We start from the raw sequence: 61,889 nt of genomic DNA on the forward strand, positions 1-61,889 counted from the left end.
TCTCTCATATTCACCTTTTTATTTATTTATTTATTTATTTATTTATTTACAAATCCCCCCTCTAAACATCCTTTATCCTACATTTTCCTGCTCTGGCTCCACATTGTGCCCCACCAGCAGCAGCAGCAGCAGGATCAGGGCAGAGGGGCATCAGCGCCCCCCCACTGACCCACTGTCCTATTTTACAGCTTTCCTCGCGCAGCCGCGCGCCAGACTCTTATCTTAAAATAAAACAAAGCGGTTTCCTCACCGTGAGCAGCCGCGAGCAGCGCGCAAAGAGCCGCCACCACAGCCACGCGCCCGCAGCATCCTGACCACGAGCCCATCCTTCTGCAGGAACACACAGCCGAGAAGAAGAAGAAGAAGAAGAAGAGCAGAAAGTCTGATTCGCGGTTATTCTCCGTGTGGAAGCTCGAGCTCGCGCGCCTCGGGGTTACTGCACTTCTCCTCCGCGCGCTCTCTTCATCTCCTCTTTCTTCTTCCTCTCGCGCCACTGCTCTCCTCCTCTCTCTGCTCGCGGTGGGCTCTGTGTGATGGAATCTGTCGCTCCCTCACGCGCCCATCGTCACCAGCAACAAACGGATCAATGTCACTGTTACTGATGATTAAACGGCGCAAAGATAAAAGAGACGCGCGCGGTTTTTTTTTTGGTTGTTTTTGCGCAGAGCAGCCCGGAGCGCGCGGTGCCGCTCAAATCTACAGCTTTTCAGCACCACGATGCGTTTCTGTCCCCAAAACAACGGTTCTGCTGCCCCCACTCCTCCTCATTCCCCGCCCCTCCTCCTCCACAGCCCTGCCCCTTTACCCCTCATAATACACCCCCACCCCCCCCACACACACACTGCTCCTCCATACACCATCATCCTTCAGCTCCAGATCCGCATCCCAGCCTCGCGTTCACACTCAAACAAACCGCATTTCTTTTACATTCACATCCAAACCGGCTCAGGAGGAGCGGGTCGTTATAATGGCACTGAATGTGAGCCGGGTTGCCAGATATAAATTTAACCCTGCTGAAAAAAGGCCATTAGAACCATCAGATTTAAAACTTGGTTTTGCTTCCTAATGAGAATTGGTTTAATGGTTACTATTAGGGACCACTAGTTTCCTTTAGAACACTTTTAGATCCCATTAGAACACCATCAAATGCGTCGTGAAAGGGTTCTTCAGAATGTGCTGCACTGCTGTTTAGGATGGGGATCTATATAGCACTTAAAAGGGTCCTTCTGCTGTTACAGTGTCAAGCTTACTACAATAGAAGAACCCTTTTGGGTGCTGTATAGAACCCTGTTCTAAACAGGTCCTATATGGAACCATCTACAGCACATTCACCATCAGTCTGAAGAACATTTAACGATGCAAAGAACCATTTAATTATGCAAAGCGTTCTTTAAGTGTTCATAGTTCTTCATAGAACCGTTTTTTTTTACTAAAGAACCCTTGAAGAACCATCTTTTCTAAGGGCGTACACTTAAAAAAAGGGAATCCTCTATTAAAACGTATAATGATGGCAAACATTACCCATAAATCCTCAGTGTGGTGCAAATATAGCTTGACCTGACATGCTAACACGGCTAAGTGAAAGTTAGCATGATGTAATCTGCACAATGCTAGCCTGTGCCCATTCACTTTCATTCACTGTTAGCAACGTTAGCGCTATTTGTCTGGGCTCTTCCCTTATTAATGGAGTGATGGCATGAAAGGAGACAATAAAGGAGGGAGGGAGGGGGAGGAGAGGTGGGAGGGAGGGGGAGTGAGATGCACTCCTCTGGAGTGAGGGATGGAGTGATGGGGAGATGAATGCTCCAGGCTGGGGGGTCGTGGGGGTCGGCGGCATTCTTCCACTAAGCACCATTGTGGAGAGAAAAAGAGCCGCAACAGGCGCCTTCGCAGAGCCTTTGTGTGTCCGTGTGTGAAATCCAGGAGAAGGAAATAAATGGGAACCGCATTAAGGCTGGGAAACATACAGTGCCGTGCGTGTTCCACAGGACTGAGACCCCCAGAAACAGATAAACAGATACTGTCCTGTGCAGAAGTCAGAGACCACCCATCAGTTCAATCTACTCATTATTCAGCGTCAGGAAAAAATCAGAAAATATACATTTAACAGAAAATCAAACAGACGCCTCAACAATATCTGACCCCTCAGTGTTTATTAGGGGTGTAACGATGTGGAAACTTCACGATACGATACGTGCTGCCGTATTCGCATCACGATCCGATGTTCTCCGTACAGAACTAGACAAGTTACTTTCACAATATTTATTTATTTAATTTATTTATTGGTATTTTCCCAAAAAATAAACAAATACGCTTGTTGAAGGGATAAGATACAGTCTTTAAAAAGACGGTTCTTGAAGGGTTCTGTAGTAAAGGCAACAGTTCTATATAAAACCATGGGTTCTATATACACATTTGCATGCTTAAAGGGTTCCTCTGTTGTTATGATATCAAGCGTGTAGCAATGGAAGAATGCTTTTTGGTGCTATATAGAACCCTTTTCAAAAAGGTTCTCTATAGAACCACACGCAACACATTCTGAACAACCATTTCACCATGCAAAGAACCATTTAAGCACGCAAATGAATCTATATAGAACTTATGGTTCTAAATAGAACCATTGTCTTTACCAAAAGTGTTCACCAAATACAACTATATCAGAACCCTTTTTGGTGCTATATAGAACCATTTTCAAAAAGGTTCTATACAGGACTATATGCAACACATTCTCAATCTATATGAAGTATCATTTCAACATGCAAAGATCGATTTAAGCATGCAAATGGATCTATCTAGAACTTATGGTTCTAAATAGAACCATAGCCTTTACAAAAAACATCAAGTGATTTTTACAGTGTCGAACTTGTAACTATAGCAGAACCCTTTTTGGTGCTATATAGAACCATTTTCAGAAAGGTTCTATATAGTACTAAAAAAGGTTCTCCATCAGCCTGAAGAACCATTTCACCATGCAAAGAATCATTTAAGCTTATAAAAACCAAAAAGTTTCTTCTATTGTAACCAGCTAGATATCGCAGCACCTTTTCAAAAAGGTTCTGTATAGAACCATTTGCATGCTTAAAGGTTCTTCTATTGTTATGATAAGCTTGTAACAATAGAAGAACCCTTTTTGGTGCTATGTAGAACCATTTTCAAAAAGGTTCTAGTTTTTAAGACTGTATAAGTTCTTAAAACTTTTAAAAACATTCTTAACACTTACATCACATTTACAAAAATGTTTTTTTTTAAATCAGTCAAATTAAAGGTCCTTTAGGGAACCGCAGTGCTTCTTCGTCCAGAGAACCCTTGTTTGTAAGAGTGTCGGTGAGGCTGAAGATGGAGGCGGTGAGAACAGCTGATATAATCCTCTTTATTAGAGTCTCAGTGGTGGCGGGCGCAGGGCGGGGGGATGGCGGTGGGGCATTTACTACGCTTTAAAACTGCCCTCAACTCTCTCACTGCTGGAAAAACAAAGCAGCAGGACATTAAAGCGGTCAGCCAGCAGACTGTATTGACACACTCGAACTGAGAGCTCCAGACTAGGAGAATGCTTAGAAATCTGCAGAACGCCTGTTGATCATCACTGCCTGCAGTCTGCAGGTGAAGTCTACACAGAGAAATCTAAGGCTCAATCCCATTTCTTCTTTTTACCCTACCCCTTGTTTTCGAATGTCACCCTAACCCCATGGAATGGATTTATAAAGGGGTAGTGGTTGAAATCTTCCCTCTGAAATGGGACCCTCAAATAAAAAGAGCATCACTTCATTAACAGCTACCAGTGCTGCTCTGTAGGCGACCCTGCCAGTCTGCAGTGACAGCAGAGGAGGGTAAAGTTCAGCTCCTCACTGCTGGGCTTTAGTTACATTTAGGGCATCATATGATCTTCAAAGAGGGGAGCAATTATTTATTATCACCACCCCTAATTCTTCAGTGATATGAAGCTGAAGTCAGATATTCTCCGGCTTCTTGTTCAAATTTTCACGTTCCACCTTAAATGGAGCAGCAGTTACATTCTGGCACCTCAGGCGTCAGAACTGCTGAACTATTTAAGGTGGAACGGGAAATTTAGCTAGCTAGCTACCGAGACATTAGCATGCTATTAGCATTTTTTAATGCTTGTTATGAAGAAAACGACCAAAATACACTGAAACGACATTAAACTAAGATAAAACGATGATTATCGTAATTTTTAACAGAGAAGAGTCTCACATTTGTGTGTTTCTTTGGTCTCTTGTTCTCCATCTTGCCGGTTTTTCTTTTTTTTTCTCATAACAGAGGAGAGTCTCTGAAAAACCTCCGTTTGGAGGCTCATGTAGCCCCAACACTTGACCCTCCCCCTCTATCTCAACAAGAATCGGGACCCTACCCCCAGACGAGAACACGCAAAACAGAGGGCTAAGGGCTCAGTGGTAGGGGCGAGGGGTGAAATGGGACTGGGCCTAAGAACATCCTGAAAGGAGTTTTGATGAAGGTGTGAAATACAGGGGGTCTGTATGTCTCAAAAATCAGAATTCTGGGGGGTCCCTGAAAATAAAATTATGATGTAATGCTGTCCACTAGGGAAAAAAGCAAAGGTCTTGGTCAAGACTTAACTAACTAGAGCTGCAGCACTGCTCTGCCTCAGGGTGGCGCTGTAGCAGACCGGTTCACCCAGTTGGTCCTTCATAGTCTAGAAACTGTAACTCTGCCTGGATTCCTCTGAAAAGCTTTACAATGAGCTGCAGCAGATCTGTAAATCTGAAAACTCGCCCAGTTTCCCAAGAGTTTGGAGTGAAGAGTGACTGTTCCTCATTTCTCACACTGAAGACAGAAGAGGAGACGAGGAAGATCTCAGTTACTGTGAGGAAGAGCGCAGAACCACACTAGAACAGAGACTCTACAGAAGAGGAGACGAGGAAGATCTCAGTTACTGTGAGGAAGAGCGCAGAACCGCACTAGAACAGAGACTCTACAGAAGAGGAGACGAGGAAGATCTCAGTTAATGTGAGGAAGAGCGCAGAACCGCACTAGAACAGAGACTCTACAGAAGAGGAGACGAGGAAGATCTCAGTTAATGTGAGGAAGAGCGCAGAACCGCACTAGAACAGACACTCTACAGAAGAGGAGACGAGGAAGAGCGCAGAACCGCACTAGAACAGACACTCTACAGAAGAGGAGACGAGGAAGAGCGCAGAACCGCACTAGAACAGAGACTCTACAGAAGAGGAGACGAGGAAGATCTCAGTTACTGTGAGGAAGAGCGCAGAACCGCACTAGAACAGAGACTCTACAGAAGAGGAGACGAGGAAGAGCGCAGAACCGCTCTAGAACAGAGACTCTACAGAAGAGGAGACGAGGAAGATCTCAGTTACTGTGAGGAAGAGCGCAGAACCGCACTAGAACAGAGACTTTACAGAAGAACAGCTGATAAAACAGACATTTACTGACACTGAAGCTTCAGCGCCACTATGGAGAGAGAGTTAGCAGACAGACAACACAGGACCCCCGAATACCAGGGGGGATTTCACACACTGGTGTTGAGGTTATTGTCCATCGTGATCGACCGTATGTCACACACAGCAGACTGGGATGAAAAATGCTGTGTTCCTTTAAGACAGCGAACCTGATGAACTCTGATGTGGAGCAGCGGCGGAGGGAGAGCTGTGGAAGTGGATTTCTGCCGGTGGACGTGTGAAGAAGACTTCACAGCTCTGGCTGCGTTTCTGAACTGCTCCTCTGCGTGATGAGCATAACTATGAGGAGGAGAGAGAGGGATTTAAGTGATACTCGCACGACCACATTATGAAGATGGGTATTTTATAGTGTGTTCGGGAAAAACAAGAGCCTGTTAAATATTCCAGCCCTGCAGAATCCCGAGTGGAGGCAGGAAAAGGCTTCAGTCTGAGGACGATGATCCGTTTTGGGATGTGAGAATCAATTGTGACCTTAAAATAATGATGGTACATCATAAAAAATAAAAAATTCTCTTAAAAAATTCGGTTCTTCAATGGTTCTTTAGAAAAGACAATGATCCTATATAGACCAATGGACAGCCAAAGAACCCTTTGATTAAAGGGTTCTCTGCAGGGTAAAATGGTTCTACAGCACCATAAAATGTTCTGCTATTGTTACCATTTTGACATCATAAACAATAGCAGAACCCTTTTTGGTGCTATGTAGAACCATATACAACATATTCTCCATTCATCTGAAGAAATATTTCACCATGCAAAGAACCATTTAAGCACAAAATGGTTCTATATTGCACTCAATGTCCTAAATAGCATTAAAGAAACCATTTTTTAAAAGGGGAACTCCAGCGGTTTTTCAAAATCTCTGCATAATTAAATGGTTAAGATGTAATCAGAGCCGTTCAGAGCGGTTCAGAGTGGTTTGGTGTGAAACGCTCTGTTCTAGATAAACTTACAGAGTCAGAACTGTTCACAGTGGTGGTGATAGGAACCAGACGTCCACCTCTAAAAGCTCCCTCACAGAAAGTTCCTACATGAAATGGTTATGAATTCACTGCCTGATGACTGAGACACATTATAGGTGCTATAGAGAACCGTCTATAGCACATTCATGCACAGTTTCCATCAATCTGAGGAACCTTTCAAAGAAGGCTTTAATCATGCAGATGGTTCTTTGAGTGTTCATGGTTCTATATAGAAACACTTTCTTTACTAAAGAACCATCTTTCTTTTACGCTGGTGAATTCTTCCGTCTGGAAAACTAGTCCCATCTCTGAAAGCACCATATATGCTTAATTTACAAACACTTTTAACTGAAGTGTTCATGAAAGCGCTCTACACACCTGATTAATGTTTACTGATGATGTTCAGTATCTGCCCACTGACGTCTATTATAGGTCAGTTAACAGGATTTCGGTTTCAGGGGAACGTGCTGTCTGTGCTAATGGACCATACGCCACAGATACAGCAGATAGAGATTAGGAGGAAAAATAACAGAGCATTCCTTTCATTCAGTGTTACTGAAAATACACTACAGAGGCGTTTAACGAGGGCTAAAAATAGACCCCAGCAGGAGATCCTATTAAAAATTAACCGCGGTGGTTCCGCGTGTGTAGAAGGTTAGGACTGAGCTGCGTTCACAGCAAAACCCTATAATTAACTTTTTTGACTACACACTTTAAAAAGAAGTGTTTAGTAAAGGGAATGGTTCTATTGCATGCGTACATGGTTCTTTGCATGGTGAAAATGTCTTCAGATTAATGGAGAATGTGTTGTATATGGTTACTTATAGAACCTTTTTGCAAAGGGTTTTTTGTTACTGGCTTAACATCATAACAATAGAAGATTTGGTGCTAAGTTATATTAAAGCAATAAGCCACAAGAGGCCATGTGTTACTGTGATTTTATCACGGAGAAGGGTGTTCTTAGGCACGACGAAGCGGAGTAAAACTCCCTTCCCTGTGATAAAATCACTGTAATGCACGGCCTCAAGTGGCTTATTACTTTTATAAAATGGTGGGCAACATAAAATATGATAAACATGCACAATTTTTTCAAAAGTTCTTATTAATAATAATCAACATAAACAAGTATTCCGCCAAGAAATGTGGTTACTTTAGAGTTTGGTATTTTTGCCCAGCAACCATGGACCGCTGAAATGAAGAGGACATTCGGTCGCCCATCGCTGTATATCGCAGCACTGTTTAATGGAAAAGCTTTTCACTTTATATATATTTTTAGTGAGTCTTATTTAGCACTAATCCAGTGGGGCCCTCTTCTCACGCTGGGACTGATTCTCAAATGGCTCCCTGCTCCCTACATAGTGCACTACTGATATACCATTTCTTTAATGAAGTCCTGAGTAGGCCACAACTTGTTGCCACATTTTTATGTACATTGCCATGTGTTAATAAAGGCTTTTTATATCTTTCTTAACCCTTGTGTGGTGTTCAGGTCTGTGGGACCCATTTTCATGTTTACCAAAAGAAAAAATGATGTGATTTATTATTATTTTAATCTCAGATTCTTGTCCTTTGCTCATTTTCTGTGAAGAACATACCCATTTTCAGTGCCTTCACTCTGTTCACCCCCCACACATTAATATTACATGTGGTGTTGGGCTGAACCTGCGGGGAGTAAAAGTGTGGAGGTGCTGTGTCCTTCACTCTGTTCTCCTCCTACATGGCCTGCAGTTAATGTATCTGTGTGTCTGTGTGTGCCTCTGTGTGTATGTGTTTGTGTGTGTGTGTGTGAGGGTGGACAACATGGACAGGCTGCTGACTGGCTACAGCTGCTAAAGGAGAACCCTACGCTGGACACCTGTGATATTTTAAACATCTGGTATTTTTACATAAATTATTATGGCTGTATTGATTTAGAACACAATAATGCGGTGGGTCCACCAGACCACTGAGGAACACACACATCAACACCACACAAGGGTTAAGATGGTGTGCCTGAGAACTTTTTCCTCTGGGATCTATTGTGTATATTCTTGTAGCTGCAGATGGATTGTGTTGCTTTCATTAGTCCCAGCATGAAATCCTTACTCTGAGCTTGCTGCACCCATGCCCTAGGACCACCTGTCCTTTTCTTTCATCTTTGTGACCCCTGCAGTGCTTCTTCATTTTTGCTTTTTACCAGAATGGAAGGTATTTTCATCGCCGGTCCAGCCTCACGGTCAGGTCCATTTCACAAAGCGACGTAAACAGCAAATGTGTGTTTGCAGTTTAAGAGCTGAAGCTCGTATTAACGCTGCTGTATTGTGCTCTTGTCGTTGCTGCCGTAGCTGTTCATAATCCTAAAACAACACGCAGATTACAGCATAATCCCAAACACAGCAGCCACCAAAACACCCCATTATACACACTCCAAAACACACTGACCAACATACTCCACACCCAACCCCCCCTCATCCTCCCACTCCGGAAAAAACAGACCAAAACACTGACCGTCCAAAAAAGATCCAAATTCGTACAAACATGCCTCTCTAGTTATCTACCATCAACACTACACAGACACAACTAAGAGCTTTATCTCCATCTAATGCAGCTCATCTCCATGGTAACCACCTTCTCATGTATTTTTATTTTTTTAAACTTTCCCTTTGAACACAGCTGTTGTCCTTTACATCACATGTGTCAGGCTGGAGTCCTTGCAGGCCACAACACTGCAGACTTCAGCTCACTGCCTCATTAAACGCACCTGATTCAGCTCATCAGCTGATTAGCAAGACCTTCATGAACTACAGAGTGTTAGATGAAGGTAAACGCTGATCTCTGCAGCACTTTGGCTCAGAAGGTCCCCAAGCTTGACATGCCTGGTTTACACTGTGTAAAAATTTGATGATGAACGAACCAATAAAAACGCTCCAAAATCACTTAGAATAAAACTTTTTTACATTAACTTTCATAAAAAGTTAAGATGATTTTTTCCTTCTCCTATAAAGCTATTTTGGAGACGCTTGTTTTTTTGGACAGCGACAATATATTCATTATTTATATCTCTAAAATCTTAAATAGGCAGTCTAATATAAACAGTCTTCTTAGTTTATATGGAATGTTGATAATGGAAAATGCAAAATCTGAAATAATAAGTTTTCTTTGGGGACTATTTTGCCTCAAAGCGCCCTGCATATTATGTGTCTCTCCACCATGAATGGAGTTTAAGTTCTCTAAACTATCATAAAACAGTGTCTCAGTCATCAGGCAGTGAATTCATAACCATTTCATGTAGGAACTTTCTGTGAGGGAGCTTTTAGAGGTGGACGTCCGGTTCCTATCACCACCACTGTGAACAGTTCTGACTCGGTAAGTTTATCTAGAACAGAACCCTTCACACCAAACCACTCTGAACCACTCTGAACCACTCTGTTTACATCTTACCTGTTTAATTATTCAGCTGTAACTGGTCTGTGTACAGTGGCTGAGCTGATTTTCTTTCCAATTTCAGTGAGTAACACAGTAAAAACAAGAGCCTTCTGATCAACACACAGCGCCGTGTTTACAGCCTGTTTACTGAACTAAATATACAAACTCCATCCACACTCAAACACCAGGAGGCAAACTGAACAGACTCTACAGGCCGGCCGGGTCGGCTCAGGATGCTAGTGGTGCCACTGTTGAACGTATTTGCCTGTGTTAGTTCTAGCCAGGTAGAAGGAGCTGATGAAGAGTTTAATGAAGACTGAAGGGCTGTAAGCCAAGATTTATGAATTCAACAAAGGGCATTTTTTTATTGCTTGTTTAAACATATAAGCTACATATAATTACACATGCAAACTGAGACAGTGAAATAGAGATAGATAGTGTTTAATCCTTTTTCCACATCTTCCACTCCAATAACGGAAGACTGCAGGAACAACACTCCACATCACTTCAGTGAGAACTGACCTGGCTAAACTGCAGGGCTAAGCTAAATGGGTGGAGCTAAACTGCTGTAGCTGAATGGGTGGGGCTAAACTGCTGTAGCTGAATGATGGAGCTAAACTGCTGTAGACTGAATGGTGGAGCTAAACTGCTGTAGCTGAATGGTGGAGCTAAACTGCTGTAGCTGAATGGTGGGGCTAAACTGCTGTAGCTGAATGGTGGAGCTAAACTGCTGTAGCTGAATGGTGGGGCTAAACTGCTGTAGACTGAATGGTGGGGCTAAACTGCTGTAGCTGAATGGTGGAGCTAAACTGCTGTAGCTGAATGGTGGAGCTAAACTGCTGTAGACTGAATGGGTGGGGCTAAACTGCTGTAGCTGAATGGTGGAGCTAAACTGCTGTAGACTGAATGGGTGGAGCTAAACTGCTGTAGACTGAATGGTGGGGCTAAACTGCTGTAGCTGAATGGTGGGGCTAAACTGCTGTAGCTGAATGGTGGGGCTAAACTGCTGTAGCTGAATGGTGGGGCTAAACTGCTGTAGCTGAATGGTGGGGCTAAACTGCTGTAGACTGAATGGTGGGGCTAAACTGCTGTAGACTGAATGGGTGGGGCTAAACTGCTGTAGCTGAATGGTGGAGCTAAACTGCTGTAGACTGAATGGGCGGAGCTAAACTGTTGTAGCTGAATGGTGGGGCTAAACTGCTGTAGCTGAATGGTGGAGCTAAACTGCTGTAGCTGAATGGTACATATGATGTTCAAAATGGGCAGTTTAGTTTAAGGTTTAAGGTTAGAGAAGGTTTAATCTAAGCTGCTCCAGTGCAATTATGTTGCTTCAGTACTTAAAGAAGCAAAACATTTCGATACAGACGTTATGTTAATGCAGGGAGAGGAGGTCTTTTACAGAGGAGGAGAGGAAAAACAGAAAAATGGTCATCTGCTGCCTTAATGAAAGCCATACTGCTCTTATCTAGAATCATTCCATCCTCTGGCACAAAATCTCAGTCTAACAGACTCTTCTCTGCAAAGGCAAGACCTTCCTTTGAGGGAACATAAATCTGGCTTTGATAAAACAGTGATGTAACTTGTGTGATAAAGTGATAATTTGGCCAAATATCAAACGGACAGTTTTCTCCCCCTTTACCCCAAATGTAATCCACCAGCCAAGCCATGTAGAGTGTCTGAAGTTTTAACATTGGAGCTACAAGGCTAAAGAAGCTAACAAGTAATGAAAGCTTTTACCCCACCAATTAGCATAGCTGCCTGCTACCTCTCTCTCTCATAGCGGTGCTGATGCTTCAGTGTCAGTAAATGTCTGTTTTATCAGCTGTTCTTCTGTAAAGTCTGCGTTCTAGTGCGGTTCTGTGCTCTTCCTCACAGTAACTGAGATCTTCCTCGTCTCCTCTTCTGTAGAGTCTCTGTTCTAGTGCGGTTCTGCGCTCTTCCTCACAGTAACTGAGATCTTCCTCGTCTCCTCTTCTGTAGAGTCTCTGTTCTAGTGCGGTTCTGCGCTCTTCCTCACAGTAACTGAGATCTTCCTCGTCTCCTCTCCTGTAGAGTCTCTGTTCTAGTGCGGTTCTGCGCTCTTCCTCACAGTAACTGAGATCTTCCTCGTCTCCTCTTCTGTAGAGTCTCTGTTCTAGTGCGGTTCTGCGCTCTTCCTCACAGTAACTGAGATCTTCCTCGTCTCCTCTTCTGTAGAGTCTCTGTTCTAGTGCGGTTCTGCGCTCTTCCTCACAGTAACTGAGATCTTCCTCGTCTCCTCTCCTGTAGAGTCTCTGTTCTAGTGCGGTTCTGTGCTCTTCCTCACAGTAACTGAGATCTTCCTCGTCTCCTCTTCTGTAGAGTCTCTGTTCTAGTGCGGTTCTGCGCTCTTCCTCACAGTAACTGAGATCTTCCTCGTCTCCTCTTCTGTAGAGTCTCTGTTCTAGTGCGGTTCTGCGCTCTTCCTCACAGTAACTGAGATCTTCCTCGTCTCCTCTCCTGTAGAGTCTCTGTTCTAGTGCGGTTCTGCGCTCTTCCTCACATTAACTGAGATCTTCCTCGTCTCCTCTTCTGTAGAGTCTCTGTTCTAGTGCGGTTCTACGCTCTTCCTCACAGTAACTGAGATCTTCCTCGTCTCCTCTTCTGTAGAGTCTCTGTTCTAGTGCGGTTCTGCGCTCTTCCTCACAGTAACTGAGATCTTCCTCGTCTCCTCTTCTGTAGAGTCTCTGTTCTAGTGCGGTTCTGCGCTCTTCCTCACAGTAACTGAGATCTTCCTCGTCTCCTCTTCTGTAGAGTCTCTGTTCTAGTGCGGTTCTGCGCTCTTCCTCACATTAACTGAGATCTTGCTCGTCTCCTCTTCTGTAGAGTCTCTGTTCTAGTGCGGTTCTGCGCTCTTCCTCACAGTAACTGAGATCTTCCTCGTCTCCTCTTCTGTAGAGTCTCTGTTCTAGTGCGGTTCTGCGCTCTTCCTCACAGTAACTGAGATCTTCCTCGTCTCCTCTTCTGTAGAGTCTCTGTTCTAGTGCGGTTCTGCGCTCTTCCTCACAGTAACTGAGATCTTCCTCGTCTCCTCTTCTGTAGAGTCTCTGTTCTAGTGCGGTTCTGCGCTCTTCCTCACAGTAACTGAGATCTTCCTCGTCTCCTCTTCTGTAGAGTCTCTGTTCTAGTGCGGTTCTGCGCTCTTCCTCACATTAACTGAGATCTTCCTCGTCTCCTCTTCTGTAGAGTCTCTGTTCTAGTGCGGTTCTGCGCTCTTCCTCACATTAACTGAGATCTTCCTCGTCTCCTCTTCTGTCTTCAGTGTGAGAAATGAGGAACAGTCACTCTTCACTCCAAACTCTTGGGAAACTGGGCGAGTTTTCAGATTTACAGATCTGCTGCAGCTCATTGTAAAGCTTTTCAGAGGAATCCGGGCAGAGTTACAGTTTCTAGACTATGAAGGACCAACTGGGTGAACCAGTCTGCTACAGCGCCCCCCCGAGGCAGAGCAGTGCTGCAGCTCTAGTTGGTTAAGAACACCAAGACAGAAGCTGATTGAACCTCCCAGAATTTTGATTTTGAGACATTCAGGAGGTCCAAGAGGTTAATTAGGGGGTCCTGAACCCCCCAGAACCCCCTGTATTTCACACCTTGTTGCTAACTGCATTCCTAAATCATCACACACTCAAACATGTTAGCCAAGTTTATCTTCCTATTTGTCAGCTTCTTATTTGAATTGTTCCAGTCCACCTTAAATGGTGCAGCAGTTACAGTTACACTGCTGCACCATTTAAGGTGGAACGGAACAATTTGAATATATAATTGGCGAAACTGAACTGTCCTCTCTGAAATGATGCACCTGGTCAGTGAATAGAGGTCAGACAGAGATGGTAGGTGTTGTTGGTTTTGTATGTGGAGGTGGGGGGGGTGATGGAGGGTCTTTCTCTACCCATCTTCCCCTGGGCAGCCAGTGGCCTACTTTCACAGACTCCATTTTTAATGAACCCCCTTTAATGCAGCCGCACACAACAACCTGTCACATCGATACAAAGCAGACAGAGCAGGGCACATATGGGATGCTAGAGAGATTCTACATCCCTCTGAAACGCTGGAGGACTAACAGTGAAAACACTCTGTATGCATAACGCTGCTGTTTACAAACACTGTCCTGCTAAGGAGTGAACTCACTGGTGACCGCTCAGTTACAAGCAATGGAACATCCAGTAACGCAGACATAACTCCTCAGAACAAAGTATGAAGCCTGGCCTTCGCTGTCCTGATCATCTAGTGGAGCCGTTTTCACTCTGTGGGCTTCTAAATGTTTCCTTTGTTCTGCTAAACTTTTCAGACTGTTAGCACAAGTGTTACGGATGGTACCAGGTTGGATGGATGAAGCAATCCATATAATCTCCATAGAAAAGCATTGACCAATAGAAAGGGACGCTCTGGAGCAGCCACACATGAGCCTCAGGTCTCCATGTCCAATGCCAAGCGTGGGCTTGAGGGGTATAAAGCCTCCCAGCACTGGGCTGTGGAGCAGTGGAACTGTGTTCTCTGAGTGATGGAGCTCCATCCAATACCTTTGGGATGGGTTGGAGTGATCCAGAACTGACCATCCAACATCAGTACCTGACCTCACTAATGCTCAATCAAATCCTCACAGCAATGTTCCAACATCTAGTGTAAAGCCTTCCCAGATGAGCAGAGGCTGTTACTGCAGCAAAGGGGGACAAATGCTTCTCATTTGCCAGCTTCTCGTTCAAATTTTCCCGTTCCACCTTACATAGTGCAGCAGTTATATTCTGGCATCTCAGGCACCATTTAAGGTGGAACGGGAAAATTAGAACAAGAAACTGGTGAATGAGAAGTGACTTCAGCCTCGTAAAAGTCGAATGCTGAGAGACATTTTACAAGAAACTGATCAACTTCTGAGGAAAAGTTTCCTGCTGGAGATGTGAGAAAAGCAGCTGTAGCTGACCAAAGTAAGTCTGTGTTTTCATTTATATTTTTTAGTCTATTCCAGTACATCAGCACACACTGAGACATATTTACAGCCAAGATGGTGAAACGTTACTTCAATAAAATGGACATAAAATGTTGTGGCTCCCAAGGTGGTTCAATTTTTGTTGAAGCTTGACAAAATGACTCTTCGTTTTTGGGTTGCGACCCCTGATCTACACAGTTGTTTCTGTTTCAGTTAATCACAGCCGAGGCCCTGTACTCTTTTGAACAACCCACTTATACATTTTACTCTGTCTTAATATTGATTGTGTTGTCTTTATTGATTGGTTGGTTTTGAGTCTAGTTCTGCACTGCTGTGTACTTAATGTATTGTAATATAGTGTATTTTGGTTTGCATTTTTTCAAATCTCTGCAATAAAAAAGCTAAATTTTCTTTATTATAAACTCAATCTGTGCATGTTTTTTCACATAAATCCACATAAGTGCCCTAGTTAAACGTTCTAGTCTTTAGATGTCTGTTTGTCATTAGTTTGACTTTAGCCGTCCAGGCAGGACAAAAGGACTAACTGAAAACAGACTCACTCACACACGCCAAGGCCGTTAGCAAAGAGAGTTCCAGAAAAAAGAGATTATAACAAACCCAGCCAGGCACCGAGACTCAAACAGCATTTCGCCTTTTACACACTGCGTGCTAAACTCTGTGAACACAGACCGGGGCCTAAGTTAGCCAAGCTAAAGCTCAGCCTGTGTTTAATCATATGGAAAAAAATATATGCACATGTATTTTTATATATTTGAAATACATTCCAAACACTAAAAACATATCTCAGAATATTTTGCCATATTAACCCAATATATAATTTAAAATACATTAATTTTAAAATGTATGGGGAAATATTACACACAGATAAAAATGTATGTGTGTAAATGTGTTTATCAAATCCATTTGAAAATGTATGAAAGTATCCAGAATCCTGTCTGATGCTCTTCACTGTCTGATACCTTTAGAAATGAATTTCCAGTATCTTCATTTTAAATCTGATCTAATGATCCTTTAACAGGACAGAAGCGAGTGTTGTGGGTATTGATACTCTGTGAAAATGCAGTTATGATCTGATATCTTGTTTATGTGAAATACATTGTGTGTGAGAGTCTGACTGCAGACGTACCTGATTAATGTAAAGTACAGTGCAGATCACAGAAGAACGTTTAGTTACATCTGGAACCTTCATTACACTCAACTGAACACAGATAATAACTAATACTAATAAATGTGTTTTAAAAATATTTAACAAACTCATTTTTAGCCATTTTCATACATTGTAAAAATAGATTTGATAAATATATTTGTTCTATAATCATAATCAGAAAAAGCAGAACTGACCCTACACTCTTAAAAAAGAGTGGTTTTTGAATATGGTCCTATGTAGCACCAAAAAGAGTTCTGCTATAGTTACGATGTCAAGCTTGTAGCAATAGCAGAACCCTGAAGAACCATTTCACCATGCAAAGAGCCATTTAAGCATGCAAATGGATCTTTGAGTGTTCATGGTTCTATATAGAACCATTGTCTTTACTAAAGAACCCTTGCAGAACCACCTTTTTTTGTGTTTCAGTGTTACACTTTCTCACTTCCATGTACTTAAGTACACTTGATGGATTTCAGAGTGTCTTCAAATGCTTATACTTCTACTCTGAGTAATCTACTTTTTCTTCAGTTCCATTTTAGTCATTAACATTTAGTTCTTATTCTCTTTTTGGTTTCATTTCATTCTGCTGTGCTGCTTCAGCTCCTGGAACTTCTTTACTGTTGACCTCATCTCTTATTTTGGAGCTTTACCATTTGATTTTAGACCAAAAGGATCCAAAACCAGAAGATCAGAGTGCTACAAGCTTCAGTTCCCTTATGAATTCTCTGTTCTTAGATTGGAAGTGGCTCACTGTTAGGAAAAGAGGTGAAATCTCTCAAAATCCCACACTGCCAGATCAGTTGCTGCCTCAGAGGACATCATACTGAAGCTCAGGGGACTGAAACTGGGTCTGTGAGTCAGCCAGCTCAGCAGAGCAGCAGTGGGGCAGTGGGTTAAGAGCATTCAGCCCTCAGAGAGAGGACACAGCGTAACAACAGAAACCCAAACACATCAGTTTTCTACCATTCTCTCTCTTAGCGGTTTCTCTACACCAACAGGAAGCACTTGACACCCAGTGTGGTAGATACTGAGCCATAACTGGCCCTGGATCAGCTTTCTGAGAAACTCTCTGGACCAGAGGCTCAAATTCTATTCATCCTTTAGTTCTTACTCAGTCTTCTGTACCGCTGTGGCTAAATCATCCTTTAGCATCTGAACTTCTGGTCCAGATGATGCAGTATGAGCTAAAGAATGAATAGCATTGGGCCTCTCATTTAAAAGATGCAGTAAAAACTAAAGGATGATTAACTTTGATCCATAAGATCCAGTAAAAGCTAACAGATGATTAGCTCATCCAGGGGTCACAACCCAAATGTTGAGAAGAGCCATTTTGTCAAGTTTCAACAAAAATCGAACCACCTTGGGAGCTGCAACATTTCATGTCCATTTTATTTAAGTAGCTATCGCTTTTACCATCTCGTATGTGTGAATGTACTAGTAAAGGCTAAAAAAACACAGACTTACTTTGCTCTGCTTTAAGCTTCAGCTCAGCTATAGCTGCTTTTCTCGCATCTCCAGCAGGAAACTTTGCCTCCAAAGTAGAACAGTTTCTTGTAAAATGTTTCTCAACGATCGACTCTTTACAAGGCTGAAGTCGCTTCTCATTCGCCGGCTTCTTGGTTAAAATTTTCCTGTTCCACCTTAAATGCTGCCTGACGCACATTCTCCATCAATCCAAAGAACAATTTCATGGTGCAAAGAACCCTTAATCCTGCAAAGTGTTCTTTGAGTGTTCATGATTCTATATTTTTAATCAAAGAACCCTTGAAGAACCATCATTTTTAAGCATAGTGTAGAGCTGAAGGATGATTTGGTGCTGACTGCTGGTTAATCAGCAACAGAGATGCTAATATAGAGGATCTCAGTGGTTGAGAACGTTCTAGACGTGACACTCAAGTTGGTGCTTGGTAGAAAATTCAAATTCTTCCTAAGTCGTTGTTGCTTTGAGGAACAGCACATGTATCTGAGTGGTTTTAGGCTCCTCTGTTCTCTACAGTGTAGACCCTCTGAGGTAGAAGGATCTCAGTACATCCGAACACCCCCTCTCAGGTTTTTGAGTCCTTTCAGGCAGAAGATAGTGGAGTGGCGGGAGGGGGGTGCAGACACCCTGGGGTGGGTGGGGGCATAATTGGGGAGTCACTTGCAGACATGCCCCTGGCTCTGTCCCAAATTTGACCCTTTTTGGTCGGCTGAGCTGATGACTGTGAGTGAATCTAATAGTGAGGACACTCCTCTCTGTGCTGTAACTGGCAGCGTAGACAGAATTTCATATTAGGGTGGACCAGCTAGCAAATATTAAGGCCCACAGACCCACACTACACTCAGAATGACGACCGCCAGCTACTTAATTTAATTATAGCTAAAAACATATTAGAATATTAAACACAACGCACAATTGTTTACCTTTGATATATGCCTATCGATATATGCACTGCCACGATCACCTCACAGCAACCAAATTCTGTATTTCTGCACCAAATCTCCAAAAATAATTGTGCTGTGAATGGACTACTATCTAATATCTGACTGTAAGGCTGCTCACATGGACCACCGAGTGTACAGATAAAGTAAGAACCTGGTTTTATTAACTAGAACCAGGCTAATCAGCTAGATAATAGGCTAAAAGGTAGCTAACAGTCCAAGCACCTCCTCCATTAACATCGCAGGCTTTGAACTGAAGAACTTACTTTATGTTTCACTGTAAAACTGCAATATAAAAGATGAAGAATGGCTGAATCTCAAATCTCAAAGCTCCTGCCCTCTTATACAGTGTGCTATGTAGGTTCTGAAATCCTGGCTGTGGAACCCAAACAGAGCTCTGTTTGTCCAGTGTGGAATTATGGAATCCCAAATGGCTATTTGTTGGATATTTGAGATTTGAGCCCCAGTGTGGGAAAACAAACATACAACACCATTAGCTTGGTGCTAAATAAGACTAGAAATTGCATAGAGTGCTAATAGAAATTAGCATTGTCGTCACAGTGGTAATTTTTTGAGAAAAATGACCTATAAAGCAACTGGTTTTCCATTAAGCAGTGCTATATTGTGATATTGTGATATGGTATTATTAGACAAAAAAGATAAAAGTTTAATGAAATTACTGCAATATGCAACGATGGCCGACTGAATGTTCTCGTCCTCTTTCAGGAGTTCATGTTTGTTTGGTAACCATAACCTCTAAAGGAGCTACATTTATTGGTGGAATAATTGTTCATCTAGATTATTACTAACAATAACAATTTTTTATTGAAAAATAGTGTATTTTATCATATTTTGTGTTTTCCGCTCTTTTATATATGAGCCAAAGCGATGAGCCACTTGAGGCCGTGCATTACAGTGATTTTATCACAGGTAAGGGGGTTTGCACTTCGCTTTGTGTTGTGCCTAATAACACCCTTACCTGTGATAAAATCACTGAAACATTCAGTCTCTCGTGGCTTGCTGCTTTAATTACCTGGCTAACATTAGTTACTATAACAGCTGAAAGCGCACTATAGAGGGGAAGAAAAATGAACCAGAGTCATACCTTTTACAGCACTGTGTGTATACAGCTCATTCTACTAAATTAGTTCAAAATGTAGGGTAAAAAAATGTCTCTCAGATTACGGAGTTCTTCAAAGTGGTCCTTCCACCGACTGACAATATACTCATTTGAAGTCAGAGTTTCTCCATCCCTGCTGAATACAGCTTGGGCGAAGCCACCCCAACCTCTCCTGAGTTGTCCAAACCCTCCTCGAGGCCGACTGAAAGTCTTTTTGCAAGGCCTCACCAAACTCCTCCCACGTCCTGGATTTTGATTCCGCCATCATTGCTGCTGACACCTTTTTTGCCTGTCGGTACCTGTCTGCTGAGTCGGGGTCATCCAGTCCTTAAAGGCCTCTTTCTTCAGCTTGACGGCCTACCTCACCACCGGTGTCCATCAGGGGGTTCTTGGGTTGACAGGCACCCACAAGCTTTTGGCCACAGTTATGCCCGGCAGCTTCCACAATGGAGGTTTTGGACAGGATCCATTCATATCCCCTACCTCCTCCGGAACATGAGATCCTGGAGATGGAAGTTAAAATCACTCCGAACAGGGGCCTCTGACAGTCGTTCCCAGCACACCCTCACTATTCGCATGGACCTACCAGGTCTGACCATCAGTCTTCCCTGCCATCTGATCCAACTCACCACCAGGAGGTGATCGGTTGACAGCTCAGCACCTCTCTTCACCAGAGTGTCCAGAACATATAATCCCAAGTCAGATGAAACGACAACAAAGTCGATTATTGACCTTTAACCCAAGGACCTCTGGTACCATGTACATTTATGAACATCCTTGCATTCGAACTTGGTGTTCGTTATGGCCAATCCATGCCTGGCACAGAAGTCCAATAACAATTCACCATTCGGGTTTAGATCGGGCAGGCCGTTCTTCCCAATCACACCTCTCCAGGTCTCCCAGCCATTGCCAACATGAGCATTGAAGTCTCCCAGTAAGACTATGGAGTCTGTAGGCGGGGCCCTTTCCAGAACCCCGCCCACTCGCTCCAAGAAGGCCGAATACTCTGACTTGTTGTTTGGTGTGTAATCACGCACAACAGTCAGAGGCGACCCTCTTGTCCACCGGGACAAACTCCAACTGCATGGCAGCCAGGCAGGGACGCATGAGTATCCACACACCCGCCCAGCAACCACTCACCCTGTGCAACCCCTGAGTAGGAGAGGGACCGACCCCTATCAAGGAGTTTGGTTCCAGAGCCGACACTGTGGGTGGAGATCAGCCCGACTATATCTAGTTGGTACCTTTCAACCTCCTGCACAAGCTCCGGCTCCTTCCCCCCTCAGTGAGGTTACATTCCACATACCAAGAGCCAGTTTCTGTCGCAGGGGTCTATGCTGCCAAGGGCCTCCCTGCCATCTCCCGCTGCCTATACGGCACTGCACCGGTCCCCCATGCTGGACCTTGCGGGTGGTGGGCCCACATGGTCCCCCCGCGTTGCCTTTTCAGGCTGAGCCCAGCCGGGTTACGTGGGCTGCCCGGACATCAGGCACTCGCTGAGGAACACTACCCCCAGGCCTGGCTCCAGGGGTAGGTCCTGGTAACCCTCTCCTGGGCAGGGTACACAGTTTTCTGTGTCCATTTGTCATGGAGGATTTTTGGATTGAGTTAGTCTGGGTCTTCACTCCAGACCTGTTCGCCCTGGGAGACCCTACCAGGAACATACTGCTCCAGACGACTTAGCTCTGAAGATCCCTAGACCACACAAGCCCTTCTGCCACGGCAAGACCCTGATCCAAGAGGGAAGAGTTACGATTCATTATGATATTTGTTTCGGTACTGACAAAATGGAATGTGCTATTTATGTCCCTTTTCCCACACTGGGGCTCAAATCTCAAATATCCAACAAATAACCATTTGGGATTCCAAAATTCCATACTGGACAAATAGAGCTCTGTTTGGGTGCCAAATCCAGAATTTCATAACAAGACGGAATTTTCAATCATTTGTTTTAATGAAATAAACATAATTAAGGTATAGGGTCACTGAAAGTAAAAGGATTTTAGTCTAAAGTCAGAGTCAATTAAAAATCCCAAATGTGTTTTTAATTCTGACTTTGAGCCAGTTCAGTAGAATCATCCATATATACAGAGCGAGTGGTTGAAATCTGTGATTTTCTTGTTGCTTTTTCACAATACTGAACTGTAAATAACTAAAAACTAGCTCAGCTCAGCCTTTAAGAGAAACAGAATGCTGCATTTACATCTATCCATGCCTTTTTACCTGAGCGACGGTGGCATGCATCCATGAAAGCGTTGCCATGGTGATAGCATCCAGTGATCAAAGAGAAATTTTTCTGTCTCTTATTTATTTAATCTGGAAAAAAATCATGACAATCCAAGAAAACAGCTCCTCCACCCATGATGACCTCACATTTTCTGTGGCATCTAAGAACTTTTAATAATAGAAATCTGGGGTTCCTCCTTGTCAAGCCCCCCCATAGCTACACCCCTGACTGTAATGTGCTGACCCAGGACAGACTTGGTTAAGCTGACATACAGAGCTATTCATTTGTGTTAATATTTGTGTTTTTCTTCCTAATATTAATGCTCTTTCAACCAAATAAATTCTCACTGCCCATAAAAACAGCTTTAACTATCATTTTCTCCAAGGAGCTAAACACTGTTCCCATGATAGAGACGCTATAGCGGCGTCCTACTTTGGACCGGCCTAAGCGCCAGCGCTCGATTTAACCCCCCACACACATACACACACCGGCTCGGCACACAGCCGTGAGAGCTGTTTCCATGGAAACGCACTCAGAGAAGCATGCCAAGATGCTTCAGTCTGGGAGACGACCAACAGGGAGCGACGCTACAGTCGAATCCAAACGCGCAGCAAAATAAACCACACACAGTCTCTCTGGCAGCTCTAGACGCTGGAGCCATCTGTACATCACAGACAAGCTGCCACTGTTTGTTATGTTAATTGAGAAGTTTAATATTGTGATTTTGTGCTGTCGGGTGTTGGACTGTGCACAATTTATTGCACACAGACACTGCAAACATCACCATAGTGACGCTCTTAAAAAAACTGCCACCATTTTCACCTGCACCTGAGCACCTGTGCTGAATTTGGTCACCCTTTCATGCAGGGACACGAAGAAGAACAAAAATGGATGGATCATCACTTCATCACTCAAGTCAGATAACTAGCATTTCTCTAGATAAGCAAGTATGTAAGCAGCTAAATAGGTAAGAAGATTAATAAGCAAGCAGGCAAATAGATACGGGGGTAAGTAAATAGGTAAATAAGTAATTAAGTAGGTAAATAGGTGTGTAAGTAAGCAAATAGGTAAGTAAGTAGGTTATTAGGTAAGTACGTAAATAAAAAGGTAAGTAAATAGGTAAAAAAAAATGATCAGTAGGTAAATAGGTAAGTAAATAAGTACCTAGGTATTTAACTAAGCAGGCAGGTATTTAAGTAAGTAGATTAGTACTTAAATACCTACTTTCCTACTTAAAAAGTAGGTAAGTAAGTATTGAAGTAATATTGGTATTAACGTAAGTAAGTAAGTAGGTAGATATTTAAGTAAGTAAATAAGTAAGTAAGTAGATAAGTAGATATTTAAGTAAGTAAGTAGGTAAATAGATATTTAAGCAGATGGATGGATGGGTGGAGTAGCAGAGATCTCTGATTGGTCAGAAGCGGTCATCACAGAATCGTCTCACATCATCATTCAAGTCAAATAACTAGCATTTCTCTACAAAAATAAGTAACTAAGTAGCTAAATAGGTAAGGAAGTAAGTAAGTAGGTAAATATATATATATATATAGTATATATATATATATATATATATATATATATATATATATGTAACAGGTAAATAGGTAAGAAAGTAGTAAGTCGGTAAGTAAATACATAAATAGGTAAGTAATTATGTAAATAGGTAGATTAGTAAGTAGGCAAATAAGTAAGAAAATTAGTGAGTAGGCAAATAGATAGAAATGTAAGTAGGTAAATAGGTAAGAAAATTACAAAATACATAAATAGGTAAGTAATTAAGTAGGTTAATAGGTAAGTTAGTAATTAAGAAGATAAACAGATAACAGTAGATAAAAAGGTAAGGAAGTAGGTAAATAAGTAGGTAAGTAAATAGGAAAAAAAAATCAGTAGGTAAATAGATAAGTGTGTCAGCACATAGGTATTTAAGTAAGTACATAGGTATTTAAACAAGTAAGAAAATAAGTACATAAGTAGGTATTTAAGTAAGTAAATAAGCGAGTAAATAGGTAAGTAGGCATTTAAGGAGGTAGTACTTGAATACCTACTTACATTCTTACTTAAATACCTTTCTCATTTAAGTAAATAAATAAATAGGTATTTAAGTAAGTAAGTAAATACATAAACAGGCAAGACGGTATTTTAAGTAATCAAATAAGGAAACAGGTAAGACAGTATTTACGTAAGTAGGTATTTAAGTAAGTAGGCAGTAAGTAATAAGTAAGTATGTAAGTAAGTAGGTAAACAGGTATTTAAGTAGGCAGTAAGTAGTAAGTAAGTAAGTAGGTAAGTAAGTATTTAAGTAAGTAGGCAGTAAGTAGTAAGTAAGTAGGTCAGTATTTCAGTAAGTAGGCAGTAAGTAGTAAGTAAGTAGGTAAGTAGGTATTTAAGTAAGTAGGTAAATAGGTATTTAAGTAAGTAGGTAGATAAGTAGGTGTTTAAGTAAGTAGGCAGTAAGTAGTAAGTATGTAAGTAGGTATTTAAGTAGGTAAATAGATATTTAAGTAAGTAGGGAGTAAGTAGTAAGTAAGTAGATAAGTAGGTGTTTAAGTAAGTAGGTAGATAAGTAGGTGTTTAAGTAAGTAGGCAGTAAATAGTAAGTATGTAAGTAGGTATTTAAGTAGGTAAATAGATATTTAAGTAATAAGTAAGTAATAAGTGTGTAAGTAGGTAAATAGGTATTTAAGTAAGTAGGCAGTAAGTAGTAAGTATGTAAGTAGGTTTTTAAGTAGGTAAATAGATATTTAAGTAATAAGTAAGTAATAAGTGTGTAAGTAAGTAGGTAAATAGGTATTTAAGTAAGTAGGCAGTAAGTAGTAAGTATGTAAGTAGGTATTTAAGTAGGTAAGTAGATATTTAAGTAATAAGTAAGTAAGTAATAAGTGTGTAAATAAGTAGGTAAATAGGTATTTAAGTAAGTAGGCAGTAGGTAGTAAGTAGGTAAATAGGTATTTAAGTAAGTAGGCAGTAAGTAAGTAAGTAGGTAAGTAGGTATTTAAGTAAGTAGGCAGTAGGTAGTAAGTAGGTAAATATGTATTTAAGTAAGTAGGCAGTAGGTAGTAAATAGGTAAATAGGTATTTAAGTAAGTAGGCAGTAAGTAGTAAGTAAGTAGGTAAATAGGTATTTAAGTAAGTAGGCAGTAAGTAAGTAGGTAAGTAGGTATTTAAGTAAGTAGGCAGTAAGTAAGTAAGTACGTAAATAGGTATTTAAGTAAGTAGGCAGTAAGTAAGTAAGTAGGTAAATAGGTATTTAAGTAAGTAGGCAGTAAGTAAGTAAGTAAGTAGGTAAATAGGTATTTAAGTAAGTAGGCAGTATGTAGTAAGTAAGTAGGTAAATAGGTATTTAAGTAGGCAGTAAGTAAATAAGTAAATAGGTATTTAAGTAAGTAGGCAGTAAGTAAGTAATAAGTGTGTAAGTAAGTAGGTAAGTAGGTATTTAAGTAAGTAGGCAGTAAGTAAGTAGGTAAATAGGTATTTAAGTAAGTAGGCAGTAAGTAAGTAAGTAGGTAAATAGGTATTTAAGTAAGTAGGCAGTATGTAGTAAGTAAGTAGGTAAATAGGTATTTAAGTAAGTAGGCAGTAAGTAAGTAAGTAAGTAGGTAAGTAGGTATTTAAGTAAGTATCTGGTCAGAATAGCTGTCTGCGATTATTCACATAAAGCCAAATACAGTAAAAGGTCAATCAAAACTTGCATCTCCTCTGTTGTTGATACTGGTTCTGGTTACTGTTGATGCTACATTAACAAGAAAAATCACGTCACCACAGAGACTCCAGAAATCCTGCCTACTTTCACAGTTCTGCTGCATGATGGGAAACAGACACAGGGTGTGGATGGTTCTGGATTAGTAAACAGAAAAACACCCTTTACAAATGTGACCAACACAAACCACTGAAGTACGACCAAGACTGACAACATAAGAGCTGATATTAGAATCAGACCCGTCCTCATATCACCTTTGACCTGTTTCAGTCCTTCTGTCTGTCCAGGCGATGGATGTGCTCCCTCTCTCTCTCTCTCTTTCTCTCTCTCTCTCTGTGGATAAATATGGTGATGGGTTTGGATGAATGGAAACATCAAGATGGAGAGAACTCCATGGTTACAGGAGAGAGAGAGAGAGAGAGAGAGAGAGAGAGAGAGAGAGAGAGAGAGAGAGAATGACAGTGACCTGAGCAGGAGGGAAAAATGGTGAACGGAAAGGGAAAGAGGATGGGGAGAAGATGTACATGGTATCACTCTCACTGAGCACTTCATGAAGTCCACCTCCCCTCCTTGTTTCTACACTCAGTCCATTTTATGGGTGGTGGATCATTCTCAGACCTCAGTAACACTGATGTGGTGGTGGTGTGTTAGTGTGTGTTGTGCTGGTGCGAGTGGATCAGACACGCTGGGGTTTAGAAAGGGATTCAGATCTGGAGAGTGTGGAGGAACCTGACCTCACTGTCATGGTCATGGAACCAGTTTAAGATCTTGTGCTTTGTGATGAGGCGCATTATCATTCTGGAAGTTTCCATTAGACAGTAAACTGGCCATAATGGCATCCACATGGTCAGCAGCAACACTCAGATGGACTGTGGCATTGAAGCGATGCTGGATTGGTATTAGGAGGCCCAATGTGTGCCAAGTAAACATTCCCCCCACCATTAAACCTCCAGTTGGGTCACTGCATTCATGCCAAATTCTGACTGTGCTAACTGCACGTCGCAGCTGAAACCCAGATTCATCAGACCAGGCCTTGTTTTTCCAGTCTTCAGCTGTCCAGCGTAGGTGAGCCTGTGTCCACTGTAGCCTCAGATTAAACACTGTGTCCACTCACTGTCCACTCTATTAGACACTCCTACCTTGTCAGTCCACCTTGTAGATGTAAAGTCAGAGACGATAGCTCATCTGCTGCTGCACAGTTTGCGTTGGTCATCCTCTAGTCCTTCATCAGTGGTCACAGGACGCTGTGGGCTGGATATTTTGGTTGGTGGACTATTCTCAGTCCAGCAGTGACACTGAGGTGTTTAAAAACTCCAGCAGCACTGCTGTGTCTGATCCACTCAGACCAGCGCAACACACACTAACACACCACCACCACGTCAGTGTTACTGCAGTGCTGAGAATGACCCACCACCCAAATAGTACCTGCTCTGTGAGGGTCCATGGGGGTCCTGACCACTGAAGAACAGGGTAAAAGGGGGCTAACAAAGTATCAGAGAAACAGATGGACTAGTCTGTAACTGTAGAACTACAAAGTGCACCTATATAGTAAGTGGAGCTGATAAAATGGACAATGAGCATAGAAACAAGGAGGTGGTCATTATGTGATGCCTGACCGGTGTATATAATCGGTTTGCTTTGTTTTACAGAACTGCCAGTGTTCTGTTCCTCCACACCATTTTGTGTAAACTCTGTTGTGCCTTTTTCATTGTTTTAGTGATGAGTACTTCCAAAATCCTGCTCCTAGTAAGATAAAAAAAACTGACATTTCACAACATTTGGACGTAAATACAACTACACTGAGTATATTTCTGTGTGGATCACAATTTACAGTCATTTTTTAATCTGAAACTGTGAGCTGCCTCTAAAGAGCGATGAACATCGACAAAAACATCCCCTCAGCCTAAAACAACCCATCAGGGAAATCAACACACTCTGGATCCTGAAACGGCCCCGTCTCTGCCCCTGAAATGAGCTCTGAAACACTCCCTGTGCAGGATTATGATGTTGGGATTAGGGATTAAATTACACACGGATGTTATTTTTATGATGTCAACGTTGTTTTCTTTTTTCCCTGCAGAGCTGTGGATCTGTAGAATCAAGTAATCAGAGCGGAAGCGATTCCAAGCACGGCATCATGGGACAAGTTAAGGAAATGTCCATGTGCATGCGCAGTATGCAAAAGTTTTGGCATCCCTGGTCAGGGTGAAAGTGAAAACAAGTTAACATCCTCTACAGAGAACAGACGCTTTAATGCACAATCAGCATTTATTTGCTGAATTCAACATGTTGGGGGGAATAAATAAAACATGAAATGTGGCCTGTTAGGAACTGAACGAACCATGTTGAGCATTTTCCTACAAAGCCCCAAAATCGTGGAATCTCCTGACCTCTTTTTGGGACTCGAGACACACTCTACATTTAAAACTAGACTCAAAACTGATCTGTTTGCACAAGCATTTTGCTAATATCAGCTGTTGCACTATTACTCTCTAATATCTCTCCATAAACAGACCAGTCCTGTTAATCAATCTCTCTTCATTTGAGCCTGTGAGCAACGTCTGAATCGCCACATGAGCCCCATCTCTGTGGGCTGCTCTGCACCTCACCTGCATGAACTGACCCTCCTGATGCTGCATAAACTCAAACTATCTAATTAACCACTGCTCCACCTGTTTTTCCCCGTTTTGTATTCTAATATTTTATTCTAACGCTGTTTGCTATCCGGTGTGTTCCAGAGGAGGATGGGTTCCCCTTCTGAGTCTTGGTTCCTCTCAGTGTTCCTTCTCCTGCTCTTAGGGAGTTTTTCCTTGCCACTGTCCCCACTGGCGACGCTCATGGGGGCTCGGACCCGGATTTTTCTGTAAAGCTGCTTTGTGACGACACCTGCTGTAAAAAGCGCTACATAAATAAACTTTGACTGACTGTGTAAAATAATCAAATTGCTCTGGATAACAGTGTCTGTCAAATGCCGTAAATGTATGGAGAACACACTTTTGCACATTCTAAATTATTTATTTTTTTTGCTGAATTTAACATACATGGGGAAAAATAAAACCTAATAAAACCAAATACCAAAATTTCTTAAATAAGCCTGAACCTTTGATTCAGATCAGTATTGTAGCGAATTGAATTGTTTTCAATTTACAAAATCAAATCATGTGTCTGTGTGTGTGTGTATATATATACAAACACACACAGACAGGGAGATTCGCTGGAAAGGGGGCCCCGAATATTCTATAATAACTCTCTCTAAGACAAAGAAATCTGAATGAAACAATCTGCAATGAGCTCCTCAGTATATGGAGCTTCGAACAAGCGACATTGAACCTCTCTAATGCTTGCCGGTATATTCAGGAACATGGAACGCTGCATCGCAATGTGTCTGGCAGAAAACTGAGATCACTTCCAGCATCGCATGTAATGCAATCGATTACACACGTGTCAAGATATGTAGTGTAATTTTTAGGTTCAGACTGCTTCGTCCTAACGGGGTTACAGCAGAATATTCGGGGCCTCTTTCGAGTGAATATCCCTGTATATATTTCTATGTATATTTACATATAAAGATAAATAAACCACATACAACTTATTTCAGGTCTCAGTACCAGTAATGTGCCAGTTAAAACTTTATTTTTTTTAAAAAAAGGAAAACCCGGGAAGACAAAGCTACAAACTTCCAAAGAACAGTGATCTCTGATTCTACACAAACTTTATTTTTCTTAAAAATACATTACCTTAAAATAACAAGAAGCAATTTTAAAGGATATATATGGGGGGAGGGGAGGGGGTTAGCTCCTGTCTCATGAAGATACAGCCCAGACATTTTTTTGGAAGATACACACAAGTGTAAGTGTGTGTGTGTGTGTGTGTGTGTGTGTGTGTGTGTGTGTGTGTGTGTGTGTGTGTTGTGTATGTAGTGTAGAGGGCCATGTTTGAACTGAGGGCGCGGATCACCTGAGGAAAAACAGGAGGACAAACAGCCTCCACACAGCAGTAATGCAGCAGTCATATGGGCAGAGAGAAGAGAGAGAATGAAAGAGAGACGTAGACAAAGAGAAGAGAAAGAGAGGTAGTAGAGAGAGAGAGAGGTAGAGTGAGGCAGGTCAGCTACAGTAAAAGCACCTAAAGGAGGAACACTAAGCAGCAGCTACCGAATATAAGCAACGAACGACCCTCCATCACTTCTTTAGTGCGTGTAGCGGTTTAACAGTAGAATCTGCAGTGCATCTGTTAATGTAAGATAAAGCTAACCAAGTGAGTGGGCACTGGCTAGCTACGGTAGCTAAAGCTAACCAAGTGAATGGGCACTTTTCTAACAGTCGTGTGTTTCTGCATGATACATGGCCTCAAGTACGTGTGTACAGACGCTAAAGCTAACCAAATGGGCATTTTCCAAACACCGCTGTCCGTTTTCTTGTTTCTGCAGCGAGCTTGGCCTCAGATCAGCACAGCAACGTGAGTTCACATTTTCACCACAGCAGTTTCCAGTACATGGTGAGCTGCAGTGGCTAAAGCTAACCAAGTGAATGAGCACATATGCATTTTCTTCAGATCAGTGCCGAATGGAGAAATGTGTGTTTCGAGTACACGGCTAACTAGAGCAGCTAAAGCTAACCAAGTCAACATATACACGGGCACTTTTCTAAAACAGCGGTACGGTCACATTTCTGCCCCGAACTCGGCCTCAGAGGGCTGAAATGCATGTTCACCAGATGTGCACGTGAAACCACAGTACTTCTGCTAACAATGGCTAAAGCCAACCAGGAGAACGATATGAGCATCAGCACAGCCGTGTTCTCAGCCTCAGATCTGTACAGAGAGCTGACATGGAATGTAAACAGATCTAATATGGCCCTGTTTACACCTGTGTGATCTGATCATAAGTGGACAGGAGTTAGTACAGGTGTGAATGGGGTAAAATGTGTCTGAGATGTTCCGATCACCCAATCCACCTTTGGACTACACCGGTAGTGTGAACGCTAAAGTGTCTCAATCCAGCGACAAACGACTACCTAAACATTCGGAACAGCTCATACATTTACAGTGTCTGACAACAAATGAAGTAAATTCAATAACATGGTCGCTGGAGACGCATTCAAGACCCATAGAGATGCCAGATGTAAACGACTGGACGTCTTAATGTCCACTTATGATCACTAGAGACAGATGTGTCAGATGTAAACAGTGCCTGAATTAATCCACAGCGTTTTCCAATACAGCAGCAGCAGCAGCTAACGCCAACCGCAAAGGCAATCCATGCATGGGCGCTTTCTTTTCAAGTGCTGTGCATCGCATTCGGTGGCAGATCCATGAGTATAAATGCATGTACGTGTGTGTGTATTTCCACCACAGGGGTTTCCAGTACGTGTGCCCTCTGCAGTAGTTGATGCTAACCAAGTGTGCAACGAACGCATGGGCACTAAGACGGTTAAGAGTTTCTGCTTTGTACTTGGCCTCAGTTCAGAGTGTACGTGTGCTCCTGTGAGTTATATCCGTTCTCAAGACCTCATCGATTACCACTTTAGCCTCAGTGCTACAGGGCAAAGAGCAGGTGATCAAGCACAGCTCCATAAAACACACTTCTAGACAGGCTGCTGGATTATAAAGCTATGGAAACGCCCACCTACACAAGGTCCAGAAGACTAAATTTAGCAGAGAGGTAGATTCTTAGAGACAGGGTGAGGAAGGAAGCTCCACTTGACTGCCAGCAGAGACCTGCTCCACACGCATTTTTGCCACACGCACACTGGAGGAGCTTCAGCAGGGGGTCAAAGCTGCTTGCTGGCTCGTTGCTACAGTGTGAATCCGAAAAAAGCGTAGAGGGCTGCTAATAAAACCGCCTTTACCTCTATGCGTCTAGCTTACACAGATTTAGCACAATATACACATATACGAGTCCACTCACATTACAGGGAAAAGCACAACGCAAGCAGCTCTGACTCCGCCCACCAAAATCAAACAATCGTATTAGCGGAGTGGTTCTGAATCCTGGCCCCTGCCATTCACTGCGTGTAGTAGGGCTGCACAATATATCACTTCGTAATTATCGCGATATTTGGCTTTGCAATATTGATAGAAAGATGCATTATGCAAATGAGCTCTCCAGTCAAACGCAGTGTTTTATATTGTGTACTTTGGGTGCACTGATGAAAGCACTCATGCAATCCAACCAAAGTAAAATATTTTAGACAGAAGTCAAGAATGCAGGCCAATCCTTAATGCATTTTAATATATCCCCAATTGCAAATCTGGCATTTTGTCATTATCGTGCAGCCCTACTGTACAGTATTTTTCTTTTTCCCTCCCTAACACAACCAGTTCAGCTCAAGAAGGGCTTGTAAATGAGCAAGAGAAAACAGGGGTACTCCAGAATTGAGAAACACTATTTTCTACAGTAGTGCCCCCTACAGGCCAGAGGAGAAAACAGAAGGCCAGAGTGCAGGCAGCAGGTGCAGGAAAAACAGTACGTCCACCTGTGTGCCCAGACCGCGAGTGCGCGCGTTGTACGGTGTATGTGAGATTTCATTGTGTGGGGATTTGGGGCTGAAAGCCAATCAGTAGAAATTTCAGAGAGCAGGTCAATATCAGAATAAAAGAGCCGTCATAAAGTCAGGAGGTGTCTGAAAGAAGTGTGTGTTTGTGTGTGTTTGCAGGCGGGGGTTTTAGTTCTCGGCTGGGCGAGCAGGGAGCGCAGACGCTGGAGCCGGTGGTATACCATCAGGCTGTGCAGGAGGAGGTGGGCCAGGATCTGTAACAATAAAGAAAACAAATGTACAGTTATGATTGGGGTGGACAATATGGTGTTCATCTTTTGAATTAAATCACATTAAATCACAATATGCTTTTCTAAGCATATCGCTGATACTGTCAGTACTTAAATGCTGAACAACAGCATGTTTCATTAAAAGTGGCCTGTTTATTTGGATTTAGTGCAGTGCAGCATGTATAACGTGACTACTGATTCTTTTTTCCCCCCCCATCTCCAACTTATTAAACCTCAGGGAAAAAAAATCTCTTATATTTGTCATGTATTGTGAAAATGTCTTTTTTTGTACACAAAAAATTGCTGTGCAACCACCGCTAAAGGTTTCCAAATGAACTGTCCAAAGTCTAAACTAAGTGACAAGAACAGCTCATACTGCATTCAATGGTGATGTCACAGCCCTAAACACATTTACATATGTTGACCCATTTTCCCTACAGCAGTTTAGACCTCACTTTGCAGAGACTAGCAGCTTTTCATCCCTGAAAAAAGTGCGTTTGCAGACTAAAGCGAGGAGGACTGAAGCAACAATCTCTTTTCTACTGTTGCTTTTTCAACAAGGCATATCACAGAGCAGCCAATCGGAGCAAGTCATTGGCTTACAATGAGCATTATAACAAAAATACTGTTTACTTTTAAGAGATAAAGAAGTTGGAAAATGGGCATATAAAAAATGAATGATGACTGCTGGGTATATAAAAAGTAAACAAAATTAATATATGGGCTGTTTAACTACTGACTTTCAGCACTTTGACAATAGGGGTGAAATATATATGCAGTAAATACTTACACAGGCCGTTGGGGGCTCCCGGGTGTCTAGGGCCCATCATAGGGGGCATCCCGCCTGGCGGCGGTCCACCAGCAGGGGGCCCTGGCATCATTCGGCCTGGCATGGGCTGACCTGGTCCAACCATTGGTCCTACACAAAAACAAACACACATACAGAATGAGTACAAGTGGTGTAACAATACATATGTTTAGGTTCAAGACAATGTTTAGACAATTTAAGACAATTTTTTAAATTTAAAGGCAAGATTTGATAAAATGTTTCGATGCTCTATGTATTCAAAAGGACCAGAGTATGATTCGACTCGGATCGACAAAGTTCATATGTTTGTGCATGCTGACCTGTCTGTGGTGGGTGGTGGGGTCCCATGGGGTGGTGCATTGGGGGGTACCCGGGCCCAGGATGACCGGGGTGACCGGGGTGCATGCCCGGCGGGGGTCCGTGTGGCAGAGGGCCATGGGGCGGTGGTCCATGTGGTGGGGGGCCATGTCCTGGAGGTCCATGAGGCTGAGGTGGAGCTCCATGGTGACCCCCTGCGCCCTGCTGAGCTGCTGCAGCTGCTGCCGCCGCCTGCTGCTCCATCTGCTGACGAGCCTTCATCTCTGCGTACTTCAGCTGCTCCATGTGGAACGCCTGCCTCTCCGTCAACAGCTGCTGCCTCTGGAGCTCGAGCTGTAGAGAAAGTGTTAATAATTCAAGAATTAATTCAAATAGCCTGACTGCGCAAAACATAGAGCATTTTAATCCCCCCCCCCACAGCTTAAGCGCACCAAATGTTCAAATGAGTTTCCTAAAAAGGTATCAACAGCTGAATTCCACGACTATCGCTATTGTGTGCGTCATTCAAATAGAAGAAACAACTGTAGGTGTTTGCAGACAGCACATAAAACAAGAGAAAAAAAACAGTATTTCTACAGAAGTGTCACTCAGTATTAGAGTTAGTGTTTAATATGTGATTTTCGCTAAAAATGTACATTAAATAAGTAAAATGTTTAAAAAAGGGGCACTTAAACATGTATTATATTTAACATTATGTTGAAGTCAATAATGGAGATGCATTAAAAATGTGTTCTCACATCTTGGCAGTTCGAAACAAAATCTAATCATGAGATGCCTAGAGATTCCCACCTTTACTTGATACCAAAATAAAGCTAATACAGGCTGATTAGCTGAGACAGACACACACTGCCGCTTCCCCGCACTACCATACAGGCTGTGAGCAGAGTTATATAAAGACCCATTCTTCACGCACTATTTCCAGCTGCTAAACTGGGTTACGCGCTCCAGCCGTGACACCTCAACATCCCGCGCTGCTTCATCGAGTTAAAGTGTCAGGACGGCGTCTCTCCAGAGAGTGGCACAACTACACACAACACTCCCTAACTGGTGCGGCTAACAGTGTAGAGTCTGACACGAGGTGACGAGCCAAAATAGCTTGTGCTGTATTTGCACTGTAAGCTTTCGGCCTCCAAGACCAGAAATGGTGTAAAAAGACTGAAAGCTGAAGAGAATGAATTATACATTAAACATGGCCAGTTTCATTACAATGAGACTACTGCCAATATTAGGCTGCACTTAGAGGCTGCATCCTCCTTTGAAAGAGACAGTTTGGCCTACAATGGCACTCACCCGCTCCCCATCACACTTTTCTCCAAATGTAGTCGATTAGAAAAGCCATGTTTGGTCTCAGAAGTTTGCTTCTTTAGTTTTTTGAGCTAACAAAGCTAATGGAAGCTTATACCCCATAATTAGCATGGCGCTAACTGCATGCTTAAATAACGCTTGATTAGACTTGACTATGTGGTTTCTGACACTGTTATCTATAAACATGAACTGAAGTACAGACCAAACTCAGGCTTAAGGATGTCTGCTTCTCTAACTTGTCAGTTTACTTTCTTTATTTTTTAAATTTACTATAAGTTTTTTATTTATCGTTTTCAACAAAGCAGCTCTCTGCATTAATGATCAAGTGCCCCCCAAAACCATGTTTTTAAACGAGCAAGTCTAAAGCTGGGGGTCCTGACTCACAAAATGGCAGTCAAAAAAGGTAATGTTACAGAGGCCTACTCTGACACATCTTTGACAATAACCTCTCTATACAGCACATCCACGCCGGACGTCTTAGTTCACTGAGCACATTTTAAAAAAAAAAAAAAGAGGATTTTTTAAATTTGATTTTTAGGTGAACAATTGCTTTAACATAGCTTATCTGCTGCCATGCTGTGCAGGCCCAAAGGACGGTGCTGATGTGGAAGTAGGGCACAATAAGTTGAGAGAGTGGGTTAAATCCTCACCGCCTCCTTCTCTCTGTCCATTATCGTCTCCAGTTCCTCGAAGTGACGAAGTTTAATCTCCAGCTTCTTCATCTGAGTCTCCACCAGCAGAGCCACCAGAGACTTGATCTTTCTCTCCTCTACAGCGGCCAGGTGCTAAAACAGAGACAGAGAAAGAAACTCTGTTAAATAATCAAACAGTTTGCTGAGGGTATGAAATAAATATTTACTGCAGCTATATAAAGACAGCAGTAGGGCAGAAAAGCCTCAGTCTACAGGTTAAATATGAAAAAGATCCAAGCTGGACACAAGAGTCACACACAGATTCTGAGATTTTAAAAACTCTCCTTATATCACACAATACAGAAAAAAAAAAAAAAAGTAATTTTTTTTTTATTATGTAATTATCATTATGACCATCATTGATAGCGTCTTATTAATAGGAATGATTATAATCATTCCAAAATAAGTGAAGATTATATTTAATAAAGAACACTTGCGCGCAGGGCTCTCTGTTCACTGTTTTTGGACTTGAGAGTAAAGTCCATATCATATCACATCTTATTCACTTTTATACCAGCAATACACTTGGCGGTACCTTAGCTTTAGTAGCAGCGGAGGCAAGCGCGGCTGCTGCAGCAGTAGCAATGTTTCCTTCTCCCACATCCAGCTCCAGCTTCTTCCTGCTCTCCTCTGGCATGTCGCCGGCTTCCTTCCCTTCCTCAGACACTTCCATCGCCTCCTCCTTTTCTTTCTCTGAAGCAAACATGATAAAGAAACGTTAACTCCAATAACAACAAACGCTGGTGGATTTTACAACAGCACTCCTGCTAATACAATTCCTAGTTAAAACTAAATCTAGTTAATCTCAAGTTCTTTCCAAGGTGAATTTGGGGAGATTCTGTAGTTTAAACGATTTAAACAAGATCAGTGATTTTAATCCAGTATGAATCTGCAGCACAAGCAGATTTCAATTTGACTGTGAAAACTGTGGTGTAATTTTAATCCAGTATGAAGGTGTAGTACTAGTAGATTACAGTCTGATAGTACTAAGACTGATTTTACTCCAGTATGAATCTGCAGTGCGCGCCAATCAAATCTCACATTATGTAACATCCTTGCAGGAAACAATCCAGCTCCAATAACACTTAAAACACTTAAGAAGCTGTATTTACCAGCATCGGCTGCTGCAGCCTTTGGCTCTCCTCCTTCACCCTCTTCTTCCTCACGCTCAGGTTTTTCTGTCGTTTCGCTTTTCACCTTCTCTCCTTCTGCTGGTTTCTCTGCTGAATCGCTCGGCTTCTCTGCCTCGTCTTTTGACTCGGCCTAGCACACAAAGCATTACATAAAAAAAACAGCAAGTCTTCAGATTTCACTTTGTCAAACCTTTTAACTGTGTACTTCTGGCTACGTTCACATTTCCAGGTTTAGTGGCACAAATCACATTTTTAGCCCTAATGTGACTCAGATCTGATGTTTTCAGAGCTGCGTGGACATGCAAATCTGATCTTTTCAAATCCGACCTGAGCCACTTTCATATGTGGTCCTAAATCGGATATGTATCGGATTCGTGGTCATGCAACCTTAATGTGACGCTCAGATCGGAATTCATGAGCTTTTTTCTCTGCACGTGCGCCATCATTCAGCGTTACCATGGCAGCAGCACCTGTAAACGGTGGAAAAGCAGCTCATCTCACCTTTTCCGTCGTCGTCTCACTCTAATAATGAAGCTGAGAGCTGATCAGAGTTAATTATCTTCTCAGAGAAGCTCGTTCTGACCGTTAGTTTGTGCTGATGATGCTTCATTCACGTGACGTTACTGAGTAGGATGTGTTCATGAGGGTCATTTCAGGACGCCGGTTCGTCACATTAATGACAGATTAGAATCACTTACCGAAACGAGTGTGAACCATCGTGTCAGAGAGATCGGATTTGAGCAACAAGGCTTCTAATGTGAATTTAGCCTTTAACCCCTCAAACTGCAGGCTGAGGGACAAACTGAGGACTCAAAGTGATGAGTCCGTATGTGGGCGCACAGTTTGAGTTACCTTTTTATCTTAAAATAAAATGTTAGCTATGGTCGTAGCTGCATGAAAAAGCTAACTTCAAACAGATTCAGCAAGTGGAGACCCAACTCACCTTATCTGGCTGTTGAGCCTCTGAATCTGTGTCCATCTTCTCAGGTTCTGCTGTTTCTGAAAAAGAAGGGAGGAAAAAAAGTATCCCTACCATTACTATGTGGTTGTTGTGACAAGGGCAAGATTATTAATACGCTTCATCTCAGAGTCGGGGTGAAAATCTCTGACAATTAATCAACAGGTAAAATTTCACCACCAATCGAATCCATTATTTTAGTTGCTTATTTCTGAGATGTGTTTAAGGCGTGTATACATACATACATACATACATACATACATACATATACACATATATACACACACACACACACATACACACATACATATACATATATATATATATATATATATATAAATATATATATATATATACACATACACACACACAAAATACAATATACACTCACGCTATGATTTATAAACTCACTGACTACATTTTATATATCTCTGACACTAACTGTATATGATAAACTCAGACTATACATAAAATATAACACACTGATTATCATATATGCAGTCAATGTGTGTAAATATCAGCATATACTCATTGACTGTATATATGATACTCATTAACTGTATGTATGATATGATGTATTGACTATATGACATCTGTGATATTCAATATATCTATCAATATATCTATGATAGTCAATGAGTGTATATGATACGTACTCACTATGATTTATACACTCATTGGTTGGAACATGCAGACACTTTCACTGGACGTCGGTAATAAAAACTGGAAACTGTTCACTGTGTAAGTCATGTTATTTTCATGTTCTGTGTTCAAAATAATGTTTATTATTGACCATGAAATGTATTCTGATTACAGCGTATTTTGTCTACTCACATAACTAACAAAATGTACTGCTTTATAAATGGATGGAAAAAAATCTTTGAGTCATTCAGCTATTTGTCTATTAAATAAACACACTGATTATTACTGATTGCAATCAACGCAGCTAAACTGCCACATTCAGATGCACAGATGTATTTTTGCCCCCCTACTTAACAGTAAACTGTGAATGAGGGCTAGAAGACCACTGAAGCAGACACAGCAGCATGCAGAAGGCTGGAAACAGCAGCCGGTCCAGCGCCAGAGAGAATCCGGCATTTAATCAATAGTGCTTTGTGAGCAGTTCAGTCAGGCTGAGCCAGAAAAAGAGCCGCGCTGCACCGGCCGCAGTTATTCATACTGATACTGGTAGTAAAGGAATAATAAAGAGCGAGCCAGAGTTTATCAGGCAGCTAATAGCTGCTCGTTTCTGAGGAAAACTCTCTGTGACAGCGCTGTGTGGACCCAGAACAGAGACAGAGCACAAACAGACACACAAAGGACTGAACAGAAAACAGAGCTGTGCATATTTGATCTGAAGGCCCAGTCCAATTTCACCCGTTGTCCTATACCACTTAGCCTTCTGTTCTGCATGTTCTCATCTAGGTGTAGGGTGTCCCGACCGTTGTTGAGATAGAGGGGGAGGGTGAAGTGTTGGGGCTACATGACCCTCCAAACTGAGGTTTTTCAGAGACTCCAAACGGAGTGATATGAGGAAAAATGAAAAACAGACAAGATGGCTGAACAAGAGACCAAAGAAACACACAAATGTGAGAATTTTCCCCAGTAAAAACTATAATAACCATCATATTATCTTAGTTTAATGTCGTTTCAGTGTATTACGGCCTTTCTTCATAACAAGCATAAAAAAAGCTAGTAGTATGCTAATGTCTCTGTAGCTAGCTAACTAAATTACCTGTTCCACCTTAAATAGTCCAGCAGTTCTGATGCCTGAAGAGCCAGAATGTAACTGCTGCTCCATTTAAAGTGGAAGCTGGTGAATATCTGACTTCAGCTTCGTATCACTGAAGAATTAGGGGGGGGGGTGATAATAAATAATTGCCCCCCTCTTTGAAGATCATATGATGCCCTAAATGTAACTAAAGCCCAGCAGTGAGGAGCTGAACTTTACCCTCCTCTGCTCTCACTGAAGACTGGCAGGGTCGCCTACAGAGCAGCTGCTAGAAAACAACAGAACGGTGTACGTCAAGTTTAGTTCATATTGTGCTTCAGGTTAAAGCAATATTGAAGTAGCATTAAAGTGTGAGTTCAGCCAAAAGACAAACTGACTGTTTTTCGCAAAAGCAGCTCTTCACATAAATGATTAGACGTAAAAATCACATTCTGAACCACTAAGTCTTAAGTGGGGACTCGCGAAATGGTAGTCAAAAAAGGTAACATTACAGAGGCGGACACTGACGCATCTTTGACAGTGACTTCCCTACAGCACGGATATCCGAACGTCATCACAAGTTAAGCAGCATGACAGCGCAGAAAGCACAAGGACACCAGCGCAGGCGGCTGCATGTGACAAACATTCGAACATGCAGTTTTATTTTGACAGCCCTACAGAGCTGTGCGCGTGGGGCTGCTGCAGCCTCAGTAGTAACAGTAATAGTATTGGTAATGTTTGTGTAAGTGCATGTGAAAACCAAACAGAGCTTACATTAAATGACCCAGATTCAACCCCTCCCCCTACAGCCCATCTGGCAGCGCCACTCTAATCCAAACAGTCCCCCACACGCTGCCCCTCGGTCATCACGCCACGTGGGCATTAACATTTGTAGCTCTCAGAGTGATGAGGTGACGAGGTCCTTCAGATGAGGTCTCTGACTCTAAGGGGCCGACCCTAAACATCTCTGTCCTGACTCTAAGGGACTGTCCCTAAATGTCTCTGCCACATCTCAAAACGTCTCCATCCTGGCTCCTGACTCTAAGGCCACTCCGGCCATTTCAGCATCTGAAGTGGACTCAGCCTGTGAGTCAGGCAGCTGAGTCACAGGTTTCTGTGCATATATGAACATGTCAAATGAACTCAGACCCTCTAAAGGGCCCCATAAACGAACAGAACTGAGACTGTGCCTCGAGCCGAAAACAGAACCCATTGCGGCAGACACTCAGGGTCATTTTTCCAATTTTGTGCAATGCACGTCGGCCAATCGTTCCAGCGTGGCCAATAGGGGAGCAGCAGGCATGTCTGGCGGTTCCTCTCGCCACCTGAAAGGTTAGGCGTATCACAGAACGCTGCCCACTTTACGAGCTCTGCAAACACCGTGAGTGATGTGAAAAGGGTCCAAGTTCTAAAGGAAGTGTGGTCAGAACAAGAAGCAGTCTGAGATCTCAAAAAACCAGAGAGAAAACAGAGTCCTCTTTACTTCACTTACATTCTGAACACAAAAAAGAACTGAGATCATGCGCATTTGGTTCCCTTTCAGGCTTAACAGAACTCAGTTTGGTTAATTTAAAATGAAATATATGTGAAAAAACCCACTGCTTTGTGCATTGTGAGAAAAAAAACAGCGCCAGTCAGCTTTTTTGTTCTGTTTTATGGTAAAGACCTCGAGGCTTACCATAATAAATGGCAGTCTTTCAGAACTTCAGCAGGTAAAAACTGACTCCCAAATATTATATAAGGTATTACAGGATAAAGACTGCCCGAGATCTTGTGACAAGACAGCAGAGCTGATATTTTAAAGAAATGAGATGCAAAAGCCCAGGTGATTTTACCACATTAAAGGCTGATGCTGAGTTTCAAGCTGCTTTCACACACTGAACGCTGAATGAGTGAAGTTTCACCGCTGCTCTTTCAAATGTTATTTTCATCGGGGTACGCAGATATGGATTCAAAATCTGGTGCGGTAGAAGCGCATGGGTCATTTTTCCACTTTTGGTGACCATCTCGGCCAAGTATCAGCAAGGCCAATAGGAGAGCATCTGGTGTGCCTGGTAGCTCCATTCACCAACTGAAAGGTTAGTTTTATCGGAGAGTGTCGTCCACTTTCCACCCAACCGGCGAGTGCTGCACATACTGCGAGTGGTGTAAAAGGGAACTGAGTTCTAAAAAAGCTGTGGTGTGAACAAAAACAGGTCTGAGATCTCATCAGTGCTGAAAAGGATATATGAAAACTAAGAGACTATCCTTAAAAGGTCTCTGCCCAGTCTCTAAGTGACCATGTCTAAACACTGGCCTACTGCATGTACTGCACTGTTTGTCTTCATTCACTATTAAATCCTTACAAGCGCTGCTCTATCTCCCTCTGGTGGAGACAGAGTACAGTAAATGCTGCAGAAACCCTCACGGCACTTAATCTCCCTTCTCGCTTTATTCATCTCTTTAGGGTCTCAAACTTGCTATTGAAAACATTTAGTTTTGAGTATAAAGTGCTACCAATCGGGGTGCTGAGTGTTTAATAAAGGTGCTCTATGGAAAGAGGCTCAAAAAGTACAAAAATGATTATGCCATGCCAATTTAAATTAAGGACCTTCGGATATCCTATCAATGTGAGAGATTACCTGTTTTCTCTGGCTCTTCTGGTGCAGTGCCAGCAATGCCACTGCTCTCCAGGCCGAAGGATGGATCCACCTTCCCCGTGTTTCTGGCTGCCTCCTGCACCTTCTTCACATGAGCCTCCACCAGCTCCGCCGGAACTTCCTCACGCACACGAGAAAACTCCTCTGCACGTACAAGTTGGACAGAGACGGCACGCAATCAGTCTCACGTTTAAATGCTATCAAATTTTTGTTTAGTACAATTAGGGGGAATTCCACCAATTTCTGAATATTTCTGCATAACAAATGGCTACGATAAACAAAGTCATTCAGACTGTTACACACTTAGTTCTAGAGAAACTTTTCACTTCTCATCATTGAAACTGAAACTCAATAAAACCCTCCTGTTATCTTTGAAGACAGTTTGATTGTATTCAATGTTTAACGTTTCTAAATAAATGACTTTTTTGCTTAATATTATTGGTTTTCTTAATTTAATGGGGACAACTGGGCAAACAAATTTTTACCAAAAAAACCAGTGTGTTATGTTTCAAGTTTTAACTGTACAAAACAACACAAAAAAAAACAAACAAACAAACAAACAAAAAAAAATCAACATTTTACAAACATTTGATTGATTCAACCCTCCAATTATCTTTAGGATCAATTTGACCGCACTTGATGTTTTTCAAACTCTAAATAAATGACTGACACCTTTTTTGCTTCATATTTATTGACTTTTCCTAATTTAATCGAGAAATCTGTGTAAACATAAAATTCGTACCAGAGGGGAAAAATATGCTGTCAATGTCATGTTTTAACTATATTTTAGCTATTTTGCAAACATTTGTTTTGATTGATCAGGATGATTGAGCTCACAATAACACTTTTATAATCTTCAAGTACTGACCAACAACATGCTGAGACAATTCATTGCGATACTCTCATCACCCATAACTAACACCCACATATTTCACACTCACTCACCTAAGGCAGCCTTGGCAGCAGCAGCGGCCACTCTGGGGTCCACCACAGAGGCGAGGAAGGCCACAGTGCTCATGACGGGGTTTCCTGATTGGCTGAAGGGGACTGGCTGGTAGGCCAGGGGTCCGAGGGTCGTCTCAGAGTTTTCTAGGTACGGGTCTTCAATAGGCAGCCGGAGGAAATGCAGAATACATTCGTCCTGTGTGCGGCTCCCCACGTGCTCTGAAACCTTGTTCCAGTCGTCCTTATACATCTCCAGAGCCTACAGCACATAGAGCAGAGGATTAAATCAATCCCCTCTGATTATTCTCAGAATAATCTTAACACCTTGTGTTATCAGTATCATTTGAACTTCGGCAAGAACGGGCAGGGCTAAGCTGAACCAGGCTAAATAGGTAGATATACGTAAATGCATTGTTTGTGATGGCACAAAATTCAAAACAGCTGTTTTTGCAGTGTTAACCCCTTAACAAATCAGGTTTATTTCATAGTAAGGGTTATTATTCATTTACTACAGGGACTTCAATGCAAACTAAGGGAGCTATTCTTAGGTCATAGAACTGTGTAATAAAACTTTGGGCCCGCTGGCTTGTTAAGGGGTTAATTGCCATTTATGAACATAAGTTAAAACAGTTTGCTGGCCAGTCCTTATCAATTAGCATATTTACTTAGTAGATGAAACTACTAAAAGACAGAGACAAAAAGGAAAATTCTGTTTGCCGTGACACGCACCTTAATTTAGAAAGATACTGACTGTATATCGCCACCCTCAGAAGAAAACCTTGTATCTCCATTTTTGGCGGTTTTCAGTTTTTTACATAATGTGAAAATGCATGTTGCTCTTTACATTCTGTGTAAATTTCATGATGAATGGACCAAAAGAAACAGCCCAAAATTACTTGGAAAAAAAGTCTGGTTCAATTGACTTACATTAAAAGTGAAGTATTTTTTTCCTTCTCCTGTAAAGTTACCATTTTGGAGAAACAAGGTTTTCTTCTGACAATAGCAATATGTTTGTTAAATGTCACACTGTTAGGGCAGTTTTTTTGTTTTTACCAAGCTACTGGTTTAAATGATGCACATTAGGAAATGTATGTTATTGTTATTTCTACCCTGCCAGTTACGATTAGCAACAACAAAGGCCAGTTTGGTAGCACAGCATATTAAACACTACATGATCTACTTCCAGTTGATGTGGGATGATTACTTACACTCATTAGGTTGAATGGGATTTTTTTTTACCAGCGTTCTGTAGCGTTCTAACAGTAGAAGCTTTGAAAGAACACCTTGCTCCAGTGCACCATGCAAAAGCTATTGGTTAACAGCACAAACAACCCACATTCTGGCTGGTCAGATGTCTTACCTCTAACAGCAGCAGAGTTTCCTGTTCAGTCCACTCTCTGGTACTGCCTCCTTTAGTCTGTAACACACAGACACTTCATTACAACTCCAGACTGTGGCAGTGACAGCCCATAAAACGACGGTCTTTATATTGCAGAAGGAGTCCTGGGTCAGTTTCTCACCTTCGGATTCTTCTTAGAGTACATGTCTGTCCGCAGGCCGAAGTTCTGCAGGTCTGTGGGCTTGTCTTTGCTTTTCTCTGGAAAGTTCAACATCTGCTGAGCAGGGGGAACCTGGTGGATAAAAAAGGAATTTGATCAGGACACAACTAGCAACTGCACTAAATAAGCCTTGATAAATACACAACTTTGATTTCACAGAAATGTTGCTTTAGCTAAGATACGCACACTATATGCCAAAGGCAGTTGATCAGCAAAGACATGTTTGGTGTCTGAAAATTTCTACTTTAGTTTTACCACTGGAGCTACGAGGCAGCTCATACCCCACCAATTAGCACAGTGCTAATTGTAGGTGTACATAAGTGAATACTTAACAATGCAACCCAAGTTAATGGGGACCCATAATGCTCATTTTCAATGTTCAACATTTTATTTTTGGTCTACTAGAACAGATTTACAGCTTCTATGTTCCAAAAACATTATTTTTCCCCTCATACTGTTCATCTCTATTCACCCTCTGTCTGAAACACACTGTTAGAGCGCCTATGTCTTTAAGCCCCACCTCTTGTTGAGCCCACTGTGCTCTGATTGGTCAGCTCACCCACTCTGTCCTGACTGGTCAACCGCCAGAGTGGTTTGAAGTGGCAGTGATCATTTAAAGCATTTAAATGAACTATTCGAGTTAACAGAGGCAAATCAGTGCCAAAGACTGACCTGCGGAGGGCGGTGGTGTAGCGGTACAAGGCCGGAGGGAGTATCGGCCAGGACATTGAAGTGGGATGTAGGAGGGGGTCCCATGGGCAGCGGCCTGCTCTCCGCGTCCACCTGATAATTAACGAGGCCCCACTGCTCCAGAAACGCATGCACCCTGACACACACACACACAAAATAAACACGCAATAAAAACCCACAAAACAAATGACAAGAAAATCAAAACAGAACCTAGATTAACTCAAATGTGTCTCCAGTGAACACTTAAGATCAGAAGTTGTGCCTGGAGCAACAGCACTGCACACGTTTACTACTTCGGTCTCTCTCTAGTAAAAAATGAAGCTGTGTTCAGGTTTTTCCAGGAGGTCCTTCGTCACCCTTCGAGACACTTAAGTGTTTAAACTGCCAATTTTACGGGGTCACCTCTGAAGGTGATCAGATTAAAATATACACAAATGGTTTGGACAAACCATATCCTGTCCTTTCATACCTAAAGAAAACAGACTCAGATTCCAGCAGGTCATAATGTGAAGAAAAGACGCACGTAAGTACCTCATCACAGCACACACGTCTCCGGCCAGGTTGCGCCTGCAGGAGGTGGAGGTGAGGTACTCCTGCGGGTTCAGCCGGTACGTATCAATCATGAAGTTACGATAAGCCAGATATCTGAGCAGAGAAAACAGCACAGTTACAGTTAGAAACAGAAAAACACAGCAATGACTTAGAAATACAGCACAAATTTAAACCCTTCAACAGTGTCCAACAGTGACCGCAGCACAGAGAGATGATTAAACAAACAATTAAAGGGATCAGATTTTCCAAATGTGCTGGGCTCGGGTCAGGGCCAAATTTCTGGTCAGGTTTCTCTCAGACCGCCTCCCACATACAACAAACTACACTCTGCACTTCTCCTACTTTCCTTTTATTCCATACTTTATTGTTTTTATCTACTTTCACTATTTTAAAGGAGTTTATGATGTGCCATACCAGACCTCACCAGAAAACTAATGCACTAGAGATAAAATGGCATATAACAGGAAAATTTATTCATTTGTTAACTGTATGCATCTATATATTTGTATATATATTGTATATAAATATTTTTGTTTAAAAACATACATATAGATACATATGCATATTTTATAGAAATCTGAAATTTCATTACACTTAATTCTATATAATTTTATATGAACATTTTATATACAAATACAAATGTATTTCATATATGATATAAATGTTATACAACTTCTATTGAGTTATTTTTAATATATTTTTATATATTTTCTAAGCTCATCTTTTTAAGTACATTTTTATTTATTAAGATTTATGAGCTTTGATATGCTTGATTAATACATTGGTTAAAGTGGAATCTAAACTCACTGGTGAAATCGAAAAAAGAGGAATCTAAAATTTTAGTCAGCTGACTATTTTCTCCTCTATTTTTTTTTATTTATCCATTATCTAAGGATGGTCATCACTGTCGTTATGCGTCTGCCGTTATCCTGATTTTTTTTTTTGTTTTATTCAGCAGTCTGGGTGATGGGCCTGTTTAGGTCAGTTTTGGACACAATTTATTTTATCAGTTTCATACTCAGTTGGGTTTGAACCAGCTTCAGCTGTCTGAATTCAGCTGAAGGTTAGCCTAAACAGAAAGTTGGTAAATACTGCAGCGAAGTACAGCTCATCTACTGGTGTGAACTTACATTTCTGGAGATTTTGATTTGTTCTTGCCATTGAAGAACTCTGGCAATGCCCGTCTTTCGATTTCATGGATACTAGAGAAAAGAGAGAAAAAAAAAGAGGAAAAAAAAAACAACAAAAAAAACACTTGAACACTTCAATACCAGCAGAGCAGGATTTCCATTAAAATCCCTCAAATTAAAATCACAGTGCTCCAATAAACTTTTATAACCATAAACACAGAATGAGAGAAGCTCTTACGAGTTGTAGTCGAACCAGGCGGAGTAGCTGGGGATGACGATGTGATGGGTTTGTTCGGTCACGTTGTCTTCACTAGAGTCGATCAGACGGTTCACCTCCATTTTACCCTGTTCTTCGTCATCCTGTCAAACAAGCAGAATATACATTAATAAACAGCTTCCTTCAATGAGAGTTTATAGAAAAAAACCCACTGTGAGCTCCAACTGAATTTGGCACTGAAGATGAAGAGTCTGTAGATTAAACACAAAACAACGATACATATTTAAATATCACAAATTCACCTACCACAGTAAACTGCTGTGGATTAGACCCAATTATACGAATGCTTGCAATAGGTCGTGCCTAATACCTCATGTCATGCCTTAACTTGTACATGTTATACACTCTGCACTTTTTATATCACATGAACTATTGTGTGAACTTCATTTAAAATACATAAAAAGTAAACTTATCATTTACTGGTACCAGAATGGAACAGGGGTGTATATATTCAGGTTCAATGCAATTTTCAATTCATAGTAACACTGAAATAGCATTGAAGTCAAAATTCAACTCCATTTTCGATACTGTGTTAAAACTGTCTTGAAACACAATGGAAACTCTTCCATCTAGCTCAGTCTCAGATTTAGGTTTTTATATGTAGTCTGAAAATGTTCTCAAATAGAACTTCAACAAAATAAAATGCAAAATCATAACCCCTATAAATTAATCCGTTAGAACGTCCACTGCATTTGCCACAACCCCTCCTCTTTACTCTGACCGTATTCAGACGTCTAGTTTTGATCACTGACAGTGGTTTCTGTGAAACACAGTAAATCATAAATGCTCGAAAGAGAGCAAGGGGTGTTTCACATTTAAATAAACTGTTTTGATCTCATTTTTACTGTTTTTCAAAATCATTACACCCACGGTATTGACTAAGGTGTTAGTTATTACCATCTCAGCCAAGAACTTGGTCAATGTCCTTGAAATTGCCGTTGACAGTCTGTTGATTTCTACATTTGAAATGTAAACTGTACGAACACCAGGCTTTGTTATTTTTCTGACTAATTTTGTGAACAATTTAAACTGCAATTATGTTCTATAAAGAGTCAAGATTTTTTTTTTTTGGCCAAGAAGGCCAGAATATCCATGTTGCCTCTGACTGAGCTGTGTGTTACTAGGTTCCCCACTTTTAAACTTAAGATAACACTGTTGATAATGTAGGATATATATATATATATATATATATATATATATATATATATATATATATATATATATATATATATATATATATATATATATATATATATACACATACACACACACATACATACACACACACACACACACATATATTTTTTTTTTTTAATTGCAGCTCTTGCGATTTGAAATTGCGCTCTCTTCAATTGCGATTGATATAAAAAACATACCTTTCAGCCCTACTTTCCAGCCACAGAACAGATCTTTTAATTTATGAAAAGAAACAGACACCACAAACTTGAAACAGATCAATGAAATTGATAACGCTTACCTTGCCACCAGATGCTACTGAGCCATCCTCCTGTTCATCTAAGAGAGACATTTCGGGGGGAGGTCAGCCAGGTAAAAAACAAAAAGATCTTTAAAAATAACACTATGCACACAGGGGTGCTCTTACCCAGATCAGCCACAGTTCCTCCTTTGACTGGTGCGTTCTCACTGTCTTTTTTCTGATTCACTGCAAGCAATCAGCAAACGTTAGCAGGATGTGGGGAAGACCAAAACCAACAGCAGCAACAAAGACACAGGCCTTAAGCAGAAAGCTAAGATGCAGACGGGCCATTTGAAAGAAAAAAAAAAAACGTTAAAGGCAAGAAGTGCCTGCACAACCCATCACATACCAAAAGGACCCATAAACATTAATTTATTGAAAATGTCTCCTAGCATTGCTAACTTAAAAATAAATATCCGTTCTATGTAACTTAATTCCTTATATACATACATATATATATATATATATATACATATAATATACATATATATATATATATATATATATATATATATATATATATACACACACACACACACACACACATACACACACAGGTTTGAGGCATGGAAAAAATGATCCCTGCGTTCCTCCCAATGTCCGTACAAAATTTGGTAAAGGTCATATTTTAAGATCTCTCATTATCACCATACAAAACGTTTAGTTGCTTCATGTTGTGTATGTGTGATGTGCACAATGACAAATATGATACATTAAATATAGAGTAAAAACCTCACCGTTTTTCGGCAGCGAGACCTCCTCCATTCCTGGCACAGGTGAAGGATCCTCCATGTCCTTGGTGAGATCTTCATCCTGCTCATCGTCATCACGGTGACCACGGCGTTTCCAGTGCGGCCCTGGATTCCTGACACCGCAGAGCAGGAAAGGTGAGCAAATCTTAATCTAAACCCTAAATCTAAAGTTTAAAACTACATACATAAAACAACGATCAGAGACATATTTTGTGTCAGAAGTTTGCTTCTGTAGATTTAGCACTGGAGCTATGAGGCTAAAGTAGCTAACAAGTAATGCAAGTCTATACCCCACCAATCACCATAGTGCTAAGTGCACATCTAAATCTCATACTCAAAGTGTGCTGTTCATCTAATCTACAAACATGGATTAAAGCACAAAATTCAATGTTCTTACCTGGGTTGGTAGGTTTGCTATATGTTTAATAAAACAGCTAAAACTCAGTCTTTATGCTACTGTTATTGTAGCTTGTCTTTGCTGTTAGTTTAACCGGTTATAAATATTATTATACTATTAGCTATAAACAGCTTTGTATTGTTTGTTTTTATTAACTTTAATGCAAACATAATGGCAAGCTGATTAAAACATGGATGAGAAATTAAAAAAAAAGATTGAGAAAAAATAATTACGTTTATCCATCTTAAACTGCGCACAGCGTGTTTGCTGATATTTAAATATCACCTAACTTGACTGGCGATTGCAATAGATGCAACAGACTTTAGCCTCGTAGCTCTGGAGCTAAAGCTGAAGCTTTAAAGCTAAAGTATCAAACAGACACTAAACCTGTCTTCGCTGTGGTAAAGAAGGGAAATCGTCTTTGGAAATTTCGCTGTTGTTGATGGGGGCTGAGGGTGCTTACCCTTTCTTGCCGCCCTTCTTGCGGGACTCAGCGGGGGTGCTCGGTGGAGACGGAGAGCGCCGCCTCTTCTTTCCTCCGGCCAGGGACTTTCGCTCCTTACGATCGGGCGTACGGGAAGACTGATCAGTAACCACGGTGACGGAGTGAGGGATGAGAGAAAGAGCGAGAGAATGCGAGAATGAGAGAATGGAACGGTTACACACACAGCCGGGAGGGGAAGGGGGAGCTGACGAAGGGACACAGAGGGGAGGAGGGGCAAGAGGATGAGGAAGGGTGGAGCGAGGAGGAAGAGCTATAGAGCGTGGGCGAACAAACATGGACATACACGGATGACGAACACACGTACAGGCCTGGGGGCTGCTTCACAAAGCGTGAGTTCAGAAAGGGTGGGCAACACCACAAAACATACATCACAATAGTTTGGAGAAACTATACATTAAAAGAGTCCTGATATGCTACAACAGACATAAAGCACAAGCAAAACACCAGAGCGTACGGGTGTAACGACTGTAATGCAGCACTGAAAATGGAGAAGCTTTGTATGAAGTTTAATTTGAATCAGCTCAGTTTTCTGTATTGTTTATAGCTCAATATGAGTTTCATAAGATCACTGTTTCACACAGGGACATGCGATTTCTCAATCTTCTGCTTTTTAAGAATGTTTTATATGAGCTAATAAACATAACTTTAACACATAATCCAATCTTGACCTCAGAAATCAAATCAAACCTGAAAAATGTTTACCGCTACACTCCCTGCAGTATGACATTTAAGAAATGGCACGAGTACCAGGGCTTTAAATCAAAACCTCCAGTTGAACAGCTGTGATTTTAATTATATATTATTAATAATAACATCTCGCATTCTAAAAGCAGAGCTTTAGCCCAATAGCAACAAGCGACATCATTTCATCTGATTCTTTTAATGAAAAACAAGATACCTTTGTAATTATGCTTGACTGAAGTTTAATATAACGTAGACGACTAATACAGGCTTGGAGCTTAATTTGCACAAAATAATTCATTAAAATCGCAAGTGCAATACTGGTCAGAAAAAGTGCAATTAGACATTTCCCCTAGACCACCATAATGAGTACACTGATTTTTCTTTAATTCAGTGTTCTGCCCCGCATAACAAACGAAACAGGACCGATCTCACGGACTCCTGGCATTGTCAAGATTTGAATCAGCAAACTACCTAACTGACAAATCCTGCTTTGTGAAATGCCCCACCGAGGGGCCGATAAGTCAACTGACTCACCTCCTCTTCTCTGGGGAAGATGCGCTGCCTGAAGCTCACCGGCTTCCTGTTCTCGTCTACCTCGTAGTCTTCCTCATTCATCCACTCGTTGAATGCGTCCGTGTCCAACACCCATTTGGCATGCACCTGAGACAAAACGTCTTTAATACTGTGGCCAATGTAGATCTTTGTTCAATATAGTAACTGTAATTAACAATTTTATTCTCATTAAGTAACATTTACCCTTACACTCAACTTATTACATGCATGCTATGCCGCTTATATGCAACAAAGGTAAACATAATTATCAAGTAAACTGTCTGAAACCCATATCTGCACATTTATAAACCACTGCACAAACACGCCAATAACCAGAATGGTCTGAGGTCTGAGCACTCTCACCCTCCAAGGTTTCTCTGAGCTCGGTGGGTCCTCGACCTCTCCATCCACGTCACTGGGGGACACCCAGGTATCGTAACTGAAAACAATAAAATGTCAGACTTATGAGAGATTTAAACACAGTGGAACCAAAAAGGGAACAGAAGGAACTAATTACACCAAACAATCTGAAAACAGGACCCTCAGATCCAGTAAGCCCAGGACCAGCTACCCTTTAGTCTGCAACTGAATGAGGCTTTTTTAGAGTTTGTTTCTCTATTTTCCAAGTCACACAATGTGTCAAACAATTCTACACACCTGTCTGGGTAATTGCCCCAGTGAACCAGCACCTGCTTGTCTTTCCGCATAACAGGACGCAGCCACTCCTCTGTGACAGAGAACATCACAGTACCATCAACATTAATAAATAAAATAGTGGTGCAACAATACATCACTATTAAAATATAGTGACACAGGACACACAGCCTATGACAAAAAGATTATGCTGTCACAACACAATATTACTGATATATAAAATCATTAGAACACAAAATATAGCATTATTAATAATAACAATAATAACTGTGATTGTTTCATACAAACATTATTCATTTTACAAAACCTCAAAGTCTGGCTGAAATGAAATGGCACAATTATAGATTTTAGGAAAAAAGAAAAAAAGTCCCTTTTGTACTGTACATCAAAACAAAAACCATGTATTTATTTTCTCCTACTATTTCATATTTTACATTACTGTGCAAAATTACAAACTAATTTTGAAATTTGTCTAAAAAAAAAAGAGTCATATACAGTCAATATGATGCCGAGCTGCACAGCTGCAGGACTGACCTTCCTCAGACTGTGATGGGGAGGGATAGATGAGGTGAGTTGCTTTGGACTTATCGTCAGTGATGGAGCCCTGGAGAAGAGCCAACAAGAGCGAATATTAGAGAAATTAAAACTGTAAAATCTGTCCCTGAAACTGAAAACTGATGTGTGGGGTAATGTCTGAATTTCGCTGATTATGGCATCACGGATGATTCCTTGAAATGGTTCGGACTGCGAAACGATTCTGAAACCAACACTTTATACAAACACAAAAACACAGCTGAGAAAGAAACTGTATATTGCCTTCTAGAATGACAAAAAAGTAGGTTGTAGAGCGGTGTGTTTGTGTGGTAAAATTTACACAGATAAAGCTATGCATGCACAGAAAATCAAAACAAGGAATTGTAATATGCAAAATAATTCAGTTTTAACTGAATTCAACCATTTTTCGATCTGTCTAACCTGATGTCTCTTGATGATGTCTTTGAGTTTGCTCGCTTGCTTTTGGTCCACATCAGATGAAATGTACACAACAGGTCGAGTCAGGCAGTTGTTCTGGAGAAAACAAAATTACAGAGCACAGCTAAAGAGCTGAAGTTCAAGTAAACTTTAAATCTGGAGCCTGGTGGTGTTTCAGGTGTGCAGACAATGGAAAGCCTACCTGAGCAAGCGTTTTCTCGATATTCATGAACATCTCCACATTCCTGTCCATTCTGGATGGATTCTGCAGATCAAATCTTCTCCTGAACACAGAAAACCACACACAGTGAGACCAGAGGAAAAGAGATTTCAGCCAGGTTCCTCAGAACTGATATAGCTCAAAACCCTTTTAAAACTTTTCAATAAATCAATTTTTAATTAATCAAAATAAAAACAAACTCAATGTAAATTTCTAGTAACCTATTTATAGAAATGGCTTCCTCAAAAATCTAACTTACACAATTTTCCATGCTTGGAGCCCGTGTTAGATTTCAGCCGGAGAGACCAACTCAACAGTCACCCTTACAGTTTCCGTAAAAATGCATCACCAAAACTTCTCTCAGCCCACATCCAGCTTTTTAAGCACTTCAGCTGATCTTAACATTACTATGCTTTTTGAAAACCAAGCTCAGCATAAAAACTGATCCACAAAGACAGCAGTTTCCAACCCTGGTCCTGGTCTTTTTAGTGTTCCTCCCAACACATCCGATTCAACTAATCAGCTCTTTAAGAAGCCCATCCTGAGTTGAAGTTGAGTGTTAGAGCAAGAAAAGGCAGGGGGTACTTCAGGACCAGGGTGGGAAACTGTACATAAAAAAAAAAAAAAAAAACAAATAGGACCTGGTCATAGCAATAACTTCAGCACATTTTTCTGTGCTGTGTTCACAAGTTTGCGTTGAATTAAAGTCACTCCGCACCTCACAGCAGTATGCAGCCGACGGCAGCATAAGGCCATGCAAATGTTAGCGTGGTGACCGGAGTGGTGGTGAAAATGGATGATCAGAGAGCTTTAGCAGTGTAGATTGATTATTCATAGTGAAAAAAGACAGGAGGACGCTCTGTACTCTTATTTTTGCTGTATAATACTACGTCTGGAATTGAACATTTGCTGTCCATGGCTCCCCAAAAACAAAAAATAAAATGAAAAACGATCTGCGGATTGTTTCCACTGGCGGTGACAGAAATTAGCATCAAGGTTCCATTGAAAACAATGAACTATCCAGTTTGCAGTCGTCAGTCTGCTGCAAACATGCAAACGCAGTGTCAGTCTTCACACTTATATCTACTTAAAACATTGTACTTAGTTGTAGAAATACTGGGATAAATCAAAACACTTACCAGCCCTGCTCACTCTTGAACTTGTAGGCTGAACCCAGAATATGACACAGTGCTCCAGCTGGCTTGAAGTCCAAGAAGCTCTTTGCCTAAAAAAACACAAGGCAAATGAGAAGGCATTTACAATTATTCTGACCCAACAATTCCAGTGTCAGTTTGGGTCCTTAATGTTCAGGGGTTATAAATGTTTTAACTTCTTAAAACTGAGATTTCTGTACGATTGAATGACTAAGGTGTAAACAGAGTGGTTTGGTGTGAAAAGCTCCGTTCTAGAAAAACGTAGAGCCAGAACTGTTCACAGTGGTGGTGATAGGAACCAGACGTCCACCTCTAAAAGCTCCCTCACAGAAAGTTCCTACATGAAATGGTTATGAATTCACTGCCTGATGACTGTTTTATGATAGCTTTGAAAAGACTATGGCCTTAAACATGTGTAAAAACCCCTTATTAGGAAGAAGCACATATTTGACGGTCCTTATCATTTCTGATTTTCCACTATTTTCCATCATCAACATTCCATATAAACTCAGAAGACTCGTGTAGGTTCACTGGTGGTTCTGGATAGTAAATAAAATGTCTATATTTGTGTTGTAGTCATGGCGACCCCTGGTTCCTATCACCACCACTGTAAAGACATCTGAACCATTTCACACCAAACCACTCTGAATAACTTTACATCTCGATCAGTGGAATTCCTATTTAAAAAAAAAGACCATTGAAACTACAAGTACAAAGATTCTTATTTAATGTGCACACTGCGCTAAAACAACAAAGAGGACCAATTATGTTTTTTTTGCAATGACTTATGCAGCTCTCTGAATGCTAATAACATCTACAATGTGCTCTGAAGAGTGCATTCCTCATGACAACGATAAATTACAATCATATTTCTCAGTCCTGTACACTTGTTTATGTGATGCTAAACAAAAACAACTGTACTTCTTAAAATGAATAGTGAAAGCGGCATCAGTGAAGCGGCACTTACAGGCAGTTTGGTGAGGGCCGGGTTGCTCACCCTGCGGCCAAACGCGTCCTCCTGAAACTGGAGCAGCTGCACCACCAGTCCTGCCAGAGACTTACATGACGGAGAGTCGGCCTGGACATACTGCAAAAAAAACAATCACTGTTTAAGTGCTCAACACACTGTGTAGTCTTAAAGCTCTTGTATCCTACATGTTTCTTGCATTTTAACTTCTTCCCTTAGATCCACTTAAGACACCTGTGCGGCTTTACGCGTCAAAAATAGTTCTAATAACTTGAAGGTCTTAGTTCTGAAAAGCATTACAGACCACTTTCAACCCCCCACTGACATATGATGTTGGGAGTGGGCTTTACAAAAATCAAAGTAGTATCAAAGCTATATTATAATTATCATCACTTTCACAAGAAGACAAAACATGATTCCATTATATATAAACTGTTATTACTTTTGAAAAGTTTATATTCAAAACTTTTACAAATTGACATACAACATTCTGGAGGTTTTAAACATTTTTTTACACAATCTTTGCCCTTAATTAAATACCCCAATTAGAGAATGATTTCATGTTTACAGACTATATCAAACTCAAAAGAAGGGAAATTTGGTTTTCCATAATATGGGCCCTTTAACCTGGGTGGATGTTTATTTCACCAGAACACATGAAACAGAAACAGCAGCTTAAACATACAAATATTAAACAAGCTAATGAAACTGAGGTATGCTAATGTGCATACCTACTTTAGTAGATTTTTAGATGAACACACCAAGGTTAGTATGAACTGCTGACTTGTCCTTGAGGTCTTCACAATCATTTCTGAACCATCTAACTGTTAAAACAGCCAAATATAAATCCACAACTGTCTAAAATCTACAACTGGGCCAAACCTTGGAACTGGAACTTTTATCATGAAACATTTGGCTTGTTTTTGGCCCATCTGGCTGCCCCTCAAAGCCTTGAAACAAAAAGCAAACAAAAAAACAACCTGCTGCTAAACAAATGAGTAAAGCTCGTAATTGATCAGATCAGCTGAACAGTCAGCAGTTTGACAGTTTTGCTTAGCTACAGCAATCCAAATTAAATGCTGAGTGAAAGCTGGCTTCCTATTACTATTCGCCAGCGTCTTGCTCGAATTGTCCCGTTCCACCTTAAATGGCGCAGGCGCCAGACTGTAACTACTGCACCATTTAAGGTGGAACGGGATAATTCGAACAAGAAGCTGGCGAGTAGAAATAGGAAGCTGACTCCAACTTTGCCCAGTCCGGCCAAAACAACTTAAAAATAGCTCACATTCAGAAATAAAACAGATATCTAACTCCCACTCTAATCACTTGTAAAAATATGCGTCCTAATAAGAGATAAACTACTACATATTAGGACTCGTTAGCATCGCCGGCTAACCTCCCATTCAGCATTGTAATCAAAACACTGAGTCTGTTAGCCTAGCTTGGCTAACTCACACTTCGGCCGATTTTTTACCGATAAAAGCGCACAAAATTACAAAAACCTGAAACAACTATGGGGTAAATGTAGTAGACTTTCGAGCTAAGTGAGCTCTGAAGGTCTGGATAAATGAAAAACGGTCTTTTCGATACAGAAGGCTCAGTGTTGTTGAACAGGAGATCACGCTGTTTCTGCCGAACTCTATTGTGTGTTGGCGCGGGCCGCGTTAGCTTTAGCATCAGCAGCAGCCCCAACGCTACCGTTGTCGTTAGCGTTAGCGTTAGCATTAGCTAACCTTTTTGTAGTGTTTTCCGATCCACAGCCGCACCGCCTCCAACTGCGACACCGTCTCTCCGCTCTCCCAGAACTTAGCGGACGGTCCTCCGTCCTTCTTTCTGCCGACCGAGGCTCCGGTGCCGGCCGCTCCAGTCCCGGTTCCCCCCGCTGTTCCACCGGCTGCTCCCGCTCCGGTCGCCGCCATCCTCGCGCCGCTCAACTGCAAGTCCGCGCCAGGCCGCGCACCGCGCTCCTTTACCAATCACGAGAAGCCTCGCGGCGTTAAAGCAGGCGGCGCCTCTAGCGGCGGCGCAGAGAAACAACAACTCTCACTGTTTTTCTTCGATGCTACAGACACTGGCCAGTCATAACATTACATTGTCCACTTTATCAGCTCTACAAACTGTAGTCCATCTATTCCTCTGCATACTCTATTACCCTGTTCTTCAGTGGTCAGGACCTCCATGGACCCTCACAGAGCAGGTACTTTTTGGGTGGTGGGTCATTCTCAGCACTGCAGTAACACTGACGTGGTGGTGATGTGTTAGGGTGTGTTGCGCTGGTCTGAGTGGATCAGACACAGCAGTGCTGCTGGAGTTTTTAAACACCTCAGTGTTGCTGCTGGACTAAGAACCAAAAATATCCAGCCAACAGCGTCCTGTGGGCAGCGTCCTGTGACCACTGATGAAGGACTAGAGGATGACCAACACAAACTGTGCAGCAGCAGATGAGCTATCGTCTCTGACTTTACATCTACAAGGTGGACTGACAAGGTAGGAGTGTCTAATAGAGTGGACAGTGAGTGGCCACAGTGTTCAAAACTCCAGCGGCACAGCTGTGTCTGATCCACTCGCACCAGCGCAACACACACTAACACACAATGTGAAACTATGTGTTGCGCTGTTTTAGTCATTAGTTATGGACTACTGATTGTTATTACCTCTAATCTTTGACTAAACAAGACTGACCTTCATAGTCTACTCTACTTTGGAGCAGATTTACTGAAAGAGGCACTGAAAGAAGCGCTACTGACAGCCTACTGACACAATGTGCTGGTAGGGGTCAATTTAATGATTTATCTACTAACAACTTCCACGCAAATGAACACAGGCCCAACTTTTTAGTTAACGCATGAGCAGCACAATATGATCCCCATTTGGCTCATTAACTTTTTGTGTCTGCCAGTTAGGAAAAAGGGGTTTTATCTTACTTTGATTCTCCTTTAAACTGTGACTGATTTTGTCAAAATAATGACTTTTTTTGGGCAGTCGTGGTCTGGAGGTTAGGGCACCAGCCTTGTGACCAGAAGGTTGCTGCTTCGATCCCCTGAGCCGACAGTACATGACTGAGGAGTCCCTGAGCAAGGCACCTAACCCCCAACGGCTTCCCGGGCACCGTGGATAGGGCTGCCCACCGCACCGGGCAAGTGTGCTCACTGCCCCCTAGTGTGTGTCTTCACTAGTGTGTATGTTAATGAAGCAGTGTTTTGTTTTTTGTTTTTTAATTTGAGGGTCCCATTTCATAGGGCATAGATTTCAACTACTACCCCTTGTAACTCAGTTCAAAGGGGTTAGAGTGACACTCGAAAACAAGGGGTAGGGGTAAAAAGAAGAAATGGGACTGGGCCTTAGCGTAAGGAGCTGGAGAACGAACTGCCGGCTGTGCAGTGAGTGGGCGGAGCTCGTTACTCTGACGTAGCAACAAGCTGCTCGTTAAGGAACTATAATTTGGTGAAGGAACTGCGAACATTAAAACATATTAAACGCCGCGTTCACGGCCCAGTTTATTAATTTATTACTGTATTTATTTAACAGTGGTATTAAAGCAACAGAACACAGAGGGAGTGTGTTATCATGAAATAACATCACGGCTGTGATTTGGTCGCCGTAGATCATCACAGCCGTGATGTTATTTCATGATAACACACTCCCTCTGTGTTCTACTGCTTAAATAGAGGAATACACTGAATCCTCAGTCGGTAAAAACTCAGTCGGGTCACTTTTGAGCCATGATGTGCATAAACGTTTTTTCATCATATAAAGTATGCAACATAAAGCGGAAGCAAACGTTGAAAAATTGTTTTAATCAAAATGTTTTCATTAAAATCCTTATTAATTTCATTTTATCACTGAAGGTTAAAACATAGATAACAAGGTTGCGAATTTAGCCTGAAATAATCTAGCAATCAGGAGCGGTTGGCTTGTCAGCGCGCACATACTGCATGCTAACTACTAATACAGTGTAATTTACATGAATAAAAAAATATAAACATATCTTCTCTTTAACATAATCATACATTTTTGTATCAATAGTTTTTGTTAACAGGGTTGAATAATCGAGCCAAATCATTTTTTTTTGTGTGTAAATTGAGAAAACAGAATAACAACACTGGCGTGTCTGATAGTCACTCTGCACAAAACAAGATGAGGCAAATTCCTGTATCTGTCATAATAAATGGAGAGTTCTGTTTTTAACGAGGGGAACAGGTTTGGATCACATGGTTTCACATAAAATGTGAGACACAGGCTGTAATGATTTTTTTTGGTCAAATGATATAAATGAATAGGGAAACATTCTTTTAACATTAAATTGGTAGGAAATGAACCAAATAACATCGTTAATTATGGTCTTACTGGAAGATTCTAATGAATGTATTTGATAGAAAGTTCAATTTCAGTGAGGTGGGACAAAAATCACCATATTAAAGGTGGGATAATTTGGTTATTAAATTCTAATTTTAATTATTCAGTTTTAAATTAAAGCACAGATCCCTTCATTTTTCACAGAAATAAAAACAACAGTCACTTTAATGCTTTAAAAAGGTTGGACATAAATGGAACTTATTAATGGGAAATAAATTAAACTCTATTCATGGAAAGTGGCAAATAAAATTGTGCCAGTGTGTAGTGTGTCCATTCCTAATTAGAGCTTCCATTACTTTCAGGAGACTTACTACAACATCAACACTTTTGTCTGGAAACTGAATAAATGAAACGTCTCTGTTTTTGTATTGTACAGTATAAAGATGCAATGCTTTATGCAAAATTCCAGGACTCAGCTATGGGGAAATAAATCTGCTATTAGGAAATAGATAAGCTTTACTTTTCCCCATTGACTTAGACATGAACTCAGCCTTTAGGCCTCAGCTGTGATGTTCTTCTCTTTATTTAGGCCTTTGATGTTTGTATATACAGTATTCAAAAAAGCATGTATATCCATCCCTTCAGAAACATTTCCTCAGCAGATAAATAGTAATTTTCAAGTTGACTATGTTTAATATAAAGAGCAAGTCTGTGCCAGCTGGTGAACTGCGCTCATTTACCAATCACGAGAATGCAGACAGCAGAGAAACAACAACTCTCACTCTTTTTCTTCTATACTGTACACACAGTCATACACAAATCACACATTGTGTTGATTTTTAAAGTGAAAATAAGTCAATGCATCTCCTCTATGTGGAATAAACCTAAATGTGGCATTTTTCTGCTAATTTTCTGAGTTTAGCACATTAAAAAACACATTAAAAATGCATCATCACTTTTTCACAGGCTGTTTTATTTGTTTATTTTTTTTTAAATATGTTAAATTCAGCAAATAAACAGTAACTGTGTTTTAAAATGTGCAGACGTGTGTTCTGTGTAGAGGATGTGTAACTTATTCACACTCAGAAAATCAACAACAACGCAGGATCTGATCGGGGGCGCGCGTGAAGTTTGAAATCACAGGTGTGGGACATGATTAAAAGTGGTATTTTGACCCAAAATGTGCCTCATAAGTTACATTGTCTTATTACATATGAAAATGACACTATGCATACCTAAAAGCACCCGCAGCAAACACCCCTACAAAGTTGTTTTGAATAGTGTAACATTTCCAACACAGCAGCGACACCTTGTGGTGAAATTAAGAAAGGACGCAACACATTTAATTTTCAAACCAAGTACTGTGTTCATTTTAAATGTAATTTCTTCAGTCCTGTTGGAAAAGCAACATATGGCTCCTCGTAATGGAATATATCAATAGCAAAATTAAAATTAAAATATAATATGTGAAATGGCAATGCATTGTACATTTCTGTATACATGTACACAGTGATGTGCTAAGGTCTTTACCTATTATATACCTATTATTTGAAGCCATTTATCTCTGCAGTGAGTGTATTTTTTGCATATAAAATCACCATATACTATAAGAATGTGCTCCGGTTTCCTCCCACAGTCCAAAAACATGCAGTCAGGCTGATTGGACGTGCTGAATTGCCCCTAGGTGTGAGTGTGTGTGTGAATGTGTATGTCTGTCTGTCTGCCCTGCGATGGACTGGCGACCTGTCCAGGGTGTATCCTGCCTTCCGCCCAATGACAGCTGGGATAGGCTCCAGCACCCCACCGCGACCCAGAAGGATAAGCGGTTTAGATGATGTATGTATGTATAAGAATGTGTGCAAAAAATCATGAATACTAAAGGTGGGTAATCCAGGTCCAAAAAGTAAAAACCCTCCCCAGGATTTTGTTCCAACTACCTGAACACCTTTGCTGCTGGTTTGAGCAAAATAGGGAAGTCAAGCAGTTGGAACAAAATCCTAAGGATCCTAAATCCTTACTTTTTGGACCTGGATTACCCACCTCTAATGAATAGAGTAAAAAGTGACTACGTGAAAAAAAAGTACAAAAGTAAAATTTCTTGTCTTCTGAAAAGTAGTCTTGTGAGCTAGTTCTTCTAGCTTCTCACTGCACTCCAGACATCACAAGGATTGTTCAGTTCTATCAGCAGCATTTGATTTAGTTTAATGAATTATGGATTAGATAAACCAGATATTGGATGAGAAATATAAATAATACTGGCCTTCCTCGAGGAAATGGTTAAAAAACACACTGACACATAAAATCACTGCTTGCACGAATATTGTAACAGAACACAAATTACACTGATACAGTAATACTGAGTGTATGTGTTTGTTTAACCA

General features: G+C 41.3%; 2 protein-coding genes across 10 annotated transcripts in view; both read right to left on the reverse strand.

Annotated features, from left to right (window-relative positions):
• cspg5a (chondroitin sulfate proteoglycan 5a) overlaps positions 1 to 791 on the reverse strand; it is a 63,515-nt gene extending 62,724 nt beyond the window's left edge. For 6 of the 8 annotated variants that reach the window (XM_036558249.1, XM_036558247.1, XM_036558248.1 and 3 more), the window contains exon 1: positions 251 to 790. In XM_036558249.1, the coding sequence (XP_036414142.1) occupies positions 251 to 326 (76 nt within the window). In that variant the 5' untranslated portion in view covers positions 327 to 790. Of the gene's footprint in view, positions 1 to 250 lie in introns of all 8 variants that reach the window. The other 2 variants (XM_036558245.1, XM_036558243.1) reach the window with 1 other exon arrangement.
• A 30,693-nt stretch (positions 792 to 31,484) lies between these two features.
• smarcc1a (SWI/SNF related, matrix associated, actin dependent regulator of chromatin, subfamily c, member 1a) lies at positions 31,485 to 57,147 on the reverse strand. 2 transcript variants are annotated; one of them, XM_036558091.1, is made up of 28 exons: positions 56,946 to 57,147; positions 55,213 to 55,332; positions 54,231 to 54,316; positions 53,074 to 53,155; positions 52,875 to 52,967; positions 52,434 to 52,503; positions 51,903 to 51,972; positions 51,609 to 51,684; positions 51,228 to 51,353; positions 49,968 to 50,062; positions 49,093 to 49,220; positions 48,482 to 48,541; positions 48,356 to 48,393; positions 46,840 to 46,961; positions 46,602 to 46,673; positions 45,451 to 45,564; positions 44,902 to 45,055; positions 44,191 to 44,301; positions 44,031 to 44,087; positions 42,671 to 42,929; positions 41,708 to 41,869; positions 37,361 to 37,416; positions 36,397 to 36,547; positions 35,820 to 35,977; positions 35,243 to 35,377; positions 33,290 to 33,620; positions 32,952 to 33,080; positions 31,485 to 32,146 (listed from the first exon to the last, which is right to left on the reverse strand). In XM_036558091.1, exons 1-28 carry the CDS (start codon positions 57,129 to 57,131, stop codon positions 32,061 to 32,063), a joined length of 3,327 nt encoding a protein of 1,108 aa, XP_036413984.1. In that variant the 5' UTR covers positions 57,132 to 57,147; the 3' UTR covers positions 31,485 to 32,060. The 2 variants fall into 2 exon arrangements, with proteins under 2 accessions (XP_036413984.1, XP_036413983.1); XM_036558090.1 differs by having other exon boundaries at positions 49,968 to 50,086.
• Between the last annotated feature and the right edge of the window lie 4,742 nt (positions 57,148 to 61,889).

Source organism: Colossoma macropomum, unplaced genomic scaffold, assembly GCF_904425465.1.
Source record: "Colossoma macropomum unplaced genomic scaffold, Colossoma_macropomum, whole genome shotgun sequence".
In the NCBI taxonomy this organism is placed as follows: domain Eukaryota; kingdom Metazoa; phylum Chordata; class Actinopteri; order Characiformes; family Serrasalmidae; genus Colossoma; species Colossoma macropomum.

What these genes read in the sequence shown, in the direction of transcription:
- smarcc1a (XM_036558090.1), bottom strand. Translation starts at nt 57,131, where the DNA reads ATGGCGGCGACCGGAGCGGGAGCAGCCGGTGGAACAGCGGGGGGAACC. An exon ending in ACATCATCAAGAGACATCAG is followed by an intron (nt 52,504 to 52,874) that starts GTTAGACAGATC and finishes GCTCTTCTCCAG; the next exon opens with GGCTCCATCACTGACGATAA. An exon ending in AAACTCTGCTGCTGTTAGAG is followed by an intron (nt 42,930 to 44,030) that starts GTAAGACATCTG and finishes TATGTGCTGTAG; the next exon opens with GCTCTGGAGATGTATAAGGA.